Here is a 72,089-nt window from a genome sequence, read left to right as displayed (position 1 = left end):
GCAAGTGACATCAGTGCTATGGAAAGATGCAGTTACAGGATTTCGCCAATACTAAGATAATACATCTCAACTCAGAAACGTAGTTTGGCATTACTGTTTCCCTATTACTTTCCAGTGATCCATCTGAAAAATAAAACTTCAATTAATTTGAACTTCCTCCACACCACGCCCCTTTCCCAGTGCCAATCTTTTTATTGGTTGGAAGGGTGATGGGGGCTGGTGCTAGACAAATTAATTAGATATGATCCTCTGTCCATTACATAGTACTTTATATTATATTCTATAAGCAGGATTGCCAGCTCGCCAGGACTGTTGCGATGTCCATGTGAATTAAAGAATAATTTGCTTGAAATTGCTCAGGAAAAAGGTCATGGACCTATAAAGCAATAATTTTGGAGACTGGGAGGAGAAAACTCATTTCACTGATAGCCAAAAATAATCTAATTGCATAAAATGTAATTGGTTTTCTATTAAATGAAGGGCAGTGTTGCATACAAGAGAAAATCTACAGATGTTGGAAATCCAAGTGACACATACAAAATGCTGGAGGAACTCAGTGGGCCAGGTAGCATCTATGGGAAAGAGTACAGTCAACATTTTGGGCTGAGACCCTTCGGCACGAGGTGTTACATTGTGATATGCATGTGTGGATGATCAGTGATGAGAGTTGAATGAGGTGAGACTCATATCAACAAGAATTCTATTTTGGAAATTTGACCCAGGGAAATCACATGAAGAAATCTCCCAGAATTCATTCACCCATCATTGGTCAGTGCCTACGGCACTAATGTAGTAAATAATCTTTGTCCTTGTTTATACATGACAGCTAGATCTGCACCTATCAAGGAAAACCAGAAAATGTATTGCTAATAGCTTCCTTTGGAGTAATATCACAAGTTGTCAGCATTTAAGCTATTCCCTTCATGCTTTGTGATAATTCTCTGGTGTTATGGTATTATCAAGCTGCCCATGGCAATTCCGCAGTTCTTTGGAAATTCAGGAGTCTCCCACTCATAAGTTACTAAAGGAAGCTGGTTTAAAATTCATGGAGTTAATCTGCTGAAATCTCTGATATGTGTTTCCAATGAGAAAAATTGTTATTACAAGAGAAAGGAGCTGGGGAAATGCCTGATGTACATATGATAGAATGAAAGGTCGGTTGCCAAGTTATTCCACCATCCTGTTACTGAGTTTGAGTCCTGTATACATAATTTTCTACTAGTGGTGGAATTGACCAAAGCAATGCAAAGAAGATAAGCAGTTGCCCAGTGGTTTATGGGGTATAGTGATGAACAGACATGGACCACATTATGCAAGGATAAATAAATACTAGTTTTTTTATGCAGCAAATAATAGAAGTAAATTATTAAGTTGGTTTATTATTGTCACATGTACTGAGGCACAGTGAAAAGCATGTGTTAAGTATCAGCCACACAGATCAATTCATTACAACGATGCATTGAGTTAGTACAAGTTAAAGCAATAATGGAGCATGTTGTGTGCTGGGGCAGCAAACACCAACAGAATCAACAAACTCATTCGTAAGGCCAGTGATGTTGTGGGGATGGAACTGGACTCTCTGACAGTGGTGTCTGAAAAGAGGATGCTGTCTAAGTTGCATGCCATCTTGGACAATGTCTCCCATCCACTACATAATGTACTGGGTGGGCACAGGAGTACATTCAGCCAGAGACTCATTCCACCGAGATGCAACACAGAGCGTCATAGGAAGTCATTCCTGCCTGTGGCCATCAAATTTTACAACTCCTCCGTTGGAGGGTCAGACACCCTGAGCCAATAGGCTGGTCCTGGACTTATTTCCTGGCATAATTTACATATTACTATTTAACTATTTATGGTTTTACTACTATTTATTATTTATGGTGCAACTGTAACGAAAACCAATTTCCCCACGGGATCAATAAAGTATGACCATGAGAATGAAGTGTTACAGGACAAGGAAAATGCAGTGCAGGTAGACAGTAAGCTGCAAGGTCACAACATAATAGATTGTAATAGAATAGATAGAATCTAATACGAAGATTTCTTCGTATTAGATTAGATTAGATTCAACTTTATTGTCATTGTGCAGATACAAAGCCAATGCATATAGCGTCTGACCAGAAATGCAAAGAATAGTGTTATTTACAAAATAACTGCGAATAAAAAAAGTGCTACAGCACACAAATGTGAAAGTACTGAGACAGTACAATACAGATGCAATACTGCTTAGCGCTGTGATGTGAGGTTCAGCAGTGTCACAGCCTCAGGGAAGAAGCTCTTCCTGTGCCTGCTGGTGCGGGAGCGGAGGCTCCTGTAGTGCCTACCATTTGGGAGGAGAGTAAAAAGTCCATGCTTAGAGTGAGATGCATCCCTGATAATGCTTTTCGCCCTGCCCAGGCAGCGTTTATGGTAGATGTTCTCAATGGTGGGCAATTGGGTGCCGGTAATCTGTTGGGCAGTTTTCACCACACGCTGGAGTGCTTTGCGGTCCGATATGGGACAATTGCCATACCACACTGAGATGCAGTTGGTGAGTATGCTCTCAATGGTACAGCGGTAAAAGTCTGCCAGTATCCTGGGACAGAGGTGAGCTTTCTTCATGCTCCGCAGGAAATAAAGGCGCTGTTGAACCTTTTTGATCAGGATGGAAGAGTTCAGGGACCAGGTGAGATCCTCAGAAATGGGGGGGAACCATTCCAATAATCTTATAACAGTGGCATAAAAGCTCTCCCTGGGCCTGGTACATACTTTCAAGTTTTTGTTTCTTTTGCCTAATAGGAAGGTGCTGGAAGACAGAATGTCTCAGATGGATGGGACCTTTGTGCTGCCTGCTTTACTGAGACAGTGAGAAGAATAGACAGAGTGCATAGAGGGAAGACTGAACTCAGTGAAGTGCAGAGCTGTGTGCACAACTGTCTGCTGTCTCTTGAGGTCGCGAGCAATGAAGCTGCCATACTAAGCCACAATACATCTGGATAAGATGCTTTCTATGGTGAATTAACAAAAAAATTGCTAAAGGTCAAAGGGGGACATGCAGAATTTCTTTGCTTCCTGAGGAAGTATGGCTGCTTTCTCAGTTGGCATTAACATGAGTAGACCTGGAAAGGCTTTTGGTGATACTTTCTCTTAGAAATTTGAAAGTCTCAACCCTCACGGCCACAGCACCATTGATTTAAGCAGTAGCATGTGAACTGCCCTCTCCTTCCTGAAATCAATGACTAGCTCTTTTGGTTTGCTGACATTGAGGGACAGGCAAACTTTGAAGAAATCTGTATGCCTTGAAACCCAATGCACGCAACAAAATTGGTACTTGTTTCTCATTGGCTATTTCAATTGCTTCAAAATAGTTTGAATTTGCTCTGTATCAAATAAAGTTATCTGCTGTGTAAATCTATCTTTCCGATGTAGCCAGCCATTTCTGCTCTTTTAAAATTATTATCACCTAGTACTCATTGTTTATGAACCTAGAATTCTTCTGTTTACAGCCTTTTTTAATACTCGAAAGTCACTGCGCAGATATTTTAGTTAATGTTCTTTCCTGTGCTTTTTTTACTCAGACGTCTCGCTACAATTCAACAGGTTGGTAGCAGTTTTGGGTTTGTTTTGAAAATACCTCATAACCACTGTCATGTTTTGTACCTTCAAGACATTAAACTAATTCAGAGGTAGACACAAACGAAATGTAAGTCTAACTTTGTCTTTACTTTAAGTGAGGTGCATGCCTATCAGCCTATCACATGGTAGTGTGAACATATGTAATTCATGTATTTATACATATAATCTGCAATGAGTTATCTAATTCACCATCATCCCTGTGCCAAAGAAGTCTTCAGTGTCCTGCCTCAGTGACTACCGTCCAGTTGCACTCACATCCATCATCATGAAGTGTTTCGAGAGGCTCGTCATGAGGCACATCAAGATCCTGCTGCCCCCCTCACTGGACAGCCTGCTGTTCACGTATCGTCCCAACCGCTCAACAGACGATGCCATCACCACCCCCCTCCACCTGGCCCTCACCCACCTGGACAAAAAAGACACATATGTTCGAATGCTGTTTATAGATTTCAGTTCAGCATTCAACACAATCATTCCTCAGCAATTAATTGGAAATCTGAGCCTGCTGGGCCTGAACACCTCCCTCTGCAACTGGATTCTAGACTTCCTGACTGGAAGACCTCAGTCAGCCCAGATTGGAAGCAGCATCTCTAACACCATCACACTGAGCACGGGGGCCCCCCAGGGCTGTGTGCTCAGTCCACTGTTGTTCACTCTGCTGACCCACGACTGTTCAGCAATACAGAGCTTGAATTACATCATCAAGTTCGCCGATGACATAACTGTGGTGGGTCTCATCTGTAAGAACGACGAGTCAGCATACAGAGAAGAGGTGCAGTGGCTAACGGACTGGTGCAGAGCCAACAACCTGTCTCTGAATGTGAACGAAACAAAAGAGATGGCTGTTGACTTCAGGAGAGCACGAAGCAACCACTCTCTGCTGAACATCAACGGCTCCTCTGTAGAGATCATTAAGGGCACCAAATTTCTTGGTGCTCATCTGGCGGAGAATCTCACCTGGTCCCTCAACACCAGCTCCATAGCCAGGAAAGCCTAAGCAGCGTCTCTACGTTCTGCAAAGGCTGAAAAAAGTACTTCTTCCACCCCCCATTTTCACCACGTTCTACAAAGGATATATCAAGAGTATCCTGAGCAGCTGCATCACTGCCTGGTTCGGAAATTGTACCGTCTTGGATCGCAAGACCCTGCAGCGGATAGTGAGGTCAGCTGAAGGGATCATCAGGGTCTCTCTTCCTGCCATTACAGGCATTTACACCACACGCTGCATCTGCAAAGCTAACAGCATTGTGAAGGACCCCACGCACCCCTCATACAAACTCTTCTCCCTCCTGCCATCTGGCAAAAGGTATCGAAGCATTCGTGCTCTCATCACCAGACTGTGCAACAGTTTCTTCCCCCAAGCCATCAGACCCCTCAATTCCCAGAGTCTAGTCTGACACCAACCTATACACACACACACACACACACACACAACTGAACACCATACCACTCCCTTTGCAAGTTTTGCTCATTTCTTTTTCAATTCCTGCTAAAATGTTGCTTACATTTACATTTACATCATTTTTTATAATCTTGTAATTTGTCCTTTACTGTGTCTATTGTCTTGTTTATTAACTATTGTACTGTCTCGTACTGTTTTGTGCACTTTATGTAGTCCCGTGTGAGCCTGAAGTCTAAAGTAGTTTTGTGTTGTTTCACGTAGTCTAGTACAGTTTTGTGTTGTTTGAGGTAGTCTAGTGTAGTTTTGTGTTGTTTGAGGTAGTCTAGTACAGTTTTGTGTTGTTTGAGGTAGTCTAGTACAGCTTTGTGTTGTTTGAGGTAGTCTAGTGTAGTTTTGTGTTGTTTGAGGTAGTCTAGTACAGTTTTGTGTTGTTTGAGGTAGTCTAGTACAGTTTTGTGTTGTTTGAGGTAGTCTAGTGTAGTTTTGTGTTGTTTGAGGTAGTCTAGTACAGTTTTGTGTTGTTTGAGGTAGTCTAGTACAGTTTTGTGTTGTTTGAGGTAGTCTAGTGTAGTTTTGTGTTGTTTGAGGTAGTCTAGTGTAGTTTTGTGTTGTTTGAGGTAGCACCATGGTCCTGGAGGATTGTTGTTTCGTTTTTACTGTGTACTGTGCCAGCAGTTACGGTTGAAATGATAATAAAAGCAACCTGACTTGACTTGAAATGAACAACAAGAATCAAACTATATATATATACACTGCTGAAGCACAGCGACTACTTTCTGGTATGTAAGAAAACAAATAAAACTACTAACCATTTTATTAATCACACTTTTTCTCGTAAACAGTCACTGCAATCAATAGCCTGCAACTTCCTTTTGGAGCTGATATTTTGAACTGCCTTTACGACATGGTATTTTTGCAGTGTGAACTGAATTCTCAGAGGTGAAGGGCGCTTGTGGCGTGGCATGTATTGGCTGAATTGAGGCAGTAGGGCCTGGGTTCAAGAGCAGGGAATGAGCCAATGTTTGGCCATTACTGGAACGGACTTGGAGGTGATTCAATGCTGCAGAACTAAGATGGGGTGAAGCAGAGTTGAGGTGGTGGGGCCCAGACCCAGGCCTGAGAGTAAGTAAAGACTTGAGTTTTGATTGATTTAAGCACCAGGCTGAATTGGAAAAGTTGGGTTTGGGCCGAAACAAAGCGGTTAGGCCTAAGTCTGAGACAGGGCCCTTATTGAACAGCAAGGAATGACCCAAGGATTGTACGATTTAAGTGCCAGGCCAGATTGAGAAGGTCAGGGTGTTGAGGCTGGAGGCTAGGAATGGGCTGGTTCAGCTTGCTGCTCTGCAAGGATTACTCATCTCTGCACTGAAATGAGGCTGTGGTCTACGACGTTCACAAACTTCAGTTCTTTGCATGCTTTTTTCCCCCCGGCACATCATGTGTTTGATGGTCTTCTTTTTTATTAAATGGATTCTATTGGGTTTCTTTGTTTTGTAAGGAGGTGAATCTTAATATTGTACACAGTTTACGTACTTCCATAATAAATGTACTTTGAAGAAACTCTTACATTTTCACCCTCCCCTCCCTATTCCCTCTTACTTGGCTCCATACGGTCCTACACCAACCACCCACCTTCCCTGTCCCCACCCTTACCTGCTTCTATGAACCACCGAACTTGCTGACTCCCAACTCCTCCTCCGTTTGTCTCCTCCTGCCCATTATCCTTCAGCCTTCTTAGGTCAACCTAAATGCTGAACTGACTCCACAGCTGTGGCCTGCAGCCATCCACTCCTGGACTGGCTTCATTCACCTCGGCACTGAACTGACTCCATAGCTGAGGTTCACATTCTGCGTATTATTTGTTTACTATTTTTATTTGCTTGATTTGTTCTTTTTTGCACATTAGATGTTTGTTTATCTTTGTGTGTGTTTTTTCATGGATTCTGTTGTGTTTCTTTGTTTAATAGCTGCCCGAAAGAAGAAGAATCTCAAGGTTGTATACAGTATGCATACTTGGATAATAAATTTACTTTGAACTTTGAACCCATCAGCTACTGGTGCCTGTCTCACCCCTCCCCCTCTTCTTTATACTGGCTCTCTCTCTCTCCACTCTCAGCCCCAGTGCAGGGTCTCAACTCAAAGCATCAACAATTCTTCTCTATACATACACCCACACACGTGCATGCACCCAAATTGGTCCATTGAGTTTCTCTGGCAGTCTTTTTTTGCTTCAGATTTCAGCATCTTGCATCTCAAATGGAAGAGGTTTTTGATGTAGTGATTAAAATCAAAGCTTGTTGACTAATGGAAATCTATTTCTACCTTCAACTTCATAATGAGTCAATTCTTTTCTGGACATTATTAAATCCTATCTACTCACCAGTCACAGTAAGTACTATGCACTGTACTCTGTAAGAATTCTTAATGCATTTATATGGTTTGAAATTTGATTTTCAGCATTAATACACCCACCTTAACTGGTTAACCTCCAAATAGATGGGTCAAAGCAATATTTAAAATTAATTATTTATTGAGATACAACCCAGAATAGGCCCTACAAGCTGTGCTATCCAGCTAACCCTTGCCTAATCACGGAACAATTTAAAATGACCAATGAACTAGTATGTCTTTGGATGATGGGAGGAAACCAGAGCAACCAGAGTAAATCCACACAGTTAAGGGGAGAACATACAAACTCCTTACAGATGACATCAGAATTGAGCTCTGAGCTCTAACGCCATGAGCTATAATAGCTTACTGATACGCTACCATCGTGCTAATTTATGCTAATATTGCAACCTATTAGTTCATAGTCAGCCTGGTTAATTTGATGACAGGGACATGAAAACTCTTATGTTCTGATCTGAAAGGCGCCTTTTCTCCCAATACATGGCCATTTATTTCTTAGTTTGTTATCATTGTTCGTTATTAGAATACTGGTGCCGACTGGTTTTCACAATTCCTGCATGACAGGGATTTTCATTTGTCTAAAGTACATTAGGAATTACAAAGGAGAATTCCAAAGAATTCAAATGCACGTTTATTCTTTCAATAACAGCAATTGCATTAGGTGAACTTAGTATCATCAAAAGATCTCAAAAATATGATGCCTAAAGTTTGAATCAAATGGTACGAAAACAAAGGACACAAAGCTTGCTAAAGAGATGCTTTTAAAGGCTGTCTTAAAGGGAGTTGAGAAAATTGGGGTAGGGAGAAATGCAGGGAGAAATTCTACTGTCAACTGAATAGACTGCGATTAGTGACAAAGCAGAAGAACTGGAGGTAACAAGGTTTACGTTGAAAGATAAATGATTGTAAGCTAGAAAGTGCAGAGACGTGGCAAGGCCATGGCCGATGGTATGGTATTTTTAAATCTTTACCTTCATTTTACAGCCAGTACCCTATCCTACTAATGTTTATGTTAGAACATTTATGGCAATAAAGCAGTGACCCAGTTATTTTGAGTTCAAATCTTTAGAAGACAAGAATTAAAATTAATTTAATAAATCTAATACTGTGGATTCCAGTTAACTGGCCATCAGTTAATCAGGGCAGCCACTTATTTGAGACAATTCTAAAATAACAAAAACTAATCAAGACATTTGCTGGGATCCCCTGTATTTATTTGAGACACAATGCTGCTTAATTGGGGCAGGGAACAACAGGAATTCTGCAGATGCTGGAAATTCAAGCAACACACATAAAAGTTGCTGGTAAACACAGCAGGCCAGGCAGCATCTCTAGGAAGAGGTGCAGTCGGCGTTTCAGGCCAAGACCCTGACGAAGGGTCTCGGCCTGAAACGTCGACTGCACCTCTTCCTAGAGATGCCGCCTGGCCTGCTGCATTCACCAGCAACTTTTATGTGTGTTAATTGGGGCAGGGGACTGTTGCTGAAAAAGTTCTAACCGGACATGAGTTTTGTACACTTGTGTGGCCGTCAGATGCTACACTGTGCTTAGAGTGAACAGTTTTTAAATAATGTCAGTTGTATGTGTTTGTCTTCGAAAAGCAATGATTTTTGTCACTGATAGTTGGTGAGAAATAAGCAGTAGGACAATTCAGAACTGTTTTGCTCACTGCCGTTTCAAGCATTCGGTCCTAGAGATGCCAAAAATAGCCGGGAGTGAAAATGAAATGATTTCACTACTTTAACAAGTTAGGAATTATGAAGAATTTGAAGGTATCGACAATTGTTTTGAATGCTAAAATAAAAATTGAAAATTTGGAGGATGCAATTGTTGAGAGCATTATATGAAGGCAGTCCATTCCCCACACTAAGTATCTATGCTGAGTTTGTTCATTGTGTACTCTGACGTAACTTATCTGTTGATAACTATTAGGAATTAATACACAGTTAAATAATACAGGGGTATTATAAGAAAGAGTTTTAATTTGTTCTGTATTTCATTTAAATGCATATTTTTTACACAGATTGTCTTTTTAATACTTTTTAACTATTTCCATAAAACTTCAGCTAATTGGGGCAGCCACTTAATTGGGGAAAAGTACAAAGTAAAAAGTAAGTTTATTTTCAAAGTTGATATATGTCATCATAAACAACACTGAGATTCACTTTCTTGCAGGAAATCATAGTAAGTACAAGAAACACAAAAAAATCAATGAAGCAATGAGCAAGATGATGCGAGGACCAACAGTGTCGTTTTGCAGACTGCTCACAAACTGCTAGATATTCTTCATCTGCAAAATATACTTCTTCGGAACTGCAATTATTTCCCTTTTAATGATTTACTTTTGAACTGACTAAACGATCTGGTGCTTTTTGTGATTTCCTGGGGGGTTTGAACTCGACTCTCAGGAGTACAGGTACAGCCAGGGCAGCCATCACTGGGGATGGACGCTGCATCAATGCCTAGTGGCAAAGTATGAATCCGTGGTCGGCTCCATTGCTCTGTGTTGATTAAGGTGTCAAGCAAGATTAAAATTATCAAGGAGGGGAGATGAAAGCGAGCAGGTGCTCAGATCCACCAGCCTACATTTGCCCATTCTCCCTCACTTCTCTACTGCTGGGTGGGAGGTACAGGAGTTCCACACCGCCAGCTTCAGGAGCAGTTGTTCAGTAGCCTTTGGGTTCTGGGATGGGTCTCGCCAGGTGCTGAATGGGCTGCACAGCTGTGGACTCACTTCTGGGGACTGTGCAGTTCATATTCTGCTATTTATTTTAACTCCAGAAACTAATCAGGGATACTCGTATACTTGTTTGTTTTACTTCAGTGAGGCGCGCACATGACATGGTAACAAAGTGATGTATGCCATTCACATAGTTCTTACATATAAACCATAATGAATTATGTAAACAAATAAACAATGTGGAATGAAACAATATATTTATAATACTGCACAAATATTACTGAGATATTAAATATACTACACTCCTTCCTGCTCAGCTATAAACTCCAACTCAATATAGAATGCATCTCAACTCACATATATAATGCATTGCTCTCTAGTCATCCATTTATACAGTATACTATATATGCAACTACTATATAGACAGCTTCTGCATTGTAAGTTTTAACTTGTTTCATTGAGAACTAAAGATTTAATCGTTGTGGAGGATTTCTTACTCTTGTGGGATAATGTCTTTCCTGGCAAGGGTGCTGGATCATTCTGCTAGGCAGGAAGTGGTTCTGACAGCCCTGTACACCTTTTGTCTCTAACAATTAACTCTGCTCTCGTCAACTGATCGATGTGTCATCTCCAGATCACATCAGATGCAATCTCCGTTGTGTAGGAGAGTGGTCCATTTCTGTCCTGAATTTTTCCAAATACCCACTTTTGATCTCCTCTGGTCCCTCACCAGGTCTGCTTGTTCAGGAGTGAAACATCAAGCCTCCTTGTTTGAGGAACCCTCAATTTGTCTCAGCTGTTTGTCCTGCATACTCCTTCTGAGATTATGTTTGAGGAGATCCAAGTGTGAATGCAAGGGGCGACCCAGGGATGGCATAGCTGCTGAGTCATTGGTCATGGAGTGTATTGCATAATGATATGCAAACAGGAAATTGTTGAGATTCTGATTCAGTGTCTGTGTAGTGTGTTCTGCTGACGTTGCTCGTAGAGCATTCTTTAGACTCTGGACAAGCTTTTCTGCCAAGTTATTTGTCGCTGGGTGGTATGGTGCCAATGTAATAGTACTTATTCCATTCATTTTCAGAAATGTTTGGCAACAAACTGTGGTCGATTGTCACTGACTAAGTGTCAGGAACACCAACCTTGGAGAAGGAGCTTCTCAACCCATCAACGGAGTGCAAGACTGTAGTGGAGGCTATTCTTCTGGCTATCTTGTAGGTGCATCCACTACTTCCAAGAAATTTGTTCCCATGGATGGTCTATCTAAATCCAAATGAATCCTCTGCCAGAACAATGCAGGCCATTCCCAGGAATGGAGAGGTGCTGCTCTTGGCAACTTCTGAACATGTTGGCATCCCGAACAGGGCCTGGTAAGCTCCTCAAGGCCACCAGAAAAAGCTTCAAGCAATGTTTCATTTTGACCATGATCAGATGACCAGAATGTTGCTCCACCAACACTTTACCTCTCAGCCTGGATGGTACAACAACTCTTGGTTCCCACATAGGGCAACCCCTGTAAAGGGCAAGTTTGTCCTGGAACTGATGAAAATGGGAGAACTAGAACTTGTGCTTCAGATTCCAATCATTTTGCGTTGCCATGTTGATCTGAGACAGTATGGAGTCTTTTCTGGTTTCCCTTTGGATGATCTTTGCTATAATAGGGAGACTTGATTTGCAAGAGGGAGAATATGTCAAGAGGAATGTTCGCTTTTGTAAGTTTTTCAGATATTTCCTTTTCCAAAGGTAAACAGGACAATTCATCAGCATTTCCATGATTAGTTGATCTCTTGAATTTGATCCTCCAAGAAAGAGCCCATCTCTGCATTTGTGCTGCTACTGTTAGTGGAGCACATTCTGTGAATTGAAAATGGACAACAGTAGCTGATGATCAGTAATGAGGGTAAACCTTCTCCCATACCAGTACTGGTTGAAACATTTTACTCCCCAAACCAGAACCAGACTGAAGGTCTCTCTGTCAACTGGTGAGCACTTTTACACTGCAATGGTAAGCCAACGATGCAAAAGCAGTGGGACATTTACTTTTCTCAATCATAACATATGACCTGACTGGATCTACACAATAAGGTGAGGCATCACAGGATTGCTTCATTGGATGAGGTGGAACATAATATGTGACAGTGTCAGCCGTCACCATTTCCTTTGCCTTTTGGAAAGTCACCTCACACTACCACACTATCCCATTGCCATATATTTCTGATCTGTAGTAATGAGTTCAAGAGGTGGAGCACAGTAGGCAGATATCACAGAAACCTGTAATAGTAATTGACAAATCCTAAAAAGGACCAGAACTGTGACATGTTGTGTGGCCTTGGGGCATCCACCACTGCTGGAATTTTCTTAGCACCCTTGCGTAATCCTTGTGCATTCTTGGTGTGACCACAGTATGTGATGCTTAGTTTAAAGAATCCACACTTGTTTCATTATGCACTGAACCATAATTCCAATCTTTTTAACACTGTATTGAGATTGTTGGAGATGCTCCTTGTCATCATCAGCAGTAACAATGATGTCATCTAGGTAACAATGAAGTGAACAGGCAGCCTTGTGACACCTGGTCCATGGCTTTCTGCCAGGGTGCAGGTGCAGATACTACTGCAAAGATAAACCTATTAGAGTGAGAAAACCTTTTGTGAGTGTTAATGTTGATAAACACTTTGGACTGTTCTTCCATCTCCACCTGTGGGTAGGCAGTAGCTACGTCCACTTTGCTGAAGTGTTTCCCCTCAGGAAAGTTTGCCTAGATATACTCTATTCTTGTTATGACACACACCTGACCCCACCAGCAGCCCGGGTTTAGAAGCTCTGACTCTCCAGAATATGACTAGCTGGCACAGCCCTTTGAAGATTCAGGTTCACCCCGCTAATTGGTAGCTATGTATTGGCACCGGGATTTCAATATTTAAAGAGCACCTGAACTCTTTAGTTTGGTGCTCAATTGTCAGCTCAACTTTGAATTCTCCTTGAGTGTCTAGTTTAGGTCTGTCTTCGTTTTAGTCTTATATCATGTATTGATTCTCACCTCGGATTCTCCAGCACTTCGGTCCTAACCATCCTAGCATCAGTGTCTTGTCACAGTACGATTGAGCCTAACACGGACCCAGTGGGATATCAAGGCCTCTCGTCAGCTGTGGCCAGCCAAAACGAGAACATTTCTGGACAGACCCTGGACATGACCTCCAGGTCCCCGTGCGCCAGAGTCACTCGGGTTGACTGTTCTGTGGAGCCAGTCCGTCTTCCAACCCCAAAGAGATTCAGTGGTGACCCGGGCTCTTGCAGCTGCTTCCTCACACAATGTTCCTTGGTGTTTGAACTCCAGCTGCCCTGGTTCCTTATAGAATGCAGAAAGGTGACCTTCATAGCTCTCTGCTGACTGGGAGGACCCTGGCCTGGGTTACCATGCATTGGGAGTAAAGGCTGGAGATTTGTTTGGATTCAGAGGAATTCATGATCGCCATGAAGAGGTTGTTCCAATGTCCTGCTGGAGTTAACAAATTCTTGGACTGTCTGATGAAGATGAGTCAGGGTATTTGGTCAGCAACTGACTACGCTATTGAGTTTCAGACATTGGCTGAAGAAAGTGGCTGGAATTGGGAGGCCTTGGCTACTCTGTACTGCCATGAGGTGAACTAAAGGATGTACTTGCCTTGGGAGAGCTGGTAGAGGAATTAGAGGCTTTGATCAATCAGTCCATCTGCCTCAATAATTGCCTAGGGGACTTAGAGTGGGACTACTTCAAGAGGTCAAAGAGGCTAGCCAGAGTCCGATCTCAATGCATCGCAGTTCCACTTCCCGATGAAGGACAATGATCAATCCATCTCCTGCTCAAGTTCCTGTCAAGCCTATGCAAATTGGCTGGACAGGACTCTCCGTCAATGAGAGGCTCTGATATCAGAGTTGAGGTTGCTGTTATTACTGTGGGGAAGCAGGGCACCAGCGGCTGAATGTCTGAAGTTGCAGCCATCGGCAAGACAATCCAGTGTCAGGAGGGGTGTGATGGTAGCAACCATTACTCCCAATCCTAGACTCTGGGGCAGCTGGTAATTTCCTGGACTTGGGGACTGCTCATTGACTCAACATACCTCTGCAGCAGTTGAGCCAGCCCATGTCCACAATGGCCCTGGATGTTTGTCCTCTTGGTTCCGGGCAGACCCTGCAGTAGACATTGGTTTTGTAGATGAGGATAGAGGTACATGAGAAGGACATTTGTTTCTATATCATTGATTCTCCTCACATATCGCTGATCTTTGGGCACCCTTGGCTGTCCCAGCATACCCCTTCTGTGAACTGGAAGGAAGGGATGATCTTTGCATGGTCCAGTCATTGTAAGAGGATATGTTTCTAGTTTGGTGTTCTGACCCCCATAGAGTCTTCTGAGACAAGCAGCTACAAGAGAAGACAGGGACCTGCTTTGCTGCCTGGGCAACAGGTCTGGCTGTCTACTCAGGATTTGCCTTTCTGGGTAAGTTGGCGCCCAAGTTCATTGGACCCTTGCACTCAGTGGCTTACACATTGAATCTCAAAATCCATCCCACCTTCCACATTTCCAAATTGGAACCTGTAATCACCAGGTCCTCAGCCCCACTGACATCAGTCCCTTGGCTACACAGGTTTGTCGACGGTGAACAGGTCTTCACCATAAGAAGAATTCTGGATACGTGAACTGTTCGGGGCGTTTGGTAGTTCCTCATGGACTGGGAAGTATTTGGACCTGAGAAGCGGTGCTGGGTTCCAGAAAGTGACATCTAGGATCTGGTGCTCATCCATGATGACTATCATCATCTTTCCGAGCAGCCAGGGCCATCAGGAGTTGGCCATAGCAGAGGGGGTCTTGTTATGATAAAAACGCGACCGTGCCAGCCTCCAGGGCCTAATCACTCTAAATCTCCGGAATATGGATAGTTGATGTGACCCCTTTAAAGATTCCAGCCTGCCGTACTAATTGGAAGCTATGTTTTGGCGCCATGATTTTAATATTTAGCTGAGGTTTGGTGTTCAATTATCAGTTCAACTTTGGATTCTGTCTAGTTTAGAATCCTGCCTTCATTTAAGTCTTGTATCGTGTCTCAATTCTAGTCTCGGATACTCCAGCACTTGGGTCATAATCATCCTCACCTTCGCCTCTTGTTACAATCGTGGGCAGTGGGTATTGATCTACTTTCAATATTGGGTTGATGATGAGCTTAAAATCACCACAGATCTTGACAGACACATTCTTCTTGGCTACTGGGACCATTAGCGTTGCCCGTGGGCTCCACTTAACCTTGGAAAGAATAACTTCATCATTCATTGGATCTAGCTCACTGGCTACTTTATCATGGATGTATAAGGAACCGGACAGGATTTGTAAAACTTGTGTGTGATATTTTCATTTAACACTATTTTACCCATGATATGTTTGAATTTTACAATGCTATCTTTGAATTCTGCCAGTATGTTTCTTAATTTACTTTCAATTGACTCTATTGCAAGGAATGTAGGGTACAAATTGTGGATAGGATCCAAACAAGATCTCAACCAATCATGGCCTCAGAATGCTGGCCTTTATTTCTTACCATATACAAGCCCAATGTGGCTTATTGGTTGTTGTATTTCACGGTGTCTCTTCAATTCAGCAACGTAAGCTGAAATAGACTCTGCTTGTTTTTGATTCTGCTTATGAAACCTAAACATCCTGCAATCAACAATAGTTTTTGTTCTAAACGTTCCTGCGTGATATCAGCAAATCTCTTTTTGTCTAGTCATGTTGGAGCAGTTAAACTTCTAAGCAAACTGTATACTTTTCCATCTATTGCACTCAGTAAAACTAGCACTCATTTCTTATTGGCTACTTCATTTGCTTCAAAATAGTACTCAATTTTTTCAATGTACATCAGCCAGTTATCTTTTCTGCACTCAAACACGTCTATCTTTCTGATCTAACCAGCTATATCTCATTTTATTTATAATAATAATAATTATTATTATTATTATTGTTACTTGGTGCTCACTGTTCATCCATTTTATGCCTTTTTAAAAAAACTTGATGTCTCTCTGTTGGGTACGTGGCCAAGTCTAGTGATCTGAAGGTCGCTAGTTCGAGCCTCAGATGTGGCAGCATGTTTGTGCCCTTGAACAAGGCACTTAACCACACATTGCTCTAGTGTCTGTGCAAGGAGTGGCGCCCCACACAGACTTCCAATCTGCGCATTGTAAGGCATGAAAATGCCCGACATAGGCCTCTCATGGTCTGAGTCGATGTTCCCTCCCTCCCTCCCTGATGTCTCTCTCCCCTTCCGAAGAAAAACAACCCTCTGCGCTTCTACAGGGAGGTAGTTGGCTCAGGTTGATTTAAAAAGTTATTTGCTTTTGCCACTATTATGCTTTGTAACTCCAGAAACTAATTGAAATTAATTCATGGGAGTCTGGGGGGTAGTCATGTACTACTTTGTTTTACATTAGTGAGCCGCACAAGTATGACATGTTTGCATAATGACGCATGCCATTCATGTACTTCTTAAATATGAATTATTACATGAAATTCATAAAAATGTTTAATCAAACAATATATTTACAATATTACTCAAATATTACTGAAATATAAAATACACTGATCCATGTGTTTTTGTTTACTTTTTATAAACTATTTGCGTGATTTGATTGAAGCGCTTCCACACTGAACTGACACTGCTGCTGTAGATTGCAACCATCGGCATTGGCCACAGTGTTGAAAAGTTCCACTGCTATGGCCTGCAGCTCTTGGGCTCCTCAACCAGCTTCACTTGTCATAGTGCTGGACTCGCTCTGTGGCAGTGGACTCAGTTCCATGAGCTCTGCGGTAGATGCTCTGTGTGCTATTGTTTACTTTTTTTACTCTTTGCACGATTTGTTCTTTTTCACATACTGGGTTTTTGACTGTTTTCGTTGCGTGTTTTGTTTTAAGGGGTTCTATTATTCTTGCTGTGTTGTTGCCTGAAAGAAGACGATTCTCCAGGTTGTATAAAGTATACATACTTCAATAAGAAATGTCCTTTGAACTTTGAAAGACTACACCCAGCAGGGTGGACAACAACCAATATGCAAAAATAAAAACAAATTGAGCAAAGGCAAAAAGAAAGTAACTGTAGGATTCTGTGAATAAACACGCGAGAGTCATTTTATGTGTTTAACAAAAGCTGCAGCCCCTTACTTCCATTACGAACAAACCCATTTCCTTGGTCTTACTGACTTTGAATGAGAGATTGTTGTTGTGGCACCACTTAGCTAGATTTTAGATCTCCCTCCTATATGCTGATTTGTCATCACCCTTAATTCAGCTGTGACAGTGGTGTCATTGCAAGCTTAAATATGGCATTGGTGCTGAGCTTAGTCACTTAGTCACAAGTATAAAGGGAGTAGAGCAGGGTGCTAAACACACACAGTTTTTTTGTGCATCTGTGCTGAGGAAGATGTCCAGATGTGTCCCAATTAACCAGAATCTACTTTACATCGATAACACCAGGGGAAAGTAAAAATTATGAAATTGAATTTGATCCTTCTTAAGTTTCATGGAGCTTCCTACTCGATCTGATCTGGCCTATTTATGATTTGATTTTATTTAGAGATACAACATGGGACAGGCCCTACCAGCCCAACGAGCCGCACAGCCCAACACCCACCTATTTGACACTAGCCTAATCACAGGACAATTTATAATGACTAACTAACTCATTAACTGGTACATCTTTAGATTGAGGGAGGAAACACACGCAGTTCACGGGTAGAACGTACTAGCTCCTTATAGACGGTGCCAGAATTGAACGCTGGAATGCCATAAGAGCATCGTGTCTTCCGAAGGGAGCTATTCAGATGCCCTTACATTTTTAGAATGAATACAAATCTTGAGTACGCATTTAGTCCTTGTGAGATGCCTTTGGGTATTGACTTTCTTAAATGTGAGATAGTAATCTTACCATTATTCAATGCAGTCACGGCTGGCTGGTGGCGCGATGACATCAGCGCCGGACTCTGGAGTGAAGGCTCCCGAGTTCGAATCCAAGTCAGGCCACCCCCCAAGCACGCTTTCCATCCGTGCCGGGTTAAGCGTCGAGCTAGCTACTCCGCCTTGTAAAAAAAAACAAGGGTTGAGTCAGGAACGTTCATATCGTGACCCTCTTAATCCGAAAGGAGACCAATCCTGACACCACGCGCCAGACAAGAATGGCTGACTGTCTGGTGCGACACACAAAAAAAAATGCAGTCACGAGGATTAAACCAGAGATCTGCTGTTTCTTGGTCCAGAAGTAATAAACAAATTGTGGAATCTCTGACATCCCATTAATTGAAACTACCAATGTTGCTGATCAGAGATTAAACCTTAGTGTTCCTTCTGGTTGCATGACTCAGTTAGTAACTGCCCTGTGCAAGTACAGGTAGCCCAGCAGTGGTTTTATGTGCAGAATCTCCAATGTTTATAAAAATAGCATATGTGACTGCTCCAATGAACCTTAAATGGCAGGTTTCAACCAGGTTGGAGATGCCAGACTGTTAAGAATAGTTCATCTCCCTAGATGCTTAATTGAATTAGGCTTTACTAACTTAATAATTTTTCTATCATATACATTCAGTCGTCCAATTGATACATTTATTGGCTCATGCTAATATTTTTACTTGAATAAAGTACTTTGATGAATGGCGATTCTAACCTGCATTATGGACAGCTGTCTAACCATCTCAGTTATTAACATTCCAGTGGAATTTTAAAATAACCCAACAATCTGCCAATGTGTCAGATATGATAAAGTTCATGAAGTAATCTGGCTGCCAGATTATGTTCACATTTTGTCTTATTTAGTGAGTAGATGTCACTTCATTAATTCCTTGCAATATTTTTGTCATTTTTACATCATCTTTTACACCATGTTTCTAATTTTTGACCTTGATATTGGAATTCTAATTTACTCATTAAGTGTTCTGTATCTTGTGCAGTGGCAACCGTGGTTAACTTTCTCAATGGTCCATTGAATTCAGCCTGAAGCTTATAATCATACTATGAGATTCTGAAGACATACAAGGAATCCAGTAAAGATTAAGTGTGCAATGTTTATGAATTTTAAAGCAGCAAGAAAAAAATTCTATACATAAGGTCTGATTTTTGGTTGCAAATGGAAGTCATATACTTTTCGATTCCTGACCAACAACTATCATTATGAGCTCCCAAGAGTTCCAAATTAATGCTTGTGATACACGGATGTTAATTGAACAAGAGTTGTAGAACACAGGAACAAGCCCTTTGGCTCTAGCTGTATGCCTACCATGATGCCAAATTAAACTCATTCCATTAGCTTGTGCATGATCCATATACACACACCATTTCCTTTTGTTCACGTGCCCATCTAAATGTCTCATAATCTTTGTATTGTATCTACCTCCGTCAACTCCCCAAGCAGTGCATTCCAGTCACCTGTCACTATGTGAGAAAAAGCTTGCCTTGTAAATTTTCATTAAACATTCCTTCTCTCATCTTAGAGCTTGTTCTCTGATATGTGATATTTTGATTCAGGGTAAAGGACTAATGATCTATTCCATCTATGCCTCTCATAGTTTTATATACTTTCAGATTACCTATCATCCTCTGACCTTCCAGAGTAAATAATCTAACTTTGTCTAACTTCTCCTTATAGATAGTCCCTCCATTGGTCGAGGCCAACCATGGATGTTGCGTTCTACCTGTATGCAAGCCAGTATGCAAACCAGGGCAGTACGATATGGGGAGCAAGCTGTTGCCCATGCAGCAGCTTCCCCTCTCCACCCAGCTGACAAATCCCCAAAGGAACAGCAAAGACCGATACGGTTCTGCAACAGCTGTGTTTCAGGAGTTGCCAGTCAGCATTAACCTCAATTTAGGACTGCCTTAGAGACTCCAGCTCTGGATTTTTCCTCGTGGTTTACTCCAGCACCTTTCCCAGGAGCTTGTATGTTGCAAAGCAGCAGAAAGTTGAGATAAGAGTTTTCCTTCTCCTCGATGCGCTGCCGAGCTGCCAAACACAGCTGACAAGCCCCAAATGCCCAAAGCAGCTGGTTTTAAGTGATCTACCTTTTCCCTTCTCCTGTCAGTAGAAACAGTTCCACTAGGCTTAGTAACTAAGCCACACGTAAAGGCCAGGGACTGGACTTGGTTATCAGATGCACTTTGAGATGCATGTCATTGGGAGCATTTTAAGGGTAGTGGGAGATCCTCACTATCTCCCCCAGCTATGGCAATCTTAAGAAACCTCCTTATAACTAATCATCTCTAATCTAGGCAACACCTCAGTGAAGCTGGTTCCATCCACTTTAATAAGACTACTATCATCTCTGTATCTAAGAACAACAAGGTAACGTGCCTTAATGACTACCATCCAGTGGCTCAGATGCCCACCATATTGAAGTGCTTTGAAAGTCTGGTTGTGGCCCTCATTAACTCTAGCTGCCCATTGGAATTCACCTATTACTGGAAGAGATCTATGATAGATGCAATCTTCTTTGTCTTATTCTTGTCCATGGAGCATTTGGACAGTAAAGACACCTGCATTAGACTGTTATTTTTGGACTATAACTCTACCTTCAATAACATAGTTTCAGCTACAGTGGTATCATCTGCAAACTGATGGAGTTCGAGCAGAATCTGGCTACAGACTGATGAGTCATGATTAGGGACTGAGAATCAAGCCATGTGGAGCACTAGGATTGAGAATATTTGTGCTGGAGGTGTTACTGTATACCTTCACTAATTATGGTAGGAAAATCAAGGATCCATTTGCAGAGGGAAGGGTTGACTCCTATGCCTCAGAGTTTGGTAATGAGTTGGAATTATATTATCAAAGGCAGAGTTGTAGTCTAGATACAATAGTCTAATACAGGTGTCTTTACTGTCCAAATGCTCCAGGGATGAAAAAAGGACAAGGGAGATGGCATCTATCATAGATCTCTTTCAGGAATAGGTAAATTCCAGTGCGTTGAGGTTATCTGGGCAGCTGGACTGTTTCTCAAATTACGAGAGTCAAGAGTAGAGGGAGGAAATAAAGAGCTTAGTAACATGGCGTCATGACAACAACTTTTCCCTCAATAACAGCAAACCAAAAGAGCTAGTCATTGTCTTCAGGAAAGCAGCCGCATACCTGCGCTTGTCTACACCAGCAGTGTTGATAGAGCATAGAAAACAGAACATAGAACAGTACAAGACAGTCCAGGCTTCGGTGTTGTGCCAACCTCTAAGATCAATCAAAACAGTCCCTCCGACATAACCCTCCATTTTTCCTTCACCCATGTGTCTACCTAAGAGTCACTTAAAGGTCCCTCATTTATGTGCCTCTGCCACCACTCCTGGCACCCACCACTCTCTGTGTAAAAAAAACCCTACCTCTGTTATTCCTCCCCCCCCCCCCCCATGTTTTCCTCCTGTCACCTTAATATTATGCCCCTTGTATTAGTGATTTCTGCCCTGGGAAATCTCTGACTGCACACTATCACCTTATACAAGTTGATCAAGTCACCCCTCATCCTATTTCACACCAAAGAAAACAGCCCTATCTCACTCTGCCTCAAAGTTTATTATCAAAGTACATGTAAGACACCATTTACTGCTTTGAGATTCATTGAGATAGATACCCCTTTCTCATATGACATGTCCTCTAGTCAGCAAGCATCCTGGTAAATTTCCTCTGCACTCTCTGTAAAGTTTCCACATCTTTCCTAAAATGAGGCAACCAGAACTGAATGCAATACTCCAGTGTGGCCTAATCTGAGTTTTATAAAGTTGCAACATTGCTCGCAGCCTTTGAACTCAATCCTGTGACCAATCAAGGCCAACACATTATATGCCTTCTTAATTACAAACTTGCCCGTCAGCTTTGAGGGATCGATGGACATGGACCCCAAGATCACTCTGGTTCTCCACAGTGCTAAGAATCTTTTAACCGTTAACCTTTTAATCTCTTAATCGTTAACCTTTTACTCTGCCTTCAGGTTTGACATCACAACGTGTATCACTTCACACTTTTTGGACTGAACTCCATCTGGCAGCTCTGCATCTTATCAATGACCTGTTGTAACATACAACAATCTTCTTCATTATGCACAATACCACCAACCTTTGTGCCATTTGAAAACATTCTAACCCACCCCTCCAATTCCTAATTCAAGTCATTCATAAAAATCACAAAGGGCAGGGGTCCTAGTACAAATCCCTGCTGAGCATCAACCTCCAGGGAAAATATGCTCCTTTTTTCAAAGATTAAAGATCTTAGCTTTATCTGTTGCATGTATATCGAAACACTGAAACATACAATGAAATACCTTGCCTTCGTCAATGACTAAACACAGTCAAAAGGTTGTGCTGGGATCAGTCCGCAACTGTCACCATGTTTCATACACCAGCATAGCACACCACAACTCACTAACTCTAACCAAACATCTTTGGAATGTGGGTGGAAACTGGAGCAGTTGCAGGAAGCTCTTGTGCGTCACAGGGAGAACATACAAACTCCTTACAGTGGTGGGAATTAAACCCCAATTGGTGATCGTTGGTGCTGTAAAGTGATTGCCTAACTGCTACACTCCTGTGTGGCTATCTACAACCACCCTTTGCCAATTTAGAATGCATGCAGGCAAGTTTCACAGGATCACAGGAAGGGGGAGGAGAAGATGGCGGTGCGATGCAGCGCGTGCGGCCGCTCTGAATTGATATCGTATTTGTGAACTAGGATGCCATGCACAATCCTGATTTGATGGAGACAGCCATGAGAAGCACAGAGGAACATCTAGAGAAACTCCCAAAATGCCCGCTTCGCTGCCGCTGCTACTGCTGTGCAATTGAGAATCTCCGGAGGGGAAGGCCCCAAATCCTCGGCTTTGTCTATTGTCTGTTGCTGGGGCCGGGGTCGAAGCGCTCGGCAGAGATGGTGCTCAGTGCTCGGTGTCAGAGAGCTGGTTGGAGGCTCGAAGTTTTCGGACGAACTCGGAGTTGGCTGTGATCGGGTGCTTCCAGGATGCTGCATCGGCAAGTTTGCGGGGCTGGAAGCTCATGGCAGGAAGAGTTTTCTTCCTTCAACCATCTGCAAGAGATGATGGGACTTTTGAGAGACTTTGAGACTTTTTACCATGTCCATGGTCTGTTCTTCTGTCAAATTACGGTATTGCTTGCACTATTGTAACTATATGTTATAATTATATGGTTTTTGTCAGTTTTTTTAGTCTTGGTTTGTCTTGTGTTTCTGTGATGTCATTCTGGAGGAACAAGTTGTATCATTTCTTAATGCATGCATTACTAATTGACAGTAAAAGAGGACTGCGTGTCCTCATAATCTAACCTAATCTAATCTAATCCCATGCCTCCTGACTTTCTGAATGAGCCTACGATGGGGAGCTTTGTAAAATGCCCTGGTAAATTGCATATACACCACATCCATTGCCTGCCTTCATCAATTTGTTTTGTCACATCTTCAAAGAATATAATCAGGCTTGTGTGGCACAACCTATCTCTCACAGAGCCATGCTGACTATCCCTAATCAGGCTAGGTTTTTGTAAGTACTTGTTAATCCTGTCTTTAAGAATGCTCACCAAAGGTTCGCTCATCACTGATGTAAAACTCAATGGTCACTAATTCCCAGGGTTATCTTATTATCATTCTTGAACAAAGGAATAACATTTGGTATCCTCCAATCTCCAGTCTTCTGGTACTACTCCTGTGGCTGGTAAAGATGCAAAGATCATCACCAAAGGCAGAGCAATCACTTCCCTCATTTCTGTAGTGACCTGGGATATAACCTATCAGGCTCTGGGGACATATCTATTTTAATATCCTCTTTCTTTTATATTGACATGCTCCAGTACATTAGCCTGTTCTACACTGTACTCACGTTCATCAAAGTCCCTCTCACTGGTGAATACAGAAGCAATGTATTGATTAAGGACATACTCTTCTTCCTCCAACTCTAAGCACATTTCCTATTTTATCCCTGATCCTACCTTCACTATAGTCATCTTCCTGTTCTTCAACTACTTCCCAAGGTCCTCGAGCTCTCCTAATTCCACTCTTAAGCTCTTTCCTTGTTAACTTGTAACTCTCTAGACCCCTGCCTGATACTTGCTTCCTAAACCTTCAGCAAGCTTCTTTCTGCCTCTTGACCAGATGTTACACATCTCTTGCCAACCATAGCTCCTGTATCCTACCTCAGTGGGACAAAGCACCACTCACAACACGCTGGAGGAACTTAGCAGGTCGGGCAGCATCCGTGGAAACAATCAATCAACATTTCGGGCCGGAACCCTTCGTCAGGACTGTAGGGGGAAGGGGCAGAAGCCCTATAAAGAAGGTGGGGAGAGGGTGGGAAGGAGAAGGCTGGTAGGTTCCAGGTGAAAAACCAGTAAGGGGAAAGATAAAGGGGTGGAGGAGGGGAAGCAGGGAGGGGATAGGCAGGAAAGGTGAAGAAGGAATAGGGGAAAACACAATGGGTAGTAGAAGGAGGCAGAACCATGAGGGAGGTGATAGGCAGCTGGGGGAGGGGGCAGAGTGAAATAGGGGTAGGGGAAGGGAGAGGGAGGGAATTACTGGAAGTTGGAGATTTCTATGTTCATACCAAGGGGCTGGAGACTACCTAGACGGTATATGAGGTGCTGCTCCTCCAACCTGAGTTTAGCCTCATCATGGCAGTAGAACATAGACTATTATTTAGATGGGGAGAGAATTCAAAATGCAGAGATGCAAATAGACTTGGGAGTCCTTGTGCAGGATACCCTAAAGGTTAACCTTTAGGTTGAGTCGGTGGATAAGAAGGCAAATGCCATGTTGTCATTCTTTTCTAGAGGTGTAGAATATAAGAGCAGGGATGTGATGTTGAGGCTCTATAAGACACTTGTGAGACCACACTTGGAGTTTCATGTGCAGTTTTGGGCTCCTTATTTTAGAAAGGATATACTGACATTGGAGAGGGTTCAGAGAAGATTCACGAGAACGATTCCAGGAATGAACATCTGGCAGTTCTTGGACTGTATTCCCTGGAGTTCAGGAGAATATGGGGAGATCTCATAGAAACATTCTGAATGTTAAAAGGCCTGAATAGATTAGATATGGCAAAGTTATTTCCCATGGTAGGGGAGTCTAGAACAAGAGGGCATGACTTCATGATTGAAGGACCTCCATTTAGAACGGAAATGCGGAGAAACTACTTTAGTCAGAGGGTGGTAAATCTGTGGAATTTGTTGTCATGAGCAGCTGTGGAGGCCAAGTCATTGGGTGCATTTAAGGCAGAGATAGATAGGTTATTGATTAGCCAGGGTATCAAAGGGTATGGGGAGAAGGCAGGGGAGTGTGGATGACTGGAAGAATTGGATCAGCACATGATTGAATGGTGTAGCAGTCTCAATGGGCCAAATGGCCTACTTTTGCTCCTATATCTGATGGTCTTATGGTCTTACATTGCGTATTTCCCTAAATACATCTGTTCCCAATTTATGCTCTCTACTTCCTGCCTAATTACATCAGAGTTTTTCTCCTCCATTTAAATACTTTCCCATGCCATTATTCCTATTCTTTTCCAGGATTATGGTAAAGGCATGGAAATGTGTCACAGTCTCCAAAATGCTCACCTAGCAAAAGATCTGTCTCTTACCAAGTTGGCTAGTACCAGATCCAGTATGGTCTCTCCTCCTGTTAGCCTGTCTACATATTGTTTCAGGAATCTCTCCTGAACACACCTAACATATTCTGCCCCGCTTAAATATTTTGTACTTAGGAGATGGCAATCAATATTAAAGAAGTTGAAGTTACCCATACAACCCTATTATTTTTGTACCTTACCAAAATCTGCCTATAGATCTTCTTCTCAGTGTCTCCGTTGTCATTGGTGGGGGAGGGGCAGTGTGGTCTATTAGAATACTCCCAATAGAATGATTGCTCCCGTCCTGTTTCTGACTTCCACCCACACTGACTCAGTAGATGAGACCTCCGTAACATGCTTCCTTTCTGCAGCTGTGATACCATTCCTGATGAACAATGTCATTCCTCCACCCATTTTGCCTCCCTCACTGACTCCTTTTGAAGCATTTAAATCCTGGAACATCCGGTAGCCAGTTCTGCCCAAATGACAGCCAAGTCTCTGTAATGGCCACAATGTCATCCTTCCATGTACTGATCCATGCTCTAAGTCATCATTGATACTTCTTGTATTAAAATAGACATATTTCAAACCATCCTGCTGACTGAAATCATGCCTTATTGACAGCCATCACAGTCTCTCTACATGGGGCATGTATCTTTACCCCAATTGCTCCATCCTCTGATGTACCACTCAGATTTCAATCATCCTGGAAAATTAGTTTAAGCCCTCTCCAACAGCTCTCACAAAGCTACCCACAAGGATATTAGTCCCTCTTGAGCTCTAATGTAGCCCATTCCTTTTGTACTGTTCATACCTTCCACAGAAGAGAAGTCTATGATTCAGAAATCTGAAACCTTGCCTCCTGTACCAAACCAGCCACACATTCATCTGCCAAATCATCCTATCCTTACTCTCACTGGTGCAGGGCATAGGTGACAATCCAGAGATTACTACCCTACATTGTCTCTTCAGGACCTCATTCTTTTCTGTCATTACCCTTGTTATTACTATGTACCATGACTTGACTATATCTCTTTCATGCTTATCATTTGTAAAATGCTATTTCCTTTTCTCAGTTCCAGAACATCTAAGATGTCCTTCTTCTTCAAAAAATGGTGTTTCTCTTGCATATAGAACATAGAACATAGAATAGTACAGCTCAGTAAAGGCCCTTCGGCCCACAATGTTGTGCTGACCCTCAAACCCTGCCTCCCATATAACTCTCCACCTTAAATTCCTCCATATACCTGTCTAGCAGTCTCTTAAACTTCACTAGTGTATCTGTCTCCACCACTGACTCAGGCAGTGCACTCCACGCACCAACCACTCTCTGAGAAAAAAACTTTCCTCTAATATCCCCCTTGAACTTCCCACCCCTTACCTTAAAGTCATATCCTCTTGTATTCAGCAGTGGTACCCTGGGGAAGAGGCACTGGCTATCCACTCTATCCATTCCTCTTAATATCTTGTACACCTCTATCATGTCTCCTCTCATCCTCCTTCTCTCCAAAGAGTAAAGCCCTAGCTCCCTTAATCTCTGATCATAATGCATACTCTCTAAACCAGGCAGCATCCTGGTAAATCTCCTCTGTACCCTTTCCAATGCTTCCACATCCTTCCTATAGTGAGGTGACCAGAACTGGACACAATACTCCAAGTATGGCCTAACCAGACTTTTATAGAGCTGCATCATTACATCGCAACTCTTAAACTCTATCCCTCGACTTATGAAAGCTAAAACCCCATAAGCTTTCTTATCTACCAATTGCACTATCACTGATGCTGCCCTCACCCATATCTCCTCCATTTCCCACACATCGGTGGTTCCAGTGCAGCCTCCCTCTACCTCAGTAAGATCTGATGTTGATTAGGAGACTGCTTCATCGAGCACATTCACACCTTCTTCCACAATAGACAGAATTTCCAATGGCCACCCATTTCAATTTGACTGCCATTCCCATTCCATTTCAGCATGTCAGTTCATAGTCTTCTGTCCCAATGAGTCCAAACTCAGTCTGAAGCACAACACCTCATGTTCCATCTTGGTACCCTCCAACCTGATGGCATCTACATTGATTTCTCTAACTTTTGGTAATTTCTCCCCCTCCTCCCCATTCTCTATTTTGCTTTTTCTCATTCTATCTCCCCTCTTAATCCTTCTCTTCTCACATGCTCATCACCTACTTCCCTTTGTTCCATGATCCACTATCCTCTCCTATTAGAGTCCTTCTTTCTCAGCCCTTCTTCCACTTAACACTTCCCAGCTTCTTTCTTCATCCTTCACACCCCACCCCTATCTACCCACCTTGCTCCTCATCTGATTCCATCTGTCACCTTCCAGCTTGTACTCCTTCCTTCCCCCAACCTTTTTTATTATTGCTTCTTCCCGCTCTTTTTTTCTAGTTCTGATGAAACATTGACTGTTTATTCCTCACCATAGATCTTGCCTGACCTGCTGAGTTCCTCCAGCATTTTGTAAGCATTGCTCACCTGACCTGCTCCAACCACGTAGAAGGCGTGGCCAAAAAAACTCACCAGAACCTTTATTTCATCAGGAGGCTAAAAAATTTAACACGTCTCTGTTAACTCTTAACATTCTTTATCAATGCATTGTAGAAGCATCCTATCTGGATAACCGCTCTGCCCATGACCATAAGAAACTCTAGAGCAATGTGGATGTCATCACAGCACTTCACAGAAGCCAGTCTCCCTTTGGTGAAGTGTCTGTATTTCTTACTGTGTCAGTGAAGCAGTCAGGATAAACAAAGAGCCCAGCCACCCCAGACACTCTCTCTTCTCCTCTCTCCCATGGAGCAGACCAGAAAGCACATACTGCCAGCTACAAGACTATTGAATGTTTCTGTAGTAAGATAATGAGGACTCTTGATCTCAGTCTACCTTGTTATGACCTTGCATCTTATTGCCTACCTGCATTGCACTTTCTCTGTAGCTGTTAGACTTTATTTTGCATCAGATATTCTTCACCTTGTACTGACTCAATGCGATTGTAATGAATTGATCTGTATGAACAATATGCAAAGCAAGCTTTTCACTGTATGTTAGCATGAGACTATAAGAAAGAAATTCAGAATCAGATTTAATATCACCAGCATATGTCACGAAAATTGTTGACTTTACAACAGCAGTACAATGCAATACATAATAATAGAGGAAAAATAGGAATTACAGGAAGTATATATGTGTGTGTGTGTGTATGTACAGTGTATATATGTATATATATATGTGTGTGTGTATATATATATACAGTATATATGTGTATGTATGTGTGTGTGTGTGTGTGTGTGTGTGTGTGTGTATATATATCTATATACACACACATCTACACATATATATAATTAAATTAAACAAGTAGTGCAAAAATAGAAATAAAGAGGTAGTGAGGTAGTGCTTGTAGGTTCAATATCCATTCAGAAATCAGATGGCCAAGGGGACGAGAGTTCCTGAATCGTTGAGTGTGTGCCTTCAGGCTTCTGTAACTCCTTCCTGATGGTAGCAATGAGAACAAGGCATGACCTGGGTGATGGGGGTCCTTATTGATGAATGCCACTCTTTTGACGGATCACTCCTTGAAGATATCCTGGATACTGCTGAGGCTGTTGCTCATGAAGATGACTAAGTTTACAAATCTCTGCAGCTTACTTCAATCATGAGCAGCACCACACCCACCCCCTGCTCCCATTACCAGATGCAGCCAGCTGGAAATCTGAAGAAATTTTTGAGTGTTTTGGAGTGTTCTTTTCAAACTCCTAATAAAACATAGTCACTGTTGTGCCTTCTTTGTAGCTGCATCAGTGTTGGGTCCACATTGGATCCTCAAAAATATTGACATCTAGGAATTTGAAGTTGCTCACTCTTTCCATATCTAATCCCTCTTTGAGGATTGGTGAGTGTTCCCTCACCTCATCCTTTCTGAAATCCACAATAAGTCATTTGGTCTTACTGATGTTGAGTGCAAGGTTGTTGCTACGGCACCACTCACCCAATAGGCTGAGCCGACAGGCTGGTCCTGGACTTATTTCATAATTTACTGGCATAATTTACATATTACTATTTAACTATTTATGGTTCTATTACTACTTATTATTTACGGTGCAACTGTAACAAAAAACAATTTCCCCCGGGATCAATAAAGTATGACTATGACTATGACAACTAATTGATATACCTCACTCACATACGTCCCCTCTACACCATCTGAAATTCTGCCAACAATGGTTGTATCACAAGAAAATTTATAGATGGCATTTGAGTTGTGCCCAGACACACAGTCATGTGGGTAGAGAACATAGAGCAGTGGGCTAAGCACACATCTCTGTGGTGCGCCAGCATTGATTGTCAGTGAGGAGGAGATGTTATTTCTGATTCACAAAGATTGTGGTCTACCGGTTAGGAGGTTCAGGATCCCATTGCAGGGGGAGGTACAGAGGCCCAGGTTCTGGAGCTTTTCAATCAGAACTGTAGGAATGAGTGTGTTAAGTACTGAGCTGTAGTCAATAAGCAGCATTCTGAAGTAAGCTGTGTAGTAAGTAAATTATTAGTTGTGTCCAGCTGATCCAAGAACGCGTGAACGGCTCGTGAGATTATATCCACCGTGGACTTATTGTGGCGATAGGCAAATTGCAGTGGGTCCAGATCCTTGCTGAGACTGGAGTTAATTCTAACCATAACCAACCTCTCCAAGCACTTCATCAGTGTCGATGTAGGTGCTACTGGACATTAGTCATTAAGGCAGCTCACCCTGCTTGTCCTGGGTATTGGTATAATTGTTGCTTTTTTGAAGCACGTGGGAACTTCCAACTGTAGCAAGGAGAGACTGAAAATGTCTTTGAACACCCCCGCCAACTGGTTGGCACAGGTTTTCAGAGCCCTGCCAGGTACTCCACTGGGGGCCTGTCGCCTTGTGAGCTTTCACCCTCTTGAAAAACAGCCTGATGTCAGACACTGAGACAGAGATTACAGGGTCACCAGGTGCTGCAGGCATCTGCGTACCTGTAGTTTTATTCTCCCTTTCAAAGCAAGCACAAAAGGTGTTGGGTTTGTCTGGGAGTGAAGCATCACTGGTATTCATGATGTTGGGTTTCGCTTTGTAGGAAGTAATGGCCTGCAAATCCTGCCACAGTTGACATGCATCCAATTTCGCCTCCAACCTCTCTCAGAATTGTTCCTTAGCTCTTGAAGTAGTCTTCTGCAAGTTGTACCTGGTTTTCTTTTACAGACCTGGTCGCCAGCCTTGAATGCCACAGATGTAGCCTTCAGCCAACTATGAACCTCCTAGTTCATCTATGGCTTTTGATCTGGGTATGTACAGAAAGTTCTCATAGGCACACGCTCATCCACACAGGTTTTACTGAAGTCAGTGACAACTGTGGAGTACTCATTCAGACTCGAAGATAAATCCCTGACTACAGTCCGGTCTACTAATTGAAAGCAGACCTGTTAGCACTCCTGTGCCTCCCTTGTCCATGCTATTTGTGCTGCAATCTTCAGTCTCTGCCTATTCTTGAGGAGTAGAAGTACAGGCGGCTGATCATACTTTTTAAAGCGTGGGCGTGGAATAGCACAGTAAGCGCTCTTGATGGTGGTGTAACAGTTGTCCGGTGCGTTGGTTCCTCTGATACTGCAAGTGATTTGTTGATACACTTTCAAGCTGACCTGGTTAAAATCCCCATTAATGATGGGGAAGGCATTAGGATGTGCTATTTCATGCCTAATGATTACATTGTCCTAGAGCTTGTTTGGCATTGTCCTGAGGTGGGACATACACCACAACCAAGATATTGGCTGAATTCTGCCGCGGCAGTGGATAGCACTTGATCAAGAGGTGTTCCAGGTCTGCTGAGCAGCGCCGCCACATTTGTACAGCACAAGGAGTTGATTATGAAGCACACTCCTCCTCCTCTGCCTTTGAATGACATGGCAGTCCTGTCCTGGCGATGCATTGTGAACCCATCAATTTGAGTTGCTACACCTGGAACGGAAGGGGTTAACCAAGATTCCGTGAAACAAAAAATGCAACTGGTCCTAATGCCCCTCTGGTATAGCACTCTAGCTCTGAGATCTTCAATTTTATTTACCAGAGATTGTATGTTTGCCAGCAAGATGGTCAGTATTGGGAGTCTAAATCTGTGTTTTCTTAGACAAACCTTTAAGCCAGCTCAGTATGCCTTCTTTCACCATCTTAAGGAGGAAGCAGAGTCAATTTGAGTTCCATTAATTTTAATTAGTGATAGATTTTTTAATCACATTAAAACTGTGTTACTAACTGTACAGAGCAATTCCAACCTCTAACTCACCGGAGAGTCTGGATAATACTTGGATACCTGCAATCTTGGACGAGAATTCACTTTATTTACCATTTTAAGAAGCTCTCATATTGTTATGTGTGGATGGATAAAGGAGGGCATGCTTGTTACAAAGCTCATGCATTAACAAAATTTCTACCCCATTCTCTAACTATGTCAATGGATCCAGAAAGTGCCTCTCTATATTGGGAATTGTTGTAATTGAAGACAATGGCTTTTGGTTATGATCTGATCAGTCTCTTGAAAGTTTTGTTTCGTTCACAATTTGAAAATCTATTAATTATAAAAGTTTAAAATATGCAATTATTCTAAATTTTTAATGCAAAATACTTCTCAGGGCAAAGAGCTTGAAAATCAATTTTGCATCTTCAGTCTTTGGCATAATATCTAATTCTCGCCTTCCAGTCTTAAGAAAGCTGGTTATTTGTAAGTAATAAAATCCACTTTTGTATGTAGCTAATTTTACACATTGTAGGGAAATAATGTCATTTTAAAATTCTTGTCAGGAACCTTGCATTTTTTTCTTGTTGCAATACTTTCAATCATTCCAAGCTTCATTTTCCGAGATGCATTATATTACTTTGTGTTCCTTTGTGATCAACTCAGTGCATATACTGAGCAGGTATATTCAAAATTGATCTTTGTTTGTGTCTTGCTTTAGAATATACATTAATTTTTCAATGCTGAATATTTTTAGGAGCTGTAATTACTCTGTATGGGTAGAATTCCATCTCAGATCTTAATTACCAAAAGAAGACATAATTTCCCATAGGAGGTGACAGAGCAGACAGTAGTACTCATTTGTGCAAAGTGTAACTGGACTTGAGGGAAGAAATGCCAAGATTGACCACTCAGTAGAATTACTTGCAAGGAAATATATGCTCTCATTTAAAGTTTATCTTGAAGGCTCATGTTGGCAGGTCCCATGTTACTCCAGTAAGCTTTTTGATATATTATTTCATTAATTGCATATTGAATGAAAACAAATTGAATAGATACCAGGGGTGGGGGGGTGGGGTGAGTATTTCAGGGCTATGTGGAAAAATCTCAGTAATGGAGTGAACTAGAACAGGGGTCCCCAACCTTTTTTGCACTGCGGACCATTTTAATATTGACATTATTCTTGCGGACCGGCTGACCTGTGGGGGGGGGGGTGCGGTGGGAGGGTAGGGTTGCCAACGGACAAGAGTAGCCATCAAATACGTTGAGCTTACCCCGAGAAAGACTACTATGACTATGAAGCCTTGCACGGGCAACTTTGCACATGCGCGTCCGTGCTGATTTTTTCCTACAAATCGTTTTTGGCGATTCTGTTGGCGGGGGGGGGGGGTGTTAATCATGACCGGAATATAGATGATAATTTCATTTCCATTTCATTTCTAAAAGGGTTTATCTAACGAATTTAATATTAAACACACAGCACATATTTTCCTTACATGAATATAGTGATAAGTCAATTATAAGTCACTTATAAGTCAATAGCATCATAACATTTTAAGTAACGTTTGGATATTAAACACACAGCACATGTTTTCCCCCTCATAAACATATAAAATCATTGCACCACACCAATATCGCTGAATCAGTAGGAGCCCTGGACTTGTTTCCCTGTAACAAAACGGTGCCATCGAGGGGTGATGGGAGACAGCGATACTCGAAGGGAGTTCCTTATGTCCAGTCTATTCTGCAATTTAGTTTTCATTGCATTCATTGCAGAAAACTCCGCTTCACAGATATATGTTGGAAATGGAAGCAACGTTTTCAGTGCTTTTGTGGCTATCTCAGGATATTCAGCCTTGACTTTGATCCAGAATGCCGGCAGAGATGTTATGTCAAACGTACTTTTCAGTCCACCGTCATTTGCAAGCTCGAGGAGTTGATCTCCTTCCCGCACTGACATGGATGACGCACGGGTAATGACCTTGCGTGCATTCAAGTTCCAACAGTGGCCATGACAGGGAATGAGGAAAGGTGTAGCTGACTCATATTGCCAAATCATATTGTTTCCTCGCGGCCCTGTAGCACATGCTTTGAGGCCCGGTACCGGTCCACGGCCTGGTAGTTGGGGACCGCTGAACTAGAAGACAAATGGCAGAGGCTAGAAGGAGTGAGGAAAATATTCACCTCATTTCATACTCCTGCAGTTCTATGAGTTTATGTTTCTGTCAGTGAACATCTAACCATCATAACAAATTTTAAAGGTCATAAGCACAATTCCAAGCATGTGAAAAACTCCAATAAGGCAGCTTGCTTGAATGCCCCGATAATTTCCAAACCGCATGCCCTGATAATTTACTGCTGTCCATTAACACGGCATAGTTCACCATGGACAAAGCAGATGACAGCAACATATTCAGGATTCTTTGGTAACAAGTTTCAACTTTACCAACTAAAAAGAGAAACCAGCAATTGTCCATACACTCTGCTACCTGTAAGGGAGCCTCAAACCACAGATCAAATTGATAATTCATGCCATTGTTCCTGTGTAGACATTGTGACAGTTTACAGCATCCATTTTATAACACAGTGGAAGAACTGCAGAGAGAGCTATGCCTTCAATGACAATAAGGGATGATTAAAACTCCCAGAGACATTTAGATCTCATTATTGATAAGAAATCAATATGATATCATCACTTTCATTGTCCAGTTGGGCACAAATCATGAAACCACAAATATACCAAAGCAACATTCCAAATGTTTTCATACAAATTTATCAGTCAAAATCACACATACATACACTTACGTTTCATGTAATCTTGTCAGGTTGACAACATTTCCTCAGTATCTGCACACAAGCTGATGGCTGGCTGATCACTTAGAGAATGTGGACTCCTTTGAAGGATTCTTAGGGCTCAGAAAGTCTTAGTTCAAATTATGCTCTCATGTCACCACAGTCTCACTGAATGGTTGTCAGAAGGCTGTGTGTGCACCAAAGTGGTGGTAGTGTGGTTATAAATGCAATAATGAGAAAAGATATAGAAGGTTATAGTCCATGCATCCAGTCACCTTTCCCTGAGACTCTACTTACAAACTTAATAATCTGCTTCTTATTTCCTCTTTATGTATATCCTCATCCATTAACTTTGATAATGTTTCTCTCCTCATGCTGCTCTGCATCTTCCTCAGCATTTACACTGCCATCCAGCTTTGGATCATCAGAGAACTTGAAACACTTTGCACTGCAGCCCCTCATAGAAATATAGATTGTGAACAGCAGGAAATCCAGCACCCAATTCTGTGGCACACCACTGGTCACCACAGTCTCCCAACCTGAAATTGACTCATTTATTCTTACTCTCTCTTTCAACTCCTCAATCCATATTCGTATATTATCTTTAATTCCATGTAATTTCTTTTTTTTGCATGCATGTTACTGATATATAATATGTTTCAGTGTATCCATTTGTTCTCATTTATCTGTTTTCAGAGAACAAACAGATTTTTCAAACATGATTTCCCTTCCATAAATTCATATTCACCCAGACCAAACAATTATTATTGTCCTGATTATAAACCAGAAGAAGTTGGCGCCAGTGAACAGTGTGACCTAGGGGGGCATCTTCCAGTTAGTTCATGAAGCTGCTTCTTTCACTTCTTTTACTTCTTTTTCTTTCAAATGTGGTTCTGCTACCATTGGAGCATTTGATCTACATTTTGGTGGTGTGTTTTCGGACTGATTGAGTGATTTGTTGTCTCAGAGCAGTTTCTGTGAGGTTTCAAGCAAAGCACCCCATCTCCAGGCTTCTTGCTCAAGGCCTACAAACCTGGAGATGGGGAGCAAACCCACGATCGATTCCATTTCTCACTGATTAAAGCATAGAGGAATTTTGAAATCATCAAGGTGAGAGCAGAGGGTGAGCAGGTATTCAGTGTTGTCTACCAGCCTCTCGCTCACTGTTGCCGGAGGAAGGTGTCTGCATGTGACAGTTTCTTTCTGCCTCTTGTCTACCGCTCCTGGAGGAAGATCCCTGCATTCAGATGGTCTCCTGCTCCCTCTTGCTTGATGGTGCTGGAGACTTGGCTCATGGGCAATGTTTAATCAACATTGTTTGGATTCTAGTTCACATTATGATGTGTTTCTGGTTTCTGGTCTCTCCTTTTCTTGTTGCTATTTTGTGCAATTTTGATTGGGATGGAATAACTCTGTGGCCTCAGGATAACATATCTCTCAGTGCTGGGTTTGGCCAAACTGAGCTGGATTGAATATGCCTGGAGTCTTTCAATGACTTTAATGGTTTGGTGTTTTATATTCTATGTGTAAAACTCTGGCTCTTCTGTAAAAGCAGTATATTCTGCTGGTGAGAGTGTTTTGGCTTCTGCTAAAGATAAGGAGCCATGTTGTATGAATTAGGAATGTTGTGTCAGCCAATCAGGATGGTGGGATGGAAAGAAGGTTCAAGAGAGAGCTGGGCGGAGAGTGATTCTTGATGGACAGTAGTCTAGTTTGTGGTCTTTTTGGTGGGAGATGCAGAGAGGAGACGATTGGGAAGATGCCTGCAGGATTCGATCCAATGGGAAGACGGTAATGCAAGGAATACTTTGCGAGGTGAAGGAGTCCAGGATAGGAAGTTCTGCCGGTAAATGGTGATGAGAATTTAATAGCATGAGTAACAGTTATTCACTCAAATCAAGGTTCCTTTCATCGGAACATCATAACTTTCCTGTTTGGTTGAAACCCAAATCATACTGACCCTAGACACATTTTATTTTAAAGGTGACCCTCTCACCGTGGAGTCACGTGGCTGTTATCAGAGTTATCTATCAAGGCAGGTTTGCATATGAGCCCCAGTGAGAGGATTACATGTGACTTTGGTCATTTGTTTTTGCCATTTGCGTGATTTGTTCTTTACTGTGCATTGTGGGTTTGAAATTTTTCTTCAAATGGGTTGCATGTAGTTTCTTTGTTTCATTGCTGTCTGTGGGAAGACAAATCTCAGGTTGCATTCTGCACACATACTTCTATAATAAATGTACTTTGAATATTTGGATCTTTGAATCTTTAATAAATTCAAGCAACTTTTATACCAGTTATTTAAGAGTATTTTAAATACATTTCACTTCTCTCCCTTTTTTATGTTTGCTCCCATCTAAACTATGGAAGCAATTCTAGAATTTGTGGGATTTTTAGAAAATACAATAAGTATATCCATTATTTTCAGAGCCAACTCTTGTAAGATCTTGGAACACAGTTTTTCAAAAAGATTTGCTAGTTTTCAGTCCCATTAATTTTTCCAATACCATTACTTTACCAATACAAATTTCTCTTATTCTGCATTTATTCTTAACCTTGATGACACCAGCCTCTCTCTGAAGTGTCTAAGATTAGAGCTGGACTCATCCTGTTCCTTGACATTTCACTCAAGATTTCAGACAGGTTTCAATGTCCCATCAATTTCAAAGTGTAAGCCAATTAAGTTTTGGTTTTAGTTGTCCCATCATAGTCCTCAAGGAAAACAAAATTAAGATGAAACCTTGTTCTATTGATAAATATACAGCAATGATGCTGTGGTTGCAGACACATGGAATTTCAGATTCAGAATCAGAATCAGGTTTATTATCATCGGCATGTGATGTGAAATTTGTTAACTTAGCAGCCGCCGTTCAATGCAATGCATAATCTAGAAGAGAGAATAAATAAGTAAGGAAATAAATAAATCAATTACAGTATATGTATATTGAATAGGTTAAAAATAGTGCAAAAACAGAAATACTGTATATTAGAAAAAGTGAGGTAGTGTCCAAGGGTTCATTATCTATTTAGGAATCAGACGACAGAGGGAAAGATGCTGTTCCTGAATGCTGAGTGTGTGCCTCCTACCTGATGGTAACAGTGAGAAAAGGGCATGCCCTGGGTGCTGGAGGTCCTTAATAATGGATGCTGCCTTTCTGAGACACCGCTCCCTGAAGATGTCCTGGGTACTTTGTAGGCTAGTACCTAAAATAGAGCTGACTAGATTTACCACCTTCTGCAGCTTCTTTTGGTCCTGTGCAGTAGTCCCCCATTCCAGACAGTGATGCAGCCTATCAGAATGCTCTCCACGGTACATCTATAGAAGTTTTTGAGTGTATTTGTTGACATGCCAAATCTCTTCAAACTCCTAATAAAGTATAGCCGTTGTCTTGCCTTTTTCATAACTACATCGGTATGTTGGGACCAGGTTAGATCCTCAGAGATCTTGACACCCAGAAACTTGTAGCTGCTTATTCTCTCCAGTTCTGATCCCTCTGAGGATTGGTACGTGTTCCTTTATCTTACCCTTCCTGAGGTCCACACTCAGCTCTTTCATCTTACTGACTTTGAGTGACGGGTTGTTGCTGTGGTACCACTCAACTAGTTGGCATATCTCAGTCCTGTACGCCCCCTCATCACCACCTGAGATTCCACCAACAATGGTTGTATCGTCGGCAAATTTATAGATGGTATTTGAGCTATGCCTAGCCAGACAGTCATGTGTATATAGAGAGTAGAGCAGTGGGCTAAGCACAGACCCCTGATTTGTGCCAGTGTTGATCGTCAGCAAGGAGGATACGTTATCACCAATCCGCACAGATTGTGGTCTTCCAGTTAGGAAGTTAAGGATCCAATTGCAGCAGTGGGGTACCCAGGTTCTGCAACTTACCTAATACCTTTAATAACCTGAACATACGTTAAGACCATTGAAACTTTTCTAGCACTATTTCTTGGTGTGTGGTTATCACTTCTGGCCGTTTACATCTTACTAAAACCCTCTTCTGACTGTTGCACTCTTTTCTCAGTTAATATGTTCAATGCTGGGTGAAGTTACCTTCTACCACAGTTGACTTTCCATTGCTGTACACTTGCAATCATTTGGAAAGACGATGGTGGTTTAAGAAATGCAGATGCATAACCATTATATCTAGATATATCCTGTGTTTACTCCTAATGAATATGTATTGATGGTCCAATTAATGATGATCAAATATTACAATTATTTCATGAGGTGCAATTACAAGATCCAATACCAACTTCCCAAAATATTGATATTCAGGTGCATATTTGCAAGTATGATCAGGACCCCAGATCTTTCTTTTGTAACACACAGCTTCCCCACCACCCTCACTCCATGGGGAGTAAGTTTCTTTATTTTTCTCTGTTGACTTCTTTCCTTTGTCATTTTTGAATCCCCTGCCATCAGCAGAGTGGGAGTGGGAGTCCAAAGTAAGCCGTCAGAATATAGCAGGAACCAAACAGCCTGTCAAGCAACTTACCCACTGCCAAACCACAATGCAATGTGTTTCAGTGGAATGAGGGACAATAAACTGGCAGATGAACCGAAGAAGTATTTTGCATCAGTTTTCAAGGTGGAAGATATTATCAGCATGGTAGGAGTTCCAGGTGTCAGGGGTCATGAAGTATGTGAAGTTACTGTAACTAGAGAGACTGTTCTTGGGAAACTGAAAGGTCTGAAGGCAGGTAAGTCACCTGGACCAGATGGTGTACAGACCAGAGTTCTGAAAAAGGTGGCTGAAGAGATCGTGGAGTCATTAGTAATGATCTTTCAAGATTCACCCGATTCTGGAGTGGTTCCAGAAGACTGGGAAGTTGCAAATGTCACGGTACTCTTCAAGAAGGGAGAGAAGCAGAAGAAAGGAAACCATAGGCTAGTTCGTCTGACCTCAGTGGTTGTGAAGATGTTGAGGATGTGGATTCGCGGTACTTGGAGGCACATGATATAACAGGCCATAGTCAGCATGATTTCCTCAAGGGAAAATCTTGCCTGACAAATCTGCTGCAACTCTTTGAAGAAGTAACAAGCAGGATAGATAAAGGAGAATCGGTTGATGTTGTGTACTTGGATTTTCAGAAGGCCTTTGACAAAATGCCACAAATGAGACCAGAGGACACTGCCTCAAAATAGAAGGGATGTCCTTTTAGAATGGAGATGAGGAGGAATTTTTTTAGCCAGAAAGTGGTGAATGTGTGGAATTCTTTGCCACAGGCAGCTGTGGAGGCCAAGCCTTTATGTATATTTAAGGCAGAGGTTGGTAGATTTTTGACAGGGTTACGGGGAGAAGGCAGGAGATTGGAACTGAGAGGAAAACTGGATTAGCCATGATGAAAAGGTGGAGAAGACTCAATGGACCAAATGGCCTAATTCTTTTCCTATATCTTACGATTTTATGGTCTTGTGGAGATTCAATAAAGTTTGCATTTTACTTTCATTTTACATCATTAAGTTTAACACATTGTAAAAAAATAGATGAGTAGTCACCTTTCACTTGTCTCTGCAGAATGCAGGGATGTGATTGCACTTAATCCCACATGAGACTGCACAAATTTAAAGTTTGCATACGATGTTCAGTAAGATGCATCCTGTCCCTCTATAATTAACGTTCAGCAATATAGACATTATACTTGATTCTGCAAAATGCCACCACGGTTTTCAGTTGAAAGAAGGAAACTTCTAAATGGCACAAAAGACACGAACTATTCAGTTAGCTGTATTGCTTGCTTTGAATAGCCTTTGATCAGTCAATTTGCAGTTAACTTGTACAAATCAAAACAGCAAAAAGCAAAGCGCAATCGACCCATTAATACATCCTCATTCCTTAAATAATGCATATAAAATATCATAACGTCTTACCTGTTAGCCAGTTCAATCCCTGTTCTGGGATTTGTGTTGATTCTTTACAACTTTTAAGTTAACGGTCTTTATTATGGAAATTTAACTTCAGTTTTTGCAAGTCCAGAATATATCAAGGGGATTTCCACTTTTGGATTGGCACTTACCATAGAATACAGGGAATTGATTGAATGAAGTCTTGTGATTCTGAATCTACAGTATATTGACTGTGTTAACGGGGTGACTGATGTTGAGATCAATCTTAAGCTTGCAGAGAGAGAGAGAGGTGTGGATATTTTTAAAACAGTGTTAAGAATTTTTTATGGCTGCACTAAACAGGTGAGTTTGGTTCAAAACATAGTAAACTATCAGCAGTGTTTGAAATTTGGATCAGTAAGGAAATGCTAATCATCTGAGATTGTCATGAGACCTTGGGTGCAGCTAGAAGCTAGCATGGAGTTAAAAGTGTGGTTGAAGAGACAGATTCTTCAAGTGTTGCACAGAATAGAAGGAAGAATTATAATCGTTCAGTGGAAAAATTATAACTGCACAATTCAATTCATTCAGCCACTTTATTGACAATAACATTCATAATTTAGCATTGTAGCACAAGGAGATTTCTGAGAGCCATTTTATGGATGAGTGCATAGCAAATTAAAAATGGCTCTCAGAAATCCACATGTTTTTAAATGCTAAATTATGAATGCTATTTGTCAATGAAGTGGTTGAATGCATTGAATTTTGCAGTTATATTTCCACTGCACAATTCTACTTCTTTCTTTCATTTTGTGCAAATTGTGAAGAATTTGTCTCTTTAACCAGGCTTATAATGCTGCCCTCTAAACCAGCTTGTAGCTGCACCCAAGGTCTGATGCCAGCACACTTGGCGAGGTGATTGTCAAACTAGACTCATCTTTACTTGAAGCAAGCATTTGCAAGCATCTAGGCTGAGAGATGGGAGTGAACGTTTATTTGGAATCAGGACCATCCTTCTCAAGGAGCCCACACTACCCAACTGGGCCCTTGTGACCACTACCACAACTAACCTGTACATTCTTCCAATGTGAGAGGGAACCAGACCACCGGGAAAAAACCTACGGGAGAAATTATAAACTCTTTACAGACAGCCACAGGATTGAACCCTGGCCACTGGAGCTTTAATAGTGTTATAATAACCACCACAACATTGTTCTGCACAAATACATATCTGATGGCATTATTTACAATTTTGTGATAGCAGTTTTTAATGAGCATTTTTGTAGACTTCACTCCTATATTCTCCAACCAGACAATTGTGCCATCTCTGCTTCAAAGCAATTTCAAAATCAGAATCAGAATCAGGTTCAACGTCACTGGTGTATACCATGAAATTTGTTGTTATGTGGCAGCGGTACAATGCATACATAATAATAAAAAATGTAAATTACAATAGTATATGTAATACATTAAATACATTACACTAAAAAGTAGTACAAAAAGAAGGCAGTGTTCATGGGTTCAATGTCCATTCAGAAATCTAATGGCAAAAGGAAAAAACCTATTCCTGAATTATTAAGTTTGTGCCTTCAGGTTCCTGGACCTCCTCTCTGATGGCAGCATGATAAGAGGACATGTCCATGGTGATGGGAGTCCTTAATGATGGATCCCGCCCTTTCATAGGCATTACTCCTTGATGATATCCTGGATACTATGGAGTCTAGTGCCCATGATGGAGCTGACTGATTTATAACTTTCTTCAGCTTATTTCGATTCTGTGCAGTGTCCCCCACCCCAAACTAGTTGGTGATGCAACCAGTTAGAATGCTCTCCGCAGTACATCAGTAGAAATTTGTGAGAGTCTTTGGTAACACAACAAATCTCCTCAAACTCCTATTGAAATATAGCTACTGTGCCTTCTTTGTAACTGCATCAATATTTTGGGCCCAGGATAGATCTTCAGAGACGTTGACACTCAGGAACTTGAAATTGCTCACCCTTTCCACATCTGATCCCTCAATGAGGGTTGGTCACGTGTTCTCTCATCTTACTCTTTCTGAAGTGCACAATCAATTCTTTTGACTTACTGATGCTGAGTGCAGGATTGTTGCTGCAACACCACTCAACTAGATGATCAATCTCTCTCCCTTACCCCTTTTTGTCAGCATCTAAAACTCTGCCAACAATAGTTGGGTCATCAGCAAATTTATAGATGGCTTTTGAGCTATGCCTAGCCACACAGTCATGGGATGTAGAGAGAGTAGCGCAGTGGGCTAAGTACACATCCCTGAGGCGCAGCAGTGTTGATTATCAGTGATGTGGAAATGTTATTTCTGGTCCACACAGACTATGGTCTTCCAGTGAGGAAGTAAAGGATCGATTTGCAGACAGAGGCAGAGACCCAGCTTTTGTAGCTTTTTGATTAGAACTGTAGGAATGATTGTGTTAAACGCTGAGCTGTAGTCAATAAATAACAGCCTGACATAAGTAATAGTATTGAACAGGTGCTCCAAGGCTGCGTGAAGAGCCAATAAGATTGCATCCACTGTAGACATATTGTGACAATAGGCAAATTACAGGGGGTTCCAGTCCTTGCTTAGGCAGGAGTTGATTCTAGACAAAACCAATCTCTCAAAGCAATTCATCATGGTAAGTGTGAGTGTTACTGCACGATTGTTGTTAAGGCATTTGACCCTGCCATTCTTGGGCAGCGGCATGATTGTTTCCCTTTTGAAGCAGGTGGCAACTTCCAACTGTAGCAAAGAGAGATTGAAAATGCCTTTGAAAGCACCAGTCAGTTGGTTGGAACAAGTTTACAGAGCCCTACCAAGTCCCCACAGTGGCCTGTCGCCTTGCAAGCGTTCAGCCTCATGAAAGATGTTCTAGTGTTGGCCTCCGAGACAGAGATCACAGGGGTCACTGGATGCTAGAGGGATTCTCAATGCTGTAGTTCTATTCTCCCTTTCAAAGCTTGTATAAAAATTTTCAGCTGATCTGGGAGAGAAGCTTCACAGTCACTCATGATGTTAAATTTCCACTTTGTAGGAAGCAATGGCCTGCAAACCCTGTCAGAGTTGACATGCATCCAAATCCGCCTAAAACCTCAACTGGAATTGTTCTTTTGCTCTTGAGTTAGCCCTCTGTAAGTTATACCTGGCTTTCTTGTATAGTCCTGGATCTCCAGAATAGAATGCCACGGATCTAGCCCTCCGTAGACTATGAATCACCTGGTTCATCCACAGTTTTGAACTCAGGTATGTACGGTTTGTTCTCCAAGGCACACACTCATCCACACAGGTTTTAATTAAGTCAGTTTCTATGTCTTTAATATCTCTCTATTTTCTTATATTCATCCCAATTTAACCTTTTCCAACTTTTCCTAAATCTCACACCTAACCATATAATCAGAGCTAATTCTTGTTGAAAATATATCTTTATTGATAAAGCCACATATTTAAATATGTGCTCACTTTAAGTATTATTGAACAAGGCTCCCCAATTTGTTTGCTTTAGTTTCCTCAGTCTATTGAATTTAGCTGAAAACTCAGTTTCTATCTTAAACATTTCTGACTTACCGATCAGGTGAAACTTTATTATATTCTGTTCAGTGTCCCTCCAGCTGCCACAATTTCTATTTTCTGAACATTTTCTGGGTCATTGATGAATACCTGAAATAAATGAGCATGGCCTCTTGTGAATGCCTTGACATAATGGATGTGAAATGGGTCTCTGCTGTGTTTGGACATGATGAGCGAAAAGTTCTTCTGCCCCAAAATACCTGCACTAAAATGGCATTGTGGAAGGGAGGAGCAACTGTTTGTACTGGTAATGTTGAAAGAATTTTTTCTCTCCATCTTGCTGAAAGAATAGCTGCAGATTTCAAACACCTATAGTAAGTTTTGGAAAGAGTTTGTATTACATTATATGTGTGTTTACAACATTAAAGAACATATAGTGTGCCTTTTCCTCAAGACTTCAGGAATCATTTATCTCAAGGTAAACCAACGTTAAAATTAGTTGTTTGACAGTTGTGCAGTAAATGCAATTTTCTGAATTTTATTAAATTTTTAAAGATTAACATGCTTTATATCCCCTGTTATTTTGCAGAACCAGGAGGCTCTGCGGTTATTTCATATTTCCAGCATCTGCAGTTTTTTTCCGATATTTAAGAGGGACAGCAGTGTAATACTTTCAAAAATGATTCAAATCTAGACAGAATATTAATGGGAAGTCTGGTATTTCTTTATCAGTTCAAAGTGCCTTGAGTGTGGTTGCATGCCATCTTTGTATATAACTGTCTTTGTTGATGGTATTGCAGCACTGCTGGAACTCCTGGCACTATTGCCCTTTAGGAAATGACCACTCATGTTGCTAATTTATCCACCTGTAATATTGGATCAAAGTTTCTTAATTAGTACAACCTATACATTCTTTTGTTTGTGTCCTCACTCTCTAGCTACCCCAAGAGACATTCAACCTGATGATCTCTTCGCTTTATCCTCATTGAAAGCTCGTCCTCACTCTTTCACAGGTATTCCCTTGTGCCATAGCTTCAAGAAGGCTACATCTATTAAAGATCCTAACTCGCTGGACCCTGCCATCTTTTTGCAGCCCTTTTCAGGCTGAGGTTACAGAAGCTTGATGCCATATCACAAGGTTCAAGAACAGCTACTTCAACCATTTGGTTCTTGAATCAACTGGCAAGACCCTAATCACTACAGTTGAACAACATTATGTGCACTTTGCACTAAAATGGGCTTTATTTTTATTCTATCTGTGATTTCTTGTAAAAATTGTGTATAATTTATACTTAATTTATGTTTTTTCTTGTGAATACTGCTTATATGATGCTTTGGGCCTGTGATATTGCTACAAGTAAGTTTTTCAATGCAACTTTGCATACATATACTTTTGCATATGAAAATAAACATTGTCGTTTCAAACCTCCCCTACACCTTCTCTGTAACTTAGAACTAGTAAGTTCTCTCTTTCCCAGTTCTGAAGAAAAGTCTTTGATCTGAAATGTGAACTTTCTCTTTCTAGAAATACTGCCTGATATGCTGGTCGTTTATTACACTTTCTGTTAAGAAATAGGAGCAGGAGTAGGCCATCTTTACTCCTCTCACCCAGCCACACCTTGATGATAATGGATACATATCTGACCACGTCACATCAACAACCACAAACATAACCAGGATTCACTCTTGTGCATTCTCTTTGTGCCTGTCGGAAATGTTCCTTTGCCTGCTTTCTTGTAATGACCTTGGTGGAGATGGAAGGACTCATACAAGATGGACGGTGGAAGAGGAAGCAGGTGAACTTGCAGGATTAGGGCTTGCAGTGGGGACAAGGAGGCCTGGCTTCCAACCACGATATTTGCATAAACAGCAGGTTTGGGCTGTGTAGATATCAGCAATGTTTAGTGCACTGGAGTAGTAATAATGGTGGGAATGCCTAGACCTTCTCTCTGAAAGAAGGAAGCAAATAATGCCTCTACCATGCAACTGCTGCCAGTCTTCCAGGGAAGACATAAGTAATCACGATAAGCAGTTGCATCCTCAAAGCATTTTTGATCACTAATACAGGGAACTGCAATGACTGCAGTCTGAGCTTCTGTTGTTACAGTCTTGGGTTCCACTGGAGCACCCAAATGAACTGGGCACTCTGGCTTTAGTTTACATCGCAGTGGAAATGGGGACATGAAGTACCACTTGCTATCAGGATGATTTTGCAAGCAAACATTCAAATGGGGTTGGCCACTATGATCATATTAGGGGAAAAAAAACAAACACTAGTCTGAGCAAACTCCATATCTATAGCACCTTGGAGCTGGATTCATCTTTCTTTCTCTCCATTTCATGTCACCAGTTAACTAGAATTATAGAACAGGCCATTCAGTCCATCGTATCTGTGTTGATCATGTTGCCAATCCAAACCCAGCAGCATGCCCATGATCTATATTCCACTCTTGCATGCCTCTTCATGTGGTTCTCCTAATGTCTCATGGTGATAGGAGAGGCCAAGTGAGAGGCATGTAGACACTGCCTAAATGGAAGAGATTCTGTGCTGAGGGAGAAGTTGGGTGGAAGAAGGAGAGATAGGTACAAGTTCATTGTCAATCAATGCTATCCGTTTTCCAATTTCCAATAAATAGTCAACATCTATTCAACAATCATATAAGTTACCGAGCACTCTGTAAGTTTGTTTGAACTTTTTATCTGTCACAACTGAATAGTAGGCAGTCAGCATCGAGAATCTGTGAGATCTGGCTCCAAACGGCAAATGCATGAAGGTCTGGTGGTAGTTAATTTATTGCACTTAGCAAGTTGCAAGCTTATTGGTGTTTTTGTGGAGGGTAATCGTGTCTTCACCAACCTTAATGCAGGTGAACTACTGAACTTCTTTCAGGACTTTGAGGCCTGACTCCTCACATTGGTTGTGTGTGCTATCTCCCTGCACTATTGTCTGGGCATTGGGGCTATCAGCCCCTTGGCAGAGAAAAGTGGAGCAGCTCAGAACCAAAGATCCGTTGCCAAGTCTGGGTGTGGAATATAGCCCTGTTCTGCGCTCAGCTGCTTTGCACTCAATTGTTTCTTCCACCAAATGCAACCACAAATAGTTTAGAGTCTCATCAGGAAAGTTTGAGCTAATGCAGGTAAATCTGGGAGTGATTTATTCATGAGACTTATCACCTCATTCTTTTACAGACTTATACTCTTTCGTTTAACAGCCCCTCTACAATGGCACTTGCTCACTAATATACAAAATATACCAACAGCAGTTCTGCAGGATTTCTCGCCAAAACTTCATCCAGATTAACACACAAAAAATGCTGGAGGCACTCAGCAAGTCAGCTAGCATCTATGGAGGGGAATAAACAGTCGATGACTGAGACCACCATAAATGCTGCCTGACGCTGAATTCCTCCAGCATTTTGTGTGTGTTAATCAAAATTTCCAGAATCTGCTGAATCTCTTGTATTTCTCCTTTCATGTTACATTTTCAACCTCAGATGATGATTGTATGACACCAGCTACCAACATGCTCAAATTTTCACCTCCATAACACACCTGGCTTTGCGCCTGGTATGCAATGTCTGACATTTAGAACTTTGTCTAAAGAGGAGAAGGGAAACATGATGTAAAATGTTACCAATATTCTGAGAAAGAGTCGTTGTGCTTTGATATACAAATACAATACTCTTGTGGACTATAAAGGGTTTATGATGTATGCTGCTCTTGGATATGACTGCCCTTTACAGGCGTGGCAGGAAAGCATTCTAGAAACACAATTCATTTTCAATTCTTCACAATTGCCAATTGACAAACACGGCCTGACAGAAATAATGTTTGAGTTTCCGTGTAAACAAATCTTCTGAAGCAGTGCCATTGAAATGATCACAGTACATTCCCAGTAGGCCTGCCATGTTAGACTGTGCATTCACTGTTGGTAGAGGTTTTAACTGGTGTATGCTGTTCCTATAATTACTCATGCCATTGCCTTTTCAGCATGCTTATTATGTCACAGAAAGGAAAACCTGTTTTACCAGGGGGTCTTAATAGGAAGGTTGGTACAGAGAACAATGCAGTTTTCTGCATTATAAAGATGGAAAGCACAGTCAGATCTGAAATTTGACTTTTTAAATCATGAAAGGGACCTGTCAGCTCGGCATGGATGGAATCCTTGTATCCGCGCATTTGCAGAAATATCACAAATTGCCTAAAACAGGACATAGAGGGTCATACAGCATAGAAATAGGACCCTTGGCCCAAATGGACCGTGCCAACCAAGATGCCAATCTAAACTAGTCCATCTGTCCGATAACCCTCGAATACTTTCCTATCCATGTATCTGTCCAACTCTCTTATAAATATTGCTAATGTACCTACCTCAACCACTTCCTTTGCCAGCTCATTCCATACAGGGACCATCTTCTGGATGAAAAAGTTTCTCTTCAGATTCCTATTAAAAAGAGGGACGGGAATGGATGCTTAATGTTCCAGGTTTTGATGCTTTAGAAAAGACAGAAAGGAAGGGTAGAGAGGTGGGGGAGTTGCATTACTACTCAGGGAGAGTATTACAGCTGCACTCACAGGGGACAAAATGGAGGGCTGATTCATTGTGTCCCTATGGTTAGAACTCAAAAATAGGAAAGGGACAATCACTCTAGTGAGTTTGTACCACAGACCTCCCCCCCTCAATAGCCACTGGACAATGAGGAACAGCTACGCAGACAGATTATGAAAAGTGTAAGAACAATAGGATTGTGGTCATGAGGGCTTTCAACCTCCCTAATTTAAACTGGGACCTTCTGAATGCAAAAAGTTTAGATGGGATAGAATTTGCTAGGTGCATCCAGGAGGGTTTCTGAAATCAAGGTTTAGATATTCCAACAAGAGGGTGGGCTGTACTAGACCTTGTGCTGGGTAGTAAGCCTGATCAGCTGAAAAACCCTTCAGTGGGTGAAAAGTTAGGGAACTATGACCACCACTCCTTACTTTGGGCTGGCTGGTGGTGTAGTGGCATCAGCACTGGACTTCAAAGCAGATGGTCCTGAGCTCAAACCCAGCCTGGTCCCAATCTGGGCAGCACCAGCATCGTGTGAAAGAAAGGCCTAGCAATCTACTTCAGTATCTTACCATGAAAACCTTATGAGGTCACTAGGAGTCGGAATTGACTAAATAACTGAATGACAACAATAGATAAGGATAGGTATGGACTTTGCATGAGAGTATTAACTTGGAGCAGGGCGAACTCTGAGAGCATTTGGCAGGAACTAGGGACAGTTAATTGAGAACAGGTGTTTTTGGACAAGCCAAATCTGACATGTGGAGGGTGTTTAAGGACCAACTGCACAGGGTACAGGACATGTATGTTCAGTCAGAAGGTAAGAGAACCTTGGATATTGAAAGAGGTGATGAATTTAGTCAAGAAGGAAAAGAAGTATGCAAATCTTAGGAAACTAGAATCAAACAGAGCCCTAGAGGATTATAAAGAAGCAACAAAGGATCTCAAGAATGGAATTAAGAAAGCTGAGGGTCCATGGAAAGTCCTAGGCAAGTAGAATCAAAGAAAATTTCAAGGCATATTATACATACATCAGGAGCAAGAGGATAATGAGGGAGAGGGTAGAACCATTCACAGATAAAGGGGGGATCTGTTGCTTGGATGCAGAGGATTTGGGTGGTTCCTTAATGAGTATTTTACATCAGTATTCACTAAAGAGCAGGATGTGGAGGATAGGGAGACCACTGCTGAGTGTATTGAGTATTGCTAGGACATTTTGAGGTAAAGGAGGCAGTAATGTTAGACCTTTTTAAGGAGCATTAGGGTGGATAAGTCCCCAGGGCCTGATGGGATATCCCTCAGCTTATTGAGAAAGGCAAGAGAAGAGATGGCTGGGGCCTTGACCGATATCTTCGTGTCCTCTCTAGACGCAGCAAGCTCCCAAAAGACTAGTGAGTAGCTTATTTTGTTCCATTATCCAAGAAAAGAACAAAGAATAATCCTGGAAGCTATAGACCAGTGAGTCTCACATTAGCGATAGAGAAGTTACTAGAGACAATTCATAGGGATAGGATTTATGAGCATTTGGAAAACCATCAGCTAATTAGGGAGAAACAGTATGGCTTTGTGTAGGGCAAGTAACTTAGTAACTTAATTTGAGTTTTCTAATGAGGTGATGAGGATGATTGATGAAGGCAGAGCTGTGGATGTTTTCTACATGGATTGTAGTAAGGTGTTTGACAAGGTTTCTCATGGGAGGCTCATCCAGAAGATTAAGATGGATGGGATCCATGGTGAATTAGCTTTTTGGATTCAGAACTGGCTTGCCCATAGAAGACAGAATGTGGTTGTTGAAGGGAGCTATTTGAGCTGGAGGTCTGTGATTAGTGGTGTTCTGCAGTGATCTGTACTAGGACCTTTGCTAATTATGATGCATATAAATGACCAGGATGAAAATGTAGATGGGTGGGTTAGTAAGTTTGCATATGATATGAAGATTGGTGGTGTTGTGGATAGTGTAGATGAGTGGCAGAGAACTCAGTGGGATATAGCTCTGTTACACATATGAGTGGAGAAATGGCAGACGGAGTTTAATCTAACCAAATGTGAAGTGTTGTACTTTGGTAGGTCAAATAGGTTAAATCCAGGTGCCGGTGTAGGAGTAGATGAAGGAGGGAGTCTGGGAATTATGTAATATGCTGGAAGGTGATAGTTGAATTCAGGTGCGGGTGTGGGAGAAGGCGGAGGGGGGAGTCTGGGAATGATGTAGTAAGCTGGAAGGTGATAGGTGGAAGTGCTAAAGGGCTGAAAAAGAAGGCAGCTGAGAGGAGGTGACAGCAGACCATGGAATGATTAGAATAGATTATGAGGACAAGCAGTCCTCCTTTATTGTCATTTAGTAATGCATGCATTAAGAAATGATACAATATTCCTCCGGTGTGATATCACAGAAACACAGGACAGACCAAGACTGAAAAACTAACAAAAACCACATAATTATAACATATAGTTACAACAGTGCAACAATACCATAACTTGATGAAGAACAGGCCATGGTCACAGTAAAAAAGTTCAAAGTCTCTCGAAAGTCCCATATCTCACGCAGACGGGAGAAGGAAGAAAACTCTCCCTTGCCATGCCTGACCACAGTCCGACTCTGAATCGTCCGAAAACTTCGAGCCTCTGATCAGCCCTCTGACACCGAGTACCGAGCACCATCTCAGCCGAACACTTTGACCCCAGCCTCGGTCACCAGCAACAGGCAAAGCTGGGGGTATTGGGGCCTTCCCTCCGGAGATTCTCAATCGCACAGTAACAGCGGCAGTGAACCGGGCATTTCAGAAGTTTTCTCCAGATGTTCCTCTGATTCTCATGTCTGTCTCCATCAAATCAGAATTGTGCACGGCATCCTACTTACAAATATGATATAATTTCACCGGAGAGCTGCGCACTCTGCGTTGCGTCGCCATCTTCTCCTCCCACCAATGATTGGATGAAAATGAGGAAGGGGAACAGGAGGGAAGAAGATGTGGGTAATGGGCATATCAAGACAGCAGGAGGAGGGAAAAGAGGACAGGTGATGGGGCCAAGGGATAAGGAAAGTCAAAGGAGGGATGGAGAGGAGTGTTAACTAGAAGCTAGAATATTTGATGTTTATGCCATCAGGCTGGAGATGACTAAGGTGGAATATGAGGTGTTGTGCCTCTCTGCTGGCAGGTTGGAGACTAGCAAGATAGAATGAAATAGCCTCACATTAACACCCTTTTGGCAGAATACACCTTCCCCCAGAGAGAAAAAAAACACCATTGGAAAACTCAATGTTTAAAGACAGTATTTTCCATCCTGATTGCTGAATTAAAATAGGATCTGCAGGATTCTCAGTAGCAATAGACAATAGGTGCAGGGATAGGCCATTCGGCCCTTCGAGCCAGCACCGCCATTCACTGTGATCATGGCTGATCATCCACAATCAGTATCCAGTTCCTGCCTTATCCCCATAACTTTTGATTCCGCTACCTTTAAGAGCTCTATCCATCTCTTTCTTGAAAGCATCCAGAGACTTGGCATCCACAGCCTTCTGGGGCAGAGCATTCTATACATCCACCACTCTCTGGGTGAAAAAGTTTTTCCTCAACTCCGTTCTAAATGGCCTACCCATTATTCTTAAACTGTGGCCTCTGGTTCTGGACTCACCCATCAGCGGCAACATGCTTCCTGCCTCCAGCGTGTCCAATCCCTTAATAATCTTATATATTTCAATAAGATCCCCTCTCAGCCTTCTAAATTCCAGAGTACACAAGCCTAGTTGCTCCAATCTTTCGACATATGACAGTCTCGCCATCCCGGGAATTAACCTTGTGAACCTACGCTGCACTCCCTCAATAGCAAGAATGTCCTTCCTCAAATTTGGAGACCAAAACTGCACACAGTACTCCACGTGTGGTCTCACTAGGGCCCTGTACAGCTGCAGAAGGACCTCTTTGTTCTTATACTCAATTCCCCTTGTTATGAAGGCCAGCATGCCTTTAGCTTTCTTCACTGCCTGCTGTACTTGCATGCTTGCTTTCAGTGACTGATGTACAAAAGCACCTTGATCACGTTGTACTTCCCCTTTTCCTAACTTGACTCTATTTAGATAATAATCTGCCTCTACAGTAACAGTTGAAGTCAGAAGTTACATACACCTTAGCCAAATACATTTAAACTCAGTTTTTCACAATTCCTGACATTTAATCCAGAAAACATTCCCTGTCTTAGGTCAGTTAGGATCACTACTTTATCTTAAGAATGTGAAATGTCAGAATAATAGTAGGGAGAATGATTTATTTCAGCTTTTATTTCTTTCATCACTTTCCCAGTGGGTCAGAAGTTTACATACACTTTGTTAGTATTTGGTAGCATTGCCTTTAAAATTTTAACTTGGCTCAAACATTTAGGGCAGCCTTCCAAAAGCTTCTCCCAGTAAGGAAAGGTACGTCGCATCCGGAGTTTCTCCAGTTAGAGGACAATTTCCCCTCCACGCCTCTCAGAGGTAGTGGGGTACCACGTACAAGGCAAGTTACAGCAGTACTTTGCCATTGCCTTCTGCTGGGTGAGTTTCCAAAGAGATCACCGGCTCGTAACCCAGCACGGATTGAAAGCGTGCAGGGGAGCCAGCTGGATTGGATCTCAGGACCTTTTGTCCCCAAGTCCAGCACTGATGCCACTGTGCCACCAGCCGGTTCTCTTCTCACAGTAAATTGCTGGAATTTTGTTCCATTCCTCCAGACAGAACTGGTGTAACTGAGTCAGATTTGTAGGCCTCCTTGCTCACATGTACTTTTTCAGTTCTGCCCACAAAATTTCTATCGGATTGAGGTCAGGGCTTTGTGACGTCCACTCCAATACCTTGACTTTGTTGTCCTTAAGCAATTTTGCCACAACCTTGGAGGTATGCTTGGGGTCATTGTCCATCTGGAAGACCCATTTGTGACTGAGCTTTAACTTCCTGGCTGATGTCTTGAGATGTTGCTTCAATATATCACATAATTTTCCTTCTCATGATGCCATCTATTTTGTGAAGTGCACCAGTCCCTCCTGCAGCAAAGCACCCCCACAACATGATGCTGCCACCCCCATGCTTCACAGTTGGGATGGTGTTGTTCGGCTTGCAAACCTCACTCTTTTTCCTCCAAACATTATGATGGTCATTATGGCCAAACAGTTCAATTTTTGTTTCATTAGGCCAGACGATATTTCTCCAAAGAGTAAGATCTTTCTCCCCATGTGCACTTGCAAACTGTAGTCTGGCTTTTTTATGGCGGTTTTGGAGCAGTGGCTTCTTCCTTGCTGAGCAGCCTTTCAGGTTATGTCGATATAGGACTCGTTTTACTGTGGATATAGATACTTGTCTACTTGTTTCCTCCAGCATCTTCACAAGGTCCTTTGCTGTTGTTCTGGGATTGATTTGCACTTTTCGTACCAAAGTATGTTCATCTCTAGGAGACAGAATGCGTCTCCTTCCTGAGCGGTATGATGGCTGCGTGGTCCCATGCTGTGTACTATTGTTTGTACAGATGAGCGTGGTACCTACAGGCGTTTGGAAATTACTCCCAAGGATGAACCAGACTTGACATTATTTACTGACCTCAATCCGATAGAAGATTCGTGGGCAGAACTGAGAAAGCGTGTGTAAGCAAGGAGGCCTACAAACCTGATTCAGTTACACTGGTTCTGTCTGGAGGAATGGAGCAAAATTCCAGCAACTTACTGTGAGAAGCTTGTGGAAGGCTACCCAAAATATTTGACCCAAGTTAAACAATTTAAAGGCAATATACCAAATACCAACAAAGTGTATGTAAACTTTGGACCCACCGGGAAAGTGACGAAAGAAATAAAAGCTGAAATAAATCATTCTCTCTACTATTATTCTGACATTTCACATTCTTAAAATAAAGTAGTGATCCTAACTGACCTAAGATAGGGAATGTTTTCTCGGATTAAATGTCAGGAATTGTGAAAAACTGAGTTTAAATGTATTTGGCTAAGGTGTATGTAAACTTCTGACTTCAACTGTACCTGTCAGGAACACAGCTGTCACACCATTCCTACTGAAGAACACAGCAGGGTAGTTAGTCTGTTAAGAGAATAAAATCCTAGGGGGGTGTCACGTGATGACGTGGGATTGAGACATATAATTCCAGCTCTCCCGTAAAAAATCAGCAAAGTACCATTTAAACAAAGTAAAGTTAATAAAAACTTTCCGAAAACTACTTGTAACTTCATAAGACTATGCTACAATATGCCTCGTAAACAGCAACAGAAGAAGTCTGTTTTTGTGAAGTCGCTGTGAGATGGGAAGAAAAAAGGGTCTACCTCAGCGACGGAGCCTTGGATTCAGGTTGGATCTCCTTCGCAGGAGACGCATTTTATCTCTGGCGTAGAAGAACAGGGAGCAATGGTGGTGGTAGCGGTCTCTCGGAAGAAGATGCCGGAATTGCACATGGACAAAGAAGTACGCATGCGCAAATCGACACCATTTAAACTACAAGAACCGACGGCCACTGCAACTGAAAGTGACTCAGAGTCAGAATTGGATATCGCAGAGAATACAGATGAAGAAGAGGAGGAAGAACTGGAAGAGACTGGAAGTAAAGGAGACGACAGAGACATAAGAGAGGCTTTATTGCAATTAACGGCTGAACTAAGAAAATTAAGAACAGAGCTTAGAGACATGAAGATGTGCTATGATAAAGCTATGAAAAGACAGGATAAAATGGATAAGAAACTTCAGAAGATGGAAAGAACAATGGAGCATATTAACGACAGTGGAAAAAACAGAAAATAATGTGCTTGTCTGGAACAAGGAAAGAAATCGACTCTTGGAGAAAGTGGACGTGTTGGAAAATTTTATTGGATGTAATAATCTTAAAATTGTTGGTCTTAAAGAAGGTATAGAGGGAGATAATTCAATAGAATTTTTTCAAAGATGGATCCCGAAAACCTGGCAAATGAAAGAGGAAGACCGATCAATTGAAATTGAGCGGGTACATAGAGCTCTAAGACCAAAACCACAAGATGACCAATATCCACGATCAATTTTAATAAAATTCTTAAGATTTCAGGACAAAGAAAGGATTCTACAGGTGGCTGCCCAAGCTGCCAAGAAGAGAAAAGGGCCACTGATGATAGAAGGGAAGAAAATTTTTTTCTACCCTGATATAAGTTATGAACTTTTGAAGAGAAGGAAGAAATTTAATCCAGTGAAAAAAGCCCTATGGGATCACGGTTATCAATTTATATTGCGTTATCCTGCAACCTTGAAGATTTTTTTGGCTGGTGGAGAAAAAAGATTTTTTGACGATTACCGGAAAGCGGAGGAGTTTGTGCGAGACTCTTTGAATATTCACCAGATACAAGAACAAACCTAGGGGACCGAGATGGATTGAAGATGAAGACTGGATCAAGGATTAGGCCTGTTGGATTTTTAGGTGGATGAATATATAAATATATTATTAATTATATGAGGGAGGGGAAGAAAGGTTAAAATTTGAGGAATATTAGCTGGGAATAATGACAATTAAAAAAAAATACATATACAATTTTTTGTTACGGGGGAGCTGGAAGAAATACTGATCAGTCGCTACGTTATTCATGTGTGCAAGTGTGGCAATAGCCACAACCCGCACAGTGGAGGGGGGTAGTGTTGTGTACCTTTTCATTCACAACATTAGTGGGGGTTTTTTGTTTTTTCTTTTTTTGCATCTCATCTATTTTTTTTCTTTTTGCCTGGATGATTGGGAGGGAAACACATAGCAACATGGTGAAGTTCAAAGAGATTTCCCAGGGAATTATGAGAGTTGAGAAACTAAGTAATGTTTTAGATTTTAAGAGACAAATATGAAACAATTTTGAATATTTGGAGCCCTTATTTACAGCTCCGATGATAAAGATCTTGGTTCCTTGGGGAAAATAGCAAATATATATTAAATTTATTTTTAATCCCGTGGAGCATGTACAAACCTTCCAATATTCAGGTGGTTCTCTTTTTTTCCCCTTTTTTTTCTTTTCTCTTTAGGTAGGAGTATATATCGGGGGGGGGAGGGTTAAGGGGAGGGGGGAGGGTAGATATTATTTTCTCTTGTATTTACTTTGAAAACTCAATAAAAATTATATTAAAAAAAGGGAATAAACTCCTTTGCAGCTGTAACAGAAATCGGAGAGATGAAGAAAATATAGAGAAAACACAGTGGTCTTCAGCATGTCTGGCTGTACCCATCCCTACAGTCATTGACCTGATCAAATCTTGTGTCACAATAGGATCCAAACCATAACACATAGGAGCAGAATTAGGCTATTCAGCCCATTTCATCAAGGCTGATCCATTTCCCTGCCTTCTCCCCATAATCTTTCAGTCCCTGACTAATCAAGGACCTTGCAAACTCCACTTTAAATGCCACCGCTGACTTGGCCTCCACAGCCACCTGTGGCAACAAACTCCACAGATTCACACATTCTGGCTAAAGGAATTTTCTTTTTCATCTCTGTTCTAAATGTACATCCCTCTACTTTAAGGTTGTGCCCTCTGGTCCTGGACTCCTCTACCAAAGAAACATCTCTTAATTTCCATTTTATCTAGGCCTTTCAACAGTGAATAGGTTTCAATGAGATCCCCCTCATTTTTATACGACCAGTGCCTAATAGAACTTCAGCATTACACCTTCTGCTTTTATATTCTAATCCTCTTGAAATGAATGCTAACATTGCATTTGCCTTCCTCACCATCGATTCAGCTGGCAAATTAACCGTTAGGGAGCCCTGCACAAGGTCTCCCAAATCCCTTCGCATCTCGGACTTTTGAATTTTCTCCCCATTTAGAAAATAGTCTATGCTTTTATCCTTCTACCAAGGTGCATGACCATATATTTCCTGAGACTGTATTCCATCTGCCACCACTCTGCAGAGATTACAGTGCACTTCTTTTGAGAGATGCAAAGAGGAGTACCTCATTGTAAAATTAGGGACCTTTTATTCACATCTCCTAGATCGCTTGCTACAAAATTTGTTCTTGTTTAACTGGAAATGATAAACAGTTGTCATAGGTTTCTCACTATCCACAGATGTTGGAATGATAATGTAGGTTAATCAAAAAATGACACCAGGAAAACTTCAGGCATGCCAAGGTAAACCATGACAAATGTCTGCATCAGTTTCTCAAAAGGCGAGATTGCCATGGAAATGGTTGTTATTTCATTAAAGCAGCAATACCTTTATGAATGTAGATGTAACTGGCTCCAATTGCTCAGCAACAAACTGTACAGCAATGACATTAAACATAATGAAAGTACAGAGACAGATGAAATTGGGATGCAGGTTAAGGCACAAATTGCAGAATATTTTCAAGAGGGAATATGACTTATTCCTTTCCCTAAATCAATTAGATAAGTATAGCTAAAATTCAAAGTTGCGGGAAAGAAAAGCATACATCATGGAGGGAATGGAGATGAATGATATTGTGATAAAGTGGCATTTGTGAAGAACATAAAGGTTAATCTGTGTGCATCTGTCATTGCCCCCAGAGGAGGAGAGGACTAACAAAATTCATATGGCACATCACCAAACAAAATGGCAATAATCACATCAAAACTCAAGCCTGCCAGTTTGTAAATGACCATGATACATCTACAAATTTTCTACAAATTTAATACATATTTCCTATATAGTTTTACTCTGAAGGGCATGCAAAAATTACTACTTGAAAGAAAAGGGCTGATAGGTTGCACCCTTGAATGAGCTTGCCCTTCTACGTCCTCCAACTCACCTCACCACAAGACAGTAACCATGGGAACATGAAAGAAAATGCAAAAATATTGTCATTAGCTTTCTTTGAATTCAGTAGCCTGTATCCCCTCTTAACAATAGCAGACCATCTATAATGAAAATCAGCACAGGTAAATATGGGGCATTTCAATAACCTGTTCACCTGATCACCTTTATGCTTGCTGGCTATTATAAGCCTCCCAGACAACCAACGTTCTGATTTTAAGATTCTCATCTTGTTTTCAATTCCTTCCAGGGCCTAGTTCTTCCTTATCTCTCAACTCTCCTCCAACAATTCAGAAAAATCAATTCTTCCTTCCATTCCCGCTACAAGTATATACCTAGACATACTTACAGCAACATTACCAGCTTTGCCTTCAGCAGCTCAGGCCCCAAGCTCAGATTCATTCTCTCTGCCTCCTTCCTCCTTTAAAATCCCCTAAAACCTCTCTCAGATACTGGGGTTTAGCACACCTGGTATTACTACTTGGCTCAATGTCACAGTTTGATAATGTCTTGTGTAATGTTTTTACAACTTAAGGTGCTATAAAAATGTTCTTATTTTAATGGCACAATGCCAACAAGAGCAAACAAGAACATAATTCTGTTGAAGGGAAGTCACCTTCAAATCAAGCCTGCAAAGTGCTCTCGTACATACAAGAAATGAGTAAACAGAACTGTAGGATATTTGTTTGATTTCCTCAGAGATTAATTCCACTGCAGTTTATTGGTTCTGTAATTAAGCAATAATAGACAGGCAGTATACTGGCTTGCCAATCAGACTACAGATTGAAGGTCAAATTTGACGGTGTGACAATTGTTGCTGTTCAATCAAACCTTAAAGGGATACATTCACCAGGTAAGAGAATCAGAATCAGGATTAATATCACTGGTATATGTCGTGAAATTTGCTGACTTTACGGTAGCAGTACTTTGCAGTAAAGGATATATAAATATAGAGTAAAAGACTGAGTTACAGTCAGTATATGTATGTATATTAAATAGTTAAGTTGAAATAGGTAATCCAAAAAAAAACAATAAGGAAGTAGTGAGGTAGTGTTCATGGGTTCAATGTCCATTTAGAAATTGGATGGCAGAGGGGAGGAAACTGTTCCTGAAATTCTGAGTGTGTGCCTTCATGCTTCTGGGTATTGGAGATTATTAATGATGGACGCTGCCTTCCTAAGGCACTGCTCCTTGAAGATATCTTGAATACTATGGTGGCAAGTATACATGATGGAGCAGACTAATCTTACATGCTTCTGTAGCTTAGTTGGATCTTGTGCAGTAGCCCACAGTACCCCTCCATCCCAGAAGGCCATGCAGCCGCTCAGAATACTTTCCACAGTACATCTGTAGTTTTTGAGTGTTTTAATTGGCAAGTCAAATCTCCTCAAACTCCTAATGAAATATAGCCACTGTCTTGCCTTCTTAAAGCTACATCAGTATGTTGCATCCAGGTTAGGTCCTCAGAGAGATTAACACCCAGGAACTTGAAACTGCTCACTTTCTCCACTGCTGATCCCTCAAGACAAGCTAGCTTGAACGCATGTGATTGGTTATGCTCCATTACTTACTGCACATACCCCTGTTGAGAAACACTGGTTATCAATAACAGGGTTCTGATCCAATTAGTTTCTTGAAAAAGTTGGTTGTTCTCACAGTTAATAATAAAAATGGATAACATTTTTACTACTAATTGTGAGGACAAACAACTTTCTTAAACAAGTAAACAATTCGCATAGGCCTTCTGCTAGAGGAGATAACCACACCAATGGAACAATAAAGACCTCCTCTTGTGATAGCATGGACTTTTCTCCAAGTTTTCTTTGCATGAGTCTTTTTCCCATAATTTTCCACTGACTTATATAATTTATATTCCGCATGCCTGTAATGTTGCTGTAAGCAAATTTCTATTTTACCTGTATTTCACTATATTTATACACATCTCATTATAGTCAACTGGATTTGGCAACTGCAAGTGTAGACATTATCAACAGCCCTCTATGCTACTTGTGTCCACAGTTTAATGGAGAAGCCCATTCAACTGATCCATGAAACAAAGAGTTGTTAAACAAAATATGCTCACATTCTTTTGCTGTTCTGGCTCTTGTTAATTGCAAGTGCATTGTCCCCATCCCCTTCCCTGTACCCATTCCCCACTCACACCCCCAATTCAACCATTCTGTCCTCACATCTCAGGGAGTGGGAATTTTGTTCGAGTAGTAGAGCTACTAGGACTTGATGTTTCAATCCCTCTGGTAAGTTGGCACTCTTGATGTTGGCAGGGCGTTTTGAGTGGTGACAAGGAGGGAGGGTAGGTACATCATCGGGGTCATCAGGTGGGCACCCTCCTTCTTTGACGTTTCGTTGATAAGCCCACGACGTCTCCAGAGGGCTCAATGGTGCTACCTGGCGTCCCAGATACACCCCCCTCAGTTCCATACCCTCCTATCTTCATCTTGCAGCCCAGTCGTTGCCTTTCCTTTTAATCCAAATCCAATTGCTGCTTTCTTCTGCTGCAGTTGACAAGGACTTGATTGCTTGTTGGAGGGATTGACCCCTCACCCTCATCTTCTTCAATAGACTGATCGTAGATGTAGCAACGAATCCCCTGCATCCCACTCCTACAGGGAAAATCTTGGTCTTTCAGCCATTTTGGGCAGCTTCAATTGCCAGTTCAGAGTACTTGGTCTTTTTCCTCTCATAAGCTTCTTCGACACCATCTTCCCATGGTACTGTCAATTCCACAACATATGCCAGCTTGGCTGTTGTGGACCACAGGACCATGTCTGGCCGGAGTGTTGTAGCCGCAATATCTGGGGGTAACACAAACTTTTTTTCCAAGTCCACGTCCATTTTCCAATCCCGAGCAACCTGCAGAATGCTTACCTCTTTTGATGTTATATGGTGCTCTGGAGGTTGGCCTGCTGGTACAAATCGTGTAATGTGGACATTTCCTGCTGATGTTTGTGGAAGAGCATTTGTGGTGATTCACCTCTGTTCCAAGATTGATGCCAGCTGTCTGAGAACTTGGTTATGCTGTCAAGTGTACCACCCCTGGGTGAGGCTCGTGGTGCATTCTGTTAAAATGTGCCTTAGTGATCCAGGTGCTTGACAAAGAGAGCAAGCGGGGTCTTCTCCCCACCACTGGTTCAGGTTCTGGGGTGTGGGTAGGTCTGATGACAAAACTTAGCCGAGATCCCTCCATCTCCCAGATGTCACGCCAGTTAAGATTCCTCTTTTCCAGGCTCTCCCAATTAGTCCATTGGCCCTGCTTGGTCATTGAGACGGCCCTGGCGTGTCACTCTGCCTCCTCCTGTCTTCTCAACTCCTCCACCACGAATCGTCTCTTCTGCACTGATGTTGCCTTGTGCCATTGAGGAGCCTTTGGGACGAGCCCGAGCCCGGCTCTCCCATGTTGGACTTGGCCAACCACATCCCTGAAGCGAAGAACAGACATAGCACTCTGAACAGCTTCAGCTGCGGTTCACTTCCTCCCCATTACCACACGGGGGGACCGCTGTTCGAATAACAGTATTATATATATTGTGACACTCTGGGGGGTGGGCATGGTTGACAGCTCATCCTAGCATTTCTAATGACCAACACTGTTTATGGTTCTTGTGTTAAAATGCTTTCGTGGAATTATGGTGGGAAGTTTCAGTTCATTTATTGTTATGTTTTAGCTCGGGTTACACCATTATTTGCTTGTGTATTTGTGGGTCACCCTAACTGAAACCGGGGTGTGTGATGGTCACCTCAATGAGCTGTTCTCTCTCTGGGTCACGGTGCCCAGTCTGTTCTGGCGTTTATCTCAATAAAAGCTGTTGCTGAGTTTAAAGAGCTTCCTTGTCTGTCATTATGGACCAAATGCTCGCCACAATGTGATGCTATTATGCTTAATTGCTAAAATACAAAACAAAATAAAAGGTTAATTAGTCATATGGGTGTAACTGGGATTAGGTTAACATAGCTGGGTGGCGTGGGTTCATTGGGCTGGAGGGGTCTGTTATCGTGCTGTATCTCTAAAATAAAAAAAAACACTTTATGCTATGTGACAAGCCTTTCATGTCACATGACAAATCACTTGCTAACAAGCTCTGATGATGCTGTTTTATCTATTACCATACCAATGGTTTTCATTAATGTTAAATACACAAATCAGAGTGCTTTAATAAGATATTCAAATCTATAATATCACCATTCTCAAACAATTACAAAATTCTTTCCATCTTCTGTTTCACATCACAGCCTCATGCAAAGAAAGAAAGGGGAAAAAAACAGGAGTACTTTTGCAAAGGCCCTTGCATGAACTCAGATTGTCCGGGAGGTCCTCGTGGCCAGCGAAGCAATATGAAGGGCAGTAAATATTGTGTGAAATATTGACAGCCAATTTGTTTACAGCACCAGCAAGGTGGCAAAGGCTTGAGAAGCTGCTTTCTGTTTACTGAGTTTATTGAGGAATAAATGATACCCCTGATACTGGTAAGAACTTTCTTGTTCTTCCTTCGATGATGCACAGAACCCTTCACACCTAAAGATCTCAAACTGGGTGTGCGATATTAGAACATAGAACGTACTGCGAGGTTAGAATGTGGGAGGGTAAAGTTAGAAAAATCAAATAACTTTAAAGCATGGAATAGAATTAGTGTGGCATAGAAGGAGGCTATTCAGTCTATCAACTCCATGCCGACTTGTTGCAGAGCAATCTAGCTAATCACATTCTTTGGCTTTTTTCCAAAACTATTTATATATTTATTGAGATACAGCATGGAGTAGGCCCTGCTGGCCCTTGGAGTCACGCCACCCAGCGATGCCCCTGATTTAATCTATCAAGTAGGGGACCGTGCACAATTCTGATTTGATGGAGACGGACGTGAGAGTACGGAGGAACATCTGGAAAACTTCTGAAATGCCCACTTCGCTGCCACTGCTACTGTGTGGTAACCAGAATTTCAGGAGCAGAAGAACCCGAATCCTCAGCTTTGCTTGTTTCAGCGGCCGGGGCTAGGTCGAAGGCGCTCGGCAGAGGATGGCGTTTGGGAGGCTGTATCAGAGGGGCTGGTCGGATGCTCAAAGTTTTCGGACGGATGGACTCAGTTTTGGCTGTGGTCGGCTGCTTCTAAGGCATCGGCAAGTTGGTGGTGTCTGGAGGTTTATGGCAGGAAGTTTTTCCCTTTTGCTGCCTGCTATCCGGGACTCGGGAGTCGATCGACTTGGGGACTTTGAGACTTTTTTTTTTACCGTGCCCATGGTTTGTTCTTCATCAAGTTATGGTATTGTTTTGCACTGCTGTAACTATATGATATAATTATGTGGTTCTGTTGGTGTTAGTCTTTGGTTTGTCCTGTTTTCTGTGATATCACTCCGGAGAAACATTGTATCATTTCTTAATGCATGTATGCATTTCTAAATGACAATAAGAGGACTGAGTGTTCTCATAAACTAATCCAAGCCTAATCACTGGGCAATTTACAATGCCCGATTGACCTATCAACTGGTATGTCTTTGGACTGTGGGAGGAAGAATGAGCAACAGGAAGAAATCCATGCGGTCACGGGAGGAACATACAAACTCCTTAAAAGCAGTCGTGGAAAATGAACCTGGGTTGCTGGTAGTGTAAAACATTTTGTTTTACATGACATGACACAACTGCACTTCTGCATTTGGCTTTTGAGAGTCATAATGGTATTTCCACCACACTTTTTATTTACACCTTATTTACTTCCACCGTCTTCCATCCTTCACTTTAAATCTGTGCCCCTGATTCCTGAATCACTGTAATTTTAAAGAGTTTCTCATTCTTTTTACTGTATTTAAATTTGTTATATTCAAGTACAAACTATGTTTATAATTAGAATCCAAGTATGGAGTTGGATGTGGCAGAGCATAATGACATGTATAAAGATGGTGCAGGTAGAGAATTCTGAGGACTCTGCTTAATTCCACCCAAGAAGACAAAGAGAATCTCGTCCAAAATCTGTTCCAAATGATTCAATAGTACAAAGGTTCAAAGGTTCCTTTTATTGTCAAAGTATGCATGTACAATACAACTCAGATATTCGTCTTCTCCAGGTAGCCATGAAATACGGAACGAGCATGGGAGCTGTTGGAAAAACATTACTCCTCCCCACTCTGACATGAAAAAGAAAAAGAAACCAAACTCATAAATCCCCAAATCCCCCACTGACGCACAAAAAAACTAACCGATCGTCCACAACCCCAAAAAAACCACAAACCCCCTACTCATTCGCTCACAAAAAAAAGCAACAACAATATTAAATCCCCAGCCCCCTCCCTCACAGAAAAAAACAGCAACAATAACATTGAATCCCCTAACCCCTCTCTCACACACAGAACCGCTAACAGATTAGCCCACACAGAAAAACACCAACATTCGACCCCAAATCCCAAACTTAGGCTTTATGCACTCTAATCTCCGAAATGGGGATTTGATTTCAAGCCTTCTAACCCAGAAGGTGGAAATGCTACTTTCAGTTACAGGTGGTACACTCATACATCTGGTTGACTATTTTCCTGCTTCATTCTAAATCTTTTAACTTTGTTGTCTGTGTGACTTTTAAAGTTTTGGTATGAACAATTCATCAGTCAATTAACAGTATAGCTTGTTATAAAGAAATCTGAATGTTCCTTTTTCCTGAACATGGCTACATTAAGATAATGTTAGAACAAGGAGAGTGGGAACGACCATTTAATTGATGTTGTGCAGGGACAGTTATGGTACTGCACTTGAGTGAGTTTTGTTGAGAAACTGGATAGCTACAGGAAAGAAGCTTCACAAATGATGTGTGGTCCACAGAACAGAAGGAAGTAAAGGACAAGATAAATAGATAATGATCATTTAACCACATGTACCTGTGCTACACCTTTTCTTGAAAAATCCAAAACTAATGCAGTGCTCTGCGCTCTCCCCCATAGCTTGCTCATTCCTCTATTTCATTCACCCTACTTTCCTTAAGTGATACAATGGTCCCATAGAAACCTTTCCTTATAACAAGTCTCTGCATAAAGAAAAATCCTCAGACTGATCTGCGAAGTCAAATTTATATTGCTGCCTCCTTGTCACTGATTCCTCAACCGCAGGAAATAACCTTTCTCTTTTCAATCCATCCAAATTCCTCATAATTACAATACATTCCGGCAGAGACAAGCTTCCATTATAAACGTCCCAGTTATCTGCTTACCTCGTTATCTGCCAGCAGTTCAGTAGGGCAAAACCTTTAAAATCTCTCCTCTCCCTTTGGATTGCCTGTTTCCAATATTTATAATGTGGCTTTGACACAAGCTTTTTCAGTCAAGACTTTTTTCATTACGTTCTTGATTAAAGACAGAACAAATGTAATCTTACCACCTCCTCAGGGAATCCCAAAGCATTTCTCAGCTAATGCAGTAGCCTGGTGGTGCAGTCATTATAGCATATACAGTATGATTTAGAGGATGATGGGAACTTAAATTGGTTCTTCAAGCAAGTAGAGCAAGTGTGGAAAGCATTGCAGCTTGGGCGATTGGAAATGATCACCCTAATGCCACATTGGTGTCGGTGTGAGGTAGTGGGTTCTCCACCAGGACAAATCAAGAAAACCATGGAAGTAGAAGGGAGCTTGTTCTTTTTACTTGATCCATAATCAAGGACCCCCTCTATCCAGGTCATACTCTTTTCTTGTTGCTATCAGGAAGAAGATGTAGGAGCCTTGGGACTCATACCAGAAGGTTCAGGAATGGTTATTACCCCATGAACATTAGGCTCTTGAACCAGAGGGGATAACTTCACTCAACTTCACTCACTCCGTCACTGAACTGTCCCTGCAAACTTTGGACTTTCAAGGTCTTTTCATCTCATGTTCTCGATATCTATTGTTTGTTTATTTATTTATTTTTCTCTTTCTTTTCATATTTGCACTGTTTGTTGTTTCTTTCACATTGGTTGTTGCCCATCCTGTTGGACGTGGTTCTTCACTGATTCTATTGTGTTTCTTGTAGTTACTGTGATTGCCCACAAGAAAATGATTCTCAGGGTTGCATATGGTGACATATATGCACATTGAACTTTGAACTTTGAAGAGGCATAAAGTCTCAAGTGGAATAAAGAAGTTAGAGTAGAATAAAGAAGAGTAAGCTCCGCACTTTGATAAACAAGGACATCGGAAAGAAGCATTTGGGCTCATGAGTACTCAAAATGTTGAGGTAGCTGGTGATATATGTGGTCTGACTGGGAAACCTGTGTTTTGCAAATTAACGAGCAGAAACAGGCCTGTGTAGTCTGAAATTACTATTGGATTTGGGTATTAAAAGGGAAAGCCTTATTAGACCTGGAACATGATCAGAAAAGGGTGATGCTAGGGCACTCCAGGATAAGCAGCACTGGCCAGAAGAAGAAGAATCTGGCAGGAGATGACTAGTAGAGAAGGTACATTGATACAGCTGGTGGAGCTGCTGTCTCACAGAACCCGTGAACAAGGTCCAATTCCAGTCTCCGGCATTGTGTGTCTGGCGTGTTCATGTTTTCCCTGTGACCTTGGTGGTCCTCTGGGTGCTCATTTTTTTCCCCAATATCTTAAAGGTACATGAATTGATAAATTAATTAGCTATAGTAAATTGTCCTTAGTATGTATGCATGTGGTAGAATCTGGGGGTAATTGAGGGGAATGTGTCAAGAATAGAATGGAATGAAATTAAATGAATGTGTGATGGTTGGTGTGATCATGATGGGGCAGAGGTATTGCTTCTATGCTCTAAGACTCTGACTTCTTAGTTTATTGATCATTGCACATGGAAAGCAAACCAAAACAATTAGAGTAAGGTAAGCACACTTAAAATGTGAGACATGTGTCTGTTGGAAAAGGCTGTGCATGGTGAATACTATCGAAGCAAACTGCTAGTACCATTCAACAGATCATTTTTGTTCTATATTTTAAAGCCCACATCTTTTGATCCACGAATATGGCCACCCTTTTCGATGAACCTCAAGAAAAAAAAAACATTAATATTAGTTTGATTGAATCTCATTTCTAATGTCTTGGCCTTCTTAGTTATTGACTTTAATAGTGCTTGACCCATGGAAAGAAAAGGTCCATGTCCTGAGGTAAGCAGGTAAGCTGTCCTCAGGGACTTCCAACTTGTTTCCTTCCATACCCTCTAAGAGGTTTAAGTTTGGTAGAGGGACAGGGATATATACAGGCATCTCTTCCGGATGATGTTCCTGCTGCTGACGCTTTGAAAATGAACTATCTAAACTGCCTATTCCCATTGTCCTGCATACCAGTGAGAATAGCCCTCTATACCGCTACCATCCATGTACTTATACAAACTTCTCTTAAACATTGAAATTGAGCTTGCATGGCAGCTCGTTCCACACTCTCACAACCCACTAAGTGAAGATGTTTCCCCTCATGTTCCCCTTAAACTTTTCACCTTTCACCCTTAACTCATGATGTCTGGTTGTAGACCCACCCAACCTCAGTAGAAAAAGCCTGCTTGCATTTATACTATCTAAACTCCTTATAATTTTGTATACCCCTATCAAATCTCCTCTCAATCTTCTACATTCCTAGGAATAAAGTCCTAACTTATTCAATCTTTCCTTATAATTCAGGTCTTCCAGACCCAGCAACATCCTTGTAAATTTTTTCTGTATTCCTTCAGTCTTATGTACATCTTTCCTGTATTAAAATTACACATAATACTCCAAATTAGGCCTCACCAATGCCTTATACAATTTCAACATAACATCCCATCTCCTGTTCTCAGTGCTTTGATTTATGAAGGCCAACGTGCCAAATGCTTTCTTTACAGATCCTATCTAGCTGTGATGTCACTTTCAATGAATTATGCATCTGTATTTCCAGATCCCTTTGTTCTACCACATGCCTCAGTGCCCCACCTTTATTGTGTAAGACCTAACATGGTTGGTCCAACTGAAGTGCAACACCTCGCATTTGTCTCCATTAAATTTCATCTATCATTTTTAAGCCCATTTTTCCAGCTGGTCCAGATGCTACTGCAAGCCATGATAGACTTCCTCGTTGTCCACTACAGCCCTGATCTTCATGCCATCTGTCAATTTGTTGATCCAGTTAACCACATTTTCATCCAGATCGTTGATATAGGTGACAAACAATGACGGACCTAGCATCCACGTTTCTCGAGTGTATACACAAGGTTGAATGCAAAAATCCAGAGCTCTTCCAAATTTATCCCCAATGTGCACCATCCTCTCCTCTTTATACTGTACATTTGGCATGAATTTTTGTCAACTTGTTTCTAAGGTACTGTATAGATTCATTCATTAAACCTCTTCATCTTGCTGCTTCTTTTAAATTTATTGTTGAATAGGTCCTTTGAGCTGTGCTGCCCAACAATCTCCCGATTCAATCATAGCCTAGTCACAGGACAATTTGCAATGATCGACTAACCTGCTAACCAGTGTGCCTTTGGACTGTGGGATGAAACTGAAGCACCCCGAGGAAACCCACATGGTTACTGGGAGAATGTACAAACTTCTTACAGGCAGGGGCAGGAATTGAACCTGGGTCTCTAGTATTTTAAATCAATGTGCCAATCACTATTCTACTGCGCTGTCCCTTTTATTACTTCCTTAAATACTACCCATAAAATTAAACCTATTGCCCCAGACTTCAGACTTTCATTCCAATAATTGTATGCCAACTGTTTCTTTTTCTCCTTAAAGGCATTATATACTGTACGTTTTATTTTCTCTCTATTTTGGCATTTGCGATTAATTTATTAGAAAATTCAAAGCATATTAACATAAACCACACAGCATGATTAGGAAGGATTAGTTAATTATAAAAGCAATGGGAACATTTTCATTTTGTCACACCTGAGCAGTAACAGGGTAAAACCTACCATTGCAAAATGTGCTTAAGAAAGGTAAGTGCTATAAAGATTGGAAAAATGATTTTGCCAAAACATGGACCTTTTATTGAAAACTAAAAAACAAGTTGCATAAATAGCATTTTCCCAAAATAATAATAAATAAATAGATGACCTTTACAATATGATTTTCATATTCACCTTTTGAGTGATGGGGAACATTGCATATGGAATTTTGTTTAGCCTCAAGAAGTTTTGGATAACAAGGCAGAAAAAGGTAAATTAAGTCATAATCAAGGGAATTGTGTTCAAAATTTCTCATTTCTGATTAAGTAACTTACATTTTATGTAACTAAGTTTTGGAATCCCTTAACAGAAGAATGAGAACTATACATTGTTAGACAGCTATGTACAAAGTTGTTAAGATTTGTTTTTACCAAAGATCAATAGAACCCTTCTGACCAAAGGGCTAAGTTAGCCATCAAAAAGTAAAACAGAGCAGATGTTGTAAACCTAAAACAAAAAAAACATAAGATGATGTCCAATAGCTGACTTTAAGTACTTCTGTTCTCACCCTTTCTATTTCACCTAGAACATGGAAAGATATCCTCCTTGTCCTCAACCTCTACTCAATGACCCCAGCTTTCTATGGATTTCCCTCCATGATTTCAAACACTTCCAGGGTGATTTCATAACTAGACACTCCCATCCACTCTTACTTCCCTCCATGACTATTTTGGTTCACTTTTCTATCTCCATCAACGCATACATCCCTTCTCACAGAACCTTCCTATGCAACTGTAGGAGGCAGATGACTCTTTTTTGTTTGTTCACCAACTTCATTCAGGTGTAACTTGTGCTTCTTACACATCAATGTACTGCTTTCAGTACTGCATGAACCCCTCTATAGTGGAAACATTGTGTTTACATCCCACCATCAGAATATATTTATTCTATTTCATTCTTGGAAAGTTTTCTCTGAAACTGACTGCTTTACTGTTGGAAAATAAAAGTTTCTTCTCTCTTACCCTGTCAGCCCTCCTCAATATTTTGAGTGTTCATCTTCGCTCCATCTTAGAGCTACAACCTACCATGGAGACATAGAGTCACAGAGTCATAGAAAAGTACAGTACAGAAACAGGCTCTTCAGCCCATCTAGTCCATGCTGAGCTATTTAAACTGCCTACTTCCATCGTCCTGCACCAGCCAGGACCATAGCCCTCCATACCCCTGCCATCCATATACTTATCCAAACTTCTCTTATACATTGAAATCAAATTCATATGCCTCACTTGTGCTGGCATCTCGTTCCGCACTCTCACGACCCTCTGAGAGAAGAAGTTTCCCCTCATATTCCCCTTAAACTTTTCAAGTTTCACCCTTAACTCATGCTCTCTTGTTGTAGTCCCACCCAACCTCAGAGGAAAAACTCTGCTTGCATTTGCCCTACCTATACCCCTCATAATTTAGTATATGTCTGTCAAGTCTCCTCTCAATCTTTTACGTTCCAAATAATAAATTCCTAACCTATACAATCTTTCCATATAACCCAGGTCCTCCATACCCATCAACATTCTTGTAACTTTTCTCTATATTGTTTCAATCCTGTAGGTAGGTGACCAAAATTGCACACAGTATTCCAAATTAGGCCTCACCAATCTCTTATACAACTTCAACATAACATCCCATCTCCTGCACTCAATACATTGATTTATGAAGGGCAATGTATGAAAAGCTTTTTCTGCCATCTTATCAACCTGTGATGCCACTTTCAATGAACTTGGAACTGTATTGACAGATCCCTTTGTTCTACCACACTCCTCAAATCCCTACTATTCACTGCGTAAAACCTAACCTGGTTGGTTGTACTGAAGTGCAACACCTCATACTTGTCTGCATTAAGTTCCACCTGCCACTTTTCAGCCCATCTTCTCAGCTGGTCCAGATCCAACTGAAAGCCTTAATAGCCTTCCTCGCTGTCCACTACACCCCAATCTTGGTGTCATCCGCAAACTTGTTGATCTAGTTAACCACATTATCACCCAGAGAGTTGATATAAATGACAAACAAGCACTGATCCCTGTGGCACTCCACTAGTCACGGGTCTCCAGTCAGAGAGGCAACAATCTACTACCACTCTTTGGTTTCTCCCACAAAGCCAATGTCTAATCCAATTTATTACCTCATCTTGAATGCCAAGTGACTGAACCTTCTTGACCAACTTCCCCTGTGGGACCTTGTCAAATGTCTTGCTAAAGTAGACAACATCCACTGCCTTGCCTTCATCAACTTTCCTGGTAACTTCACCGTTATTGCTCCAAGTAAGCCATCCTACCTCTGTCAAACCCTACTCCTAATTCCCGGAATTTTTTTGTTGACCTTGGCTGAATTACTCTCCCATGATAGAACAAATTGACCATCAGGTTGATTTATCTGTGCTTCTCTGTTTCTTTGTCCAGTACTGTTGTTTTACTTTAAAATAAGCTTAGAAACAAATGTCTACCTTTCTATTTTGCATTTTACAAAGCATTCTTTGCAAAGATGCTTCGCTGTATGTGACATTTTGTGCAGGTGTGTGTACTCTGTAATGAATGGTATGCTACACACAGCAACTTCTGTACACCAGTTTCATATTCTGTTTCCAATATATTAAGTTTTGTCACATTGGAAATCTTAGATGCGGAAGATAATTAAGAAAAATATATTGAACTGGCTTGGAGTTTTTGAAAGATTACTCGGGTTTAGTGATTATCCTGTTCGATGAGAACATGAAAGTAATTTTAAATAAAATCACATTTAAAAATAAAACCTCTCACT

At 41.5% G+C, this 72,089-nt stretch overlaps 1 protein-coding gene across 9 annotated transcripts; it reads right to left on the bottom strand.

Moving 5' to 3' along the window:
• Positions 1 to 31,964: 31,964 nt before the first annotated feature.
• Positions 31,965 to 58,892, bottom strand: LOC134345415 (SCAN domain-containing protein 3-like). 9 transcript variants are annotated; one of them, XR_010017689.1, is made up of 6 exons: positions 58,771 to 58,892; positions 48,500 to 48,572; positions 44,186 to 44,278; positions 41,681 to 41,728; positions 40,284 to 40,475; positions 31,965 to 37,667 (listed from the first exon to the last, which is right to left on the bottom strand). XR_010017689.1 is itself a non-coding variant. In XM_063046044.1 (3 exons), the coding sequence occupies exons 1-3, from the start codon at positions 58,821 to 58,823 to the stop codon at positions 33,630 to 33,632; spliced, it is 621 nt and encodes a 206-aa protein (XP_062902114.1). In that variant the 5' UTR covers positions 58,824 to 58,892; the 3' UTR covers positions 31,965 to 33,629. The 9 variants fall into 9 exon arrangements, 1 of the variants encoding a protein (XP_062902114.1); XR_010017690.1 differs by lacking the exon at positions 41,681 to 41,728 and having other exon boundaries at positions 31,965 to 34,124; positions 34,793 to 37,667; XR_010017688.1 differs by lacking the exon at positions 41,681 to 41,728.
• Positions 58,893 to 72,089: the final 13,197 nt, after the last annotated feature.

The sequence above is a fragment of the Mobula hypostoma genome, chromosome 4, assembly GCF_963921235.1.
Source record: "Mobula hypostoma chromosome 4, sMobHyp1.1, whole genome shotgun sequence".
Classification (NCBI taxonomy): domain Eukaryota; kingdom Metazoa; phylum Chordata; class Chondrichthyes; order Myliobatiformes; family Myliobatidae; genus Mobula; species Mobula hypostoma.
The sequence above is the reverse complement of the archived record's forward strand: the minus strand, read 5'-3'. Positions and strand labels throughout refer to the sequence as shown.

Excerpts from the sequence above, each read along its gene's own strand:
- LOC134345415 (XM_063046044.1), bottom strand. The coding sequence starts at position 58,823 with ATGAATCTGAGCTTGGGGCCTGAGCTGCTGAAGGCAAAGCTGGTAATG. Across the intron at positions 48,573-58,770 it reads GCAAAGCTGGTAATGTTGCT|GAATCTGAAGAGAAACTTTT; the intron begins GTAAGTATGTCT and ends TCTTTTTAATAG. Across the intron at positions 34,125-48,499 it reads TGGCAAAGGAAGTGGTTGAG|TTCAGCGGTCCCCAACTACC; the intron begins GTAGGTACATTA and ends TTTGTCTTCTAG.